Source organism: Pipistrellus kuhlii, unplaced genomic scaffold (genome assembly GCF_014108245.1).
Source record: "Pipistrellus kuhlii isolate mPipKuh1 unplaced genomic scaffold, mPipKuh1.p scaffold_m20_p_10, whole genome shotgun sequence".
Classification (NCBI taxonomy): domain Eukaryota; kingdom Metazoa; phylum Chordata; class Mammalia; order Chiroptera; family Vespertilionidae; genus Pipistrellus; species Pipistrellus kuhlii.
The window spans coordinates 22,041,445-22,113,533 of record NW_023425405.1 but is presented as its reverse complement, the minus strand read 5'-3'; the positions used below and the strand labels follow the sequence as shown (position 1 = coordinate 22,113,533).

Here is a 72,089-nt window from a genome sequence, read left to right as displayed (position 1 = left end):
CTGCTTCCAAGATCCCTCAGATCGTGTCCTCACATGATGCTTACCATCTGGCCTCAAAGAAGCAGGGAGAGGGAGGGGAGTGTGTTCAGAAAGGTATGAGAATTGTGAATGTATGCAATCATAAAAACCAAAGAAGATAGAGTTTCAAGGAACAGTGATCAAAGGAGAAAAATGCACCAGAAAAATCTATGGAAGATAAGTAGTTAGAAGAAGGTTTTGATAACTATGGAACTATGACCAATCATGATTTGTTCAGAAATGATAGAGGTAGGTTTCAGAAACAGAATTCAGATAATAAAAAAGCTTAGGATAGAACACTTACCTAATGTATACAATGATGGGAAGGAGAAAATGCCGGTAGAATGTTATACAGAAAAATACTCAAACCTGGGGGTTTTTTGAGACAAGTTAGGCAGACCTGGAAATATATGAAGGTTAAAAAAGGAGGCATTGGAAAAAGAAAGTGTAAAGAATCAAGGGAGTCAGAAACCAAGAAAACATGGTTTTGGATAGGACTGAGGATGGAAATATGAATTGAACCCTGGAGAGGAAGAGCACATCTCTTTGTGAGATCAGAAAGATAAGAGCTCAAATTTTAAGGAAATCAATTTTGAAAAACCTAAGAATTGTCTCAAATGGTTTCAACATACTTAGTAAAAGTGTATTAAAGCAACTGAGATAAGACACATAAAATACTTGGCACAAAGCTTAACACGATAACTATTTGATATGTGGTGATCCTAGGAGACTTAATACTGGTAGTAAAAACAGCAGCAAAAATTTATTGAGTGTTTACTATATTCCAGGAACTTTTCTAAGCTATTGTAGAGGAAGTAGTGGAATTAAAAGGAGCAGGGATAGCAAAAATCAATATGAAATATCTGTTTAAGAATAAAGTGAGCAGATATAAACTTGAGAAAAAACGAAGAAGGTTGTTGGAAGAGATGCTATGGCAATTTCACCAGAAAAAGAACAATTATTATTATTATTAAGCATCTGTAGGAACTCACTTAAAGTTTGGTCAGACATTGGGAAAGGTTGGTATGTGTCTGATCAGAAAGGAAGCTAGTAGAATGGGTGAAATTAGAATAAGTAGGCAGCCATTCCACACAAACAAGGGCACCTATTTAAAAGATTTAGTAGTTGATATTAGGAGGGTTGATACTCAGTCATGAAGCTTAAGTGTCTCTTGGCTACTAGTCAAGAAAAGGGGTGGAGCGGGGAGGTAGAAGAGGGCATATAAGGGATAAATGGAAATGGGGGAAGAATCAGGGTGTAAATAGTTAAGGATAGGAAGTATGGTTAGTGTGTGTGTGTGTGTGTATATATATATATATATATATATATATATATATATATATATATAACCAGCTGACCATTCAACCATTTGACCATTTGACTGGTAGTTATGATGCACACTGACCACCAGAGGGCAGATTCCCATTGCTCAGGCATGAAACATGGAACAGACTAATGAATCTCAGAGGGAAGGGGGGAGGAGTAAAGGGGGGGAGAGATTAACCAAAGATCTTACATGTATACTAGAGGCCTGTGTACCAGTGGGGTCCCTCAACCTGGCCTGTGGGGATCAGGCTGAAACCAGCAGTCCAACATCCCCCGAGGAATCCTGGATTGCAAGCTGTGGGATCCCACTGGTGCACAAATCCATGCACTGGGCCTCTAGTTATAATATAAGTGGTGAAGTCACTGAAAATGCAGAAGATGGACAGAAAAATCAGGAATGAGATTCTGCAGTATTACTTCATTAAAGAAACTAATTATATGACTTCAAGGAGGTTGAAAATGTTAGCCTCATCTCCACATTGCTCAGTCTTTATTATGAGAAATCATTAAAGATAGTAAAAAAAATAATCAGAAATTTGTTAACAGTGGTGATAAGAATTTCTGACACAAACTGGTGATACCATAAAACTCAAAGAGAAGATTGGATAAAGGGAAGGATCAATCATTATTGATTCTAGTTAGCTATGGCCTTTATAGTTTTTCTCATTCTCACAGGTTTCAGGGAAGAAAGTGAAAAACTTGGTCTCAGGAAGTGGGGCAAAAAAATAATTTGACCAAAATCAATTTGTAGCAAAATAACATCATCAGTCACAAATTATTCCTCTTCTCATATTGTTATATTTAATAATATGTTAATATTATATTCAAGTACTCACCTGGCACTATGCTAAATTTTCTTCTTACTTTTTTTTTTTAACTCATCATTACATTTTGAGATTAATGTAGAAATCTAGTTCATTACCCTGCATGGCATTTTATCATTCACATATATGTGTCATATTTTCCTATTCATTTCTCTACTATTGGGCATTCAAGTTATTCCAACTCTTTGCTGGCTCAAACTAGTTCCTGTTAGAACTAGCTTCTGAGAACTTGTTCCTGTTGGAGTGTCTGTGGGGAATCAGCTTTGGATCGAAACTGCAAAGACATAGAATCTGACTGATACAATTTCGATAATATTACTAAGTTGTCGCCACATTGATTGCACTAATTTATACCTCACTTGAGTACAGGAGGAGTCATTTCTCTTTCTCTACAAACTCACCAGCACTTTGTATTATCTTACATTTCTATTTTTGCCAACCTGACGGTTATAAATGGATTTCTCATTTATTCTTGCTTTTCTTACTTGCTTGTTTCATTTAACAGTTGGTCAGCATGTTAGAAGTGTCAGGTGTGATGTTCAATTTGTTACACCACCGGGCTGAGGTGGGAGGTGTAGCCTCAAGCTCACGTTTGGTAAGTATGTTGCTTCACAAACTAAAATGTAACAATAGTTCAAAAGGTTTCACATACTTAATATTGAATTTCAAAATCAAGTAGTGAAATGTCAATAATGACACATATTATTTCAGATGTCTATTGTATCCATAAGTACTTTTTAAATAATATTTTTCTATTATTCCTAACCACAACAAGCTACAAGTGGTTACCATGAAAAGTACTTGGCCCAACACAATATAGTAAGGAACATGGAATCACTGCAAGATAAACGTGTGAGCCAATACGTGCTACCTTCATGCATGCCCAGCTTGGTTAATTCGCCAAGTCTTTTCTTGGCACCTGATCTGATTAGTGGTCATATTTTGTTGTTGTAATCCCTTGAGAAATAGGACACTTTTGCTTTTGTTTCTGATGAAAGATACTGGGTCCTTTAGCTAATGTGAGATATGGTTAAATAAAGGTCAAGTATCCACATCCTAACACTGATGGAGAAAGAAAAAAGAGAGATTGCATGGTTGTTTCAATGTTATTTATCTGTGACTAAAAATGATGCTGAGAATCTCTTCAATGACTTATTATCCATTCAAATTCCTCTTCTTGAATAGCTTAATAAATTTGTTCTTATTTCTTCTTGGCTTTTTAAATTAATTAGTATTATTTCCTTACATAACTCTAGATTTTTTTGTTGTTATTAATAATGCAAATATCACTTCTTGGACTATTATTTCTACATATGTCATTCTTCATTAACCAAAATATTTATTTTTCATGTAGTCAGATCTATCAATTTTTCTTTTAAAAGTTGTGTATTTTACATCTTTGGGTATATCTGGAGTAACTGGTTGGTTGATTTTCCTCTGTCTAATGAGCCTACTTTCCTTAAAACATTTATTTTTAAATTATTTTTACTGATTTATGATGCAATCACCATCATTTACCAACTTCACAAAAATATACAGATCTCTTTCTGACCTCTCAATCCTGGACTTTATGCCAAATTTATTATACAAATATCAATCACTTTACTAATTAGTGCTTTGCAGTGTATCTTAATATCTAGGAAGGCTAGTCAGTCATCCTCTCTCCCTCTCCACATTAGTTCAAAATTTTTATTTCTATTAGCTATTTTAGGGCTTTTATTTTTTCATATATATTTTAAAACCTATACTAACTGGCCTTATGATCCTGTTGTAATTATTATTTTTTTAAATCCTCATCTGAGGAACGAGGATATTTTTTCCATTGATTCTAGAGAGAGTGGAAGAGTGAGAGGGGGAAAGAGAGAAACAAAGAAAGAGAAAAACATCGATGTGAAAGGGACACATCGACTGGATGCTTCCCACATGTGCCATGACTGGGGTCAGGTAATAGACCTGCAATCCAGGTACATGCCCTTGACCAGGAATCGAATTCATAACCCTCCAGTGTGTGGGCAGGAATCAAACCCAAGACCCTCCAGTGTGCAGGCTGATGCTGTAACCACCGAGAAACACCAGGGAGGACTCCTATTGTAATTATGAAAAATACACAAAATATATCCCAAATTTTTAAAAATTTACATTTTTACAAGAAAAAGTCATTCATGAACATGGTATAATATTTACATTTATTTGAATTTTATTTCTTGTCTCTTATAAGAGTTTAATATTTTTATTTATAAAGCATTTTATTTATCCATACTTAATGGCATGTGTTGCTATAGAAATGAAATCTTATTTTTATATTTTCATTGATTATCACTAGTATACAGGAATATTATTTACTTTTACATATTCATCTTATATTAGAAAATCTTGCTGAACTTTCTTATTAGTATGACTAATTTGCTCACTAATTCTCTTGAATTTTAAATGTACATGGTAATATCATCAGCAAATAATTATATTGCATTTTCCTCCATATCAAATACTATTTTCTTTGTATTGGCTAGAATCTTAAGTACTGTGTGTGCCCATAAATATCATTTACACAAAGCGAATGCATCTTGTTTCTCGTTTTAGAAGAAATGCCTCAGATTTATCTATTAAGTACTTCATTTGTTATAAAGTTTTTGAATATAGTTTTTTTTATTAAGTTATAAAGTTCTCTTTCTAATTTTCTAAGAATTTTCATCACTTTTCTATGTATACTGACATGACTATTTTGTCCGGTGTGACTCAGTGGTTGAGTATCGACCTGTGAACAGGAAGCCACAGTTCCTGCTCGGGACATATACCCGGATTATGAACTCAATCCCCAGTAGGGTGTGTGGAGGAGGCAGCAGATCAATTATTCTCTCTCTCATCATTGGTATTTCTATCTCTCTCTTCCTCTCTCTTCTTGTCTGAGAGAGAATAAATTCTAGATATCTGCTATACAACATAGTGCCTGTGAATAACAATACTGTGTTGTGCATTTCACTTTCTAAAGATTTTTTAAAAATAAATGACTGTTTTCCTCTAGGCATCCTATGTGATAGTGTGTTTATGAATTTTGTGAAATTGAATCATCTCTCTATTCCCGGGAACATTGTCACCTGGTAGAAATAAGCTGTTTTTTAATAAAGGTTGAATTTTTGGGGGGATAATATTAAAAGATGCTGTCATCCATAAAATTAGTGTATACTTTTTGCATAATATATTTATGAGAATTATTTTAATCTAGCTTATGTAAGCCTCATAAAATGAGTTGGGAAATTTTTCTTTCTTTTTTTCCATTTTCTGGAAAAAACTTAATATATGAGGATTAGGTGTTCCTTGAAACTTTGGTAAAGTCCACTTGTAAAATTATTTTCCATAATTCTCATCATTTGCAGCAACCTGGATAGAATTAGAGAACATCATGCTGAGTGAAATAAGCCAGTCAATGAAAGAGAAATACCACATGACCTCACTCATTTATGGATATTAAAGAACATTATAAATTGATGAACCAAAAGACAGATATAAAGACAGTAAAACAACAAGCAGACTGTCAAATTAAAGTGGGGAGGGTAGGGAGATCTGGGGGAGATAAGAGATCAACTGAAGGACTTGTATACATGCATATAAGTACAACCAATGGACACAAAACTCTGGGGAGGGAGGGTATGTATGGGGGGGCAATGTTAAAATATGTACACAGATAATAATTTAATTTAAAAAATTATTTTCCATGGGTGAAATGAAAAGGACAGAAAAGTTATCTTTTCAGTAGCAATTTCAATGTTACCAATGATTATAATTCTATTCAAGTTTTCTGTTTCTTCTTAGGCCAATTAGACTTTTATTTTCAGATATGTGTCTATTGTATCCATAAGTACTTTTTAAATAATATTTTTCTATTATTTCTAATCTCTCGATTTTAATTTCTAACTTTTCATTTTTTTAATTCTATCTTTTCTCATTTTTCTTTAGTGAGAATTCCAGAAATGTTTCCATCATCCTGGAATTGGTAGAGAATCAACTTAAGATTTTGGTTATACTCTGTTTTATTTCTCTTATATGCTCATAATTTCTTTAGGCATCATTGTAATTTCATTTATTGTTGATACTTTAGGTTTAATCGCTTGTCCTTTTTCTATCATCAATATTTCCATAAATCTAACCAAAAACATATGCAAAGACCCCAAAGAAATGAACTTTTTCTCCTTACAGCCAGAGCCATAAATGTTCATCTAACTCAGAGTTTCCCAAACTTTTGACATATGTGTACCCCTTCTATAATTTTTGTAACACTGAGTACCCCTCGTACTCATGAGAACGCAGAATTAGGCGCAACTAAGCACAGTGCAATGCATATCCCCACTAAACTTCGATGCAACGCGTACCCCCACCAGACTCTTCCCGTACCCCTGGGGGTGCGCGTACCACACTTTGGGAAACACTGAATTCTAACTCAATAACAAAACCATCTTCTCTGCAGAAGTCAGAAAGGAGAAGTATCTTTTCCTCTGGAAGCAGGCACCCCACTAGGCGATGTGCAATCTGGTGACAAATGGCTGAGGAATGTGGAGATGATGTAAGTATTTCCAGTCTCCAAACACAGATCCCACATGACTCCAAGTCTGAGAAAACTCACAGCAACTCTCCAAGAGGGGACAGAGGTACCACCAATCTGAGGACTCCCCAAGCCCAAACAGAGACTTCCCCTGTGTTGACACAACTCTTCACAGAAAGCCAGACTCCAGCCTAGAAAAACATTAGGCATAAAACTCCTAACTTGTGTCACTGGTAAATTCTGCTTTAGGTCAAGGCTAATACAGCCTGAAGATTATGTCCAAGATTCTCTTGGCACCATTTCCATAATTTTGAACCACTGCTATTTGTGTATGATATCATATCCAGGAGTCCTGATCACTAGGGATGCCTGTCCAGACTGAGTCCCTTCCCAATTGCTTCTTATCTTTTGGGGAAACTATTGCATGAAAAGAATGAGGATGAGAAGGCAATCCACATTCTGAACACTGAGAGCTAGGAAAAGGTGGGATAGAGACCTATTTTGGAAAATATGTTGATCATGGCTTTTCAATATAATAAGTGACATTTTTGTACACTTTAGAATTAAAAAAAGTGTTTTCGTAAGTAAAAATCTTATTTAAAATCTCAAAACTACATTTTACATGTAAGCCAGGTCTCAATTAAGCAGTTTTTTAAAAATACAAAGTAAGAGGGGAGGAAGTATAGACAACAAAAACAGACAACTCATTTGAGTTTTTTCAACTGCATAAAAATGGAAGGTGAAAAAAAATGGAATCAGGAAAGCTTTTCTTTAAGATGGGAGAAGCACCAATTTAATTCCACAGAGATGAGGAATCTAAAATAGCCTAACTCATAGAAGAAGAGAATACAATAGTGGTGACTAGGGTCTGAGTATAGTAGCGGATCAGGGAGTTGTTACCCAAAGGGTATAAAATTTCAGTTATGACTGATGAATAAATTCTAGCTATCTGCTGTACAACATAGTGCCTGTGAATAACAATACTGTGTTGTGCACTTCAGAATTTGTTAAGAAGGTAGGTCTCAAGATGAAACAGAGAAAGAGAGAGAGAGAGAGAGAGAGAGAGAGAGAGAGAGAGAGAGAGAGAGAGAGAGAGAGAGAACTCTCTGGCTGGGTGGCTCAGTTGTTGAATGTCATCCCATACACCAAAAGCTGGGGAGTTTGGTTTCCAGTCAGGACACACACCTAGGTTGGGGGTTCAATCCTTGGTCAGGGCATGTACGAGAAGCAACCGATTGACGTTTTTCTCTCGCATCAATGTTTCTTTCTCTCCCTTTCTCTCTCTCTAAAATCAATTAACACATCCTAGAGTGAGAATTAAAGAGAGAGAGAGAGAGAGAGAGAGAGAGACCGACCCATGTCCAACTTAATCAGATTGTCACATTAAATGTATGCAATTCGTTGTATTTCAATTATACCTCAATAAAGCTATTAGAAATAAAATGTGAAAACAAAATTTGCTAATTAGACACAGGTGGTATTATTATTTTTATATTTCAGTCACCTAAACTAAGGCTCAGACAAGGTAAATTAATTTCTAAAGAATACATAGCAAAAACAAGGCAAATTTAGGATAAGAACCTAGGATTTTAGAACCCATGGTTTTGTTGCCAACTCTTTCCTTCTCCATGGGGCTTGGGTTCTGTCCTCACTTCCATGTGTAGCTATGACCATCATTTAATACTCTATCTTTAACAGAACTGTGTAGAGGTGGAAATAATTATTTAGTATCAGAAGGAGAATGTATTCTACTACATCATTTTCCATATAAATATTCTATGATGGTGGACATGTACTAATTGGTTGATTGGCAGAAATTTTTACCTCTAATGTGGATGTCTCCCATGAACTGCAGATCCCATGCCCAACTGCAAATTAGGTAGATCCACTTGGACAGCTAACAGACGTCTCAAACTTAATATATCCCATATTGAACTTCTGACAACTTCTCCTTTCCAAACTTGCTCCACCCGAGGCCTCATCTCAGGTAATGACACCTCTACTCTTCCTGTTGCTCAGACAAAAAAAAAAAAAAAAAAATCACTCTGGCCCCTCTCTTTCATGCCCCATATTCAATCCATCAGGAAATTCTGCTGGCTCTTCATTTAAAAATATTTGCAGAATATAATCATGCATTACTTCTACTGCCACTCTGACCCATCAAATTCTCCCTCATTCGATTAGTGTAAAGCACCCTGGTCCCCTATAGTCTATTCTTGATGCAGCAGCCAGAGCGGTCCTTTTATAGAATTCCTCAAAGTTTTTAGTGGCTCCCCATCGCACATGAAATACAAGCCAAGTTTTCACAATCTCCTACATGGCACTCCCTATTGGCCACACTCTACATTTCTGACATCATCTGCTGCTAATATGTCCTCCTTTATCCTATCCCAGCCACACTGGCATCTCACTGGGCCTCAAACACACCAGGTCTGCACTCACTCAGGGTTTCTAGCTGGCTAATGCTTCTGCCTAGAATGTTCTTCCTCCAGATATCCACAGGACTCACTGCTTTATCTCCTTCAAGTTTTGCATCAAATGTCATCTTTCCTCTAAAGCAGTGGTTCTCAACCTTTCTAATGCCGCAACCCTTTAATACAGTTCCTCATATTGTGATGACCCCCAACCATAAAATTATTGTTGCTACTTCATAACTGTAATTTTGCTACTATTAATGAGTTGTAATGTAAATATCTGTGCTTTCCAATGGTCTTAGGCGACCCTGCTAGCAGTTCTCAACATGTGTTGAGAATGCAACACAATTATAACAATCAGTCATTAGCAAACATTGTAGTTTGTTATTAATAATTATGTATAATAGGATATTGTAAAAATTGAATTACAAATTTTTTATTAAAATGTTTCTTATATACCGTTATTTTGGCTGGGCCACAAAAAATATTCATTGTGGATGCGGCCCACATGCTTGCCCTAGAACGCAAGCTCCATGAGGACAGGATTTTTTTTTCCTGTTTTGCTACCTGATCTACACCTCAGGACCTAGATCCACGCTTGGCACATAGTGGGTACTCAATAAACATGTGTTGAATTGCTGAATCAATGAACGAGTAAATGTGAACATAAACATGTGAACATGAGGGATAATAACCAAAATATCAAGAGTGAGTCTTCAGCTCCCAAACTTAGAGGGAACTGCCAGAGTCTTCTAGTTCTTCCTCTAGGGTGAGGGGTATCCATTGGTAGTGGAGGCTTCCTAATGCAGTTTCCTGGGTCCTTGCACACAATTGTGAGAGTTAGAAAAGAGATTCATTAATGCATCTCAACAGTCTTCCAAAGCTAACCACTGGAAAACTAAAGACATCTAAGACTTATCAGACTCCTGACACTTCGCTACAGGTTCTAGAGCTGCCACCTGGCCTGGCATGCAGAGAGGGGAATTGTTATGATGACAGAAGAGCAAGAAGCACTCTAGGGAAAGACTGCAGTACCAATGGGACGGACAGCATTTTGGACAGTGGGCCACATGAGATAGGAAGAGTCATTTCTCTTTGGATAGTTGGAGAGTCACTGTATGTGTGCCAAGCTCCTCCTAAGTCTCCAGCCTTAGGAGGGTTTTTGTGGTGAGTATATTCATTGCTGATGCCTTTGTTCTTGCCTGTCCTTCCTCTGGAAGGAATTAATATATTCCTCTCTCCCCATTCTCCACGGGTATGTAGCAAGCTAATATGTGCCGACCAGACACAGCTATCCAGAAGCTGCTGTGGAAATCCCTCTGGGCGATCTCTCCTCTTACAGCCTATCTCTCACTCTTCTCATTTCAGCCCTCTGTTTCCTCTACAACTGCCCACTGCATCTCTACAGTCAGCTGTTTCTCATTTTGCCTGTGATGTTTCTAACCTCCAGTCACCATGATCCGAGTCTCCTTTCGACCCATCTCTAAGTCATTCTCCTCTCTGGGCCCAGGTAAGGAGAAGTTTGGCATTTGTAGGGTACATGGGCAGAGAAGAGAAGGAAATACAAATAATGGGGCATGGAAATAAGGAAATCAAAACACTTCCCAATTAGGTTTGCCCCAAAAAAATAACTACTTGTGAAAGAAGCTTTTCTTCCCATGAACCACTTCATGTCAGACGGGTTATCCCACATCAGAAAATCATGGGGCATTTGTGTTCAAGGAGTCATGTGATATGAGGAACATGAGGCAGCTACAGATTCCAGAACTTTTAGGTTCTATATATATTTTTTTAATATCTTTGCCCAAATGCATCTCTCCTGCCTCAGCTTTCCCAACCAAAAACTGGGAGAAATCTCTATCTTCTCCTCAGGTGGATAGAGGTTCTAATAGAGAGAGGCATTCAATGATCTGTTGTTTCTATAAAATAATAGGTAAGAATAGAATTGAGGAAAATATTACCTCTTCAAATTTTAGAGGCAAATAGAGTATTCATGAAGATAAAGTCTATGATTATTATTTAGCTCCACGGGACACAAAAATTTGACCACACAAAAACTTCCTGTCACCCTGACTGGTTTGGCTCAGTGGATAGGGCATCGGCCTGCAGACTCAAGGGTCCCAGGTTCGATTCCGGTCAAGGGCATGTACCTTGGTGGTGGGCACATCCCCAGTAGTGTGTGAAGGAGGCAGCTGATGGATGTTTCTCTCTCATCAATGTTTCTAACTCTCTATTCCTCTTCCTTCCTCTCTGTAAAAAATCAATAAAAATATATTTAAAAAAAACGTCCTGTCACTGTATTATCAGGGGCACCCTTTATTCCTTGCTTCCTAGCCAAAAACTAAATCCCAAGGCCCCAAACCACATCAACCACAGTGACCTCCCCCTCCGTACCCCTTTGAAGACTTGGCCACATCAGAGCCCACCTCTGGGCTGGCTGAACTCTGTGTGTTCTATCTCATTTCATCTGGACTTTTGTTGCTTTTTCTCAGCAAACAAAGAAGTCTTTTCTGGAGACTTGGGGGTAGGCAGCAGGATGGAGAGGAGAGTATGCCACTGGAAAGAACTCCTGAAGCCAAAATTATACACACAACTCTCCCAAGTGAAGGATCTGCTGAGGGCCCATAGCTTTCTGAAACAATGTTCCAAAGATATCAGTGTGCTCTCTCCTGTATGGTGGCTAGGCTAGGATAACAATATATATGTTTTTTAACCAGTGGGTTGTTGTTGTTTTTCCAGTTTAATGAATCATGAAAATACCCTGGCAGAACTAAGATAACCTTGATTTCTTTATCCAAGAAGCTGCCTTGCCCTATTTTTTAGTTTGAGCTTTCAGTCTGTGACCAACAAGAAGCAAAAGAGCATCTTTTAGTAGGAGGCTCATCTGAGTTTTTAAAGGAACCCTCTTGCTGTTCTGTGGCATAAGATGCAGTTTAGAAATTAAAAGTATTTTCAAACCTACCAAAACTGATTTCATGAAAAATGATAGTTAATCTTAAAAACAAATTTAGAAAACAAACTAGTGTTCCTATATAGAAAAGATGTTAATATTTTTTTCAAGTCATTAAAGTGACTGACCCTCTGGCCTAGAATACTTTTCAAAATGTAACAGTACAATGACCATGCATTTATGTGTGATAAGGATGTCCTTCACAGTCCCAGAATGGGGACAGTCTCTTTGCCAGACAATTTTGATGTTGAACATTAAAGTGCTGGTTTTTGAAGTATATCCCTGTTCTTCTGGCGGAAGCCTGGGTCAGAGATATCCATTTAAATGGATACTGCTTTGTTCAAGCTGAGAATTTTTTTAAAGCATCAAAGGCAGAGACCAAGCTCTAAAATCAGCAGGACTCCTAGATTTGTGTGGTTCAAAGCTCCTCTTCAGATGAAATTAAAAGAGAGCATGAAGCCTGAATGATATTTGACTCAAAGTCCTAATCCCAAAATTGATTTAAGAAAAGAGAATTAACAGCGGCAACTATTTAGGGGGCTCTAAACACAAGTGCACAGTTTGTTGTAATTCTAAATTGTCAGGAAACTTGAAGGATAAATGTTGGCCAAAATGCAAAACCCAAAGTAATGTATTGACCCAAAGCTGGAAAATTAAAAGAGTGCTTGTGTAACCATCACTTTAAGAAGAATTCCTGAGAAGATGCAGAAAGTATGAAGGGCATCTCACTTTTATTACATGTAGGATCACTAAATACTTCAGAAAACACCATAAAGGGAGGAAAGAAAGAATGTCCATGTAAGGAAAATATTCCTTATTATAATAAATTTATTTAAATGCTTTTGGGGACACAGATGCCAACAAAAAATAACAAAGGATTTCTTTTATTTAGACTTCCAAAAACTCTTGACAAGCTGTCTTACCAAATTTAGTTTTCAAGGACTCAGTAGACTGCTTTATCACATGAAAGGAAGTGGCTCACAAGACAGAAACACAGGCACAGAAAAGAGGCACCTACTGGAGTCGAAGCTGAAATTATAAATGGTTGGAATAGGTAGCATAGAGTAAAATCTGTGAATCCAAAGATGATATGTAGCTCCTCTGAGTAAAGGAAATAACAAACTGATGAGAAAAACACCACCAAAAGATAAAAGTTTGCATCTGAACAAGAGAATGGTATAAGTTTTAATTCAAGGTTTGTATTTTAGAAAACATCTAAATTTGAAATACATAATAATGCAAATATATGTATATTAATTGGTTTTGAGTTATCTGTCATAAATTAAGGAAAAGACTAATGACATAGGAAAAGAAGTCATTATCATAATTATGTCAGCTGCTATGCAAATATAGCCCAAAGGCTGCCACGATACTATAGAAGTTGGGTTCTAAATATGTCAAAGGAACTAAAAAGAGTCTGGAGGCTTGGCTAGAAACTAATTATAAAGATTTATTCCAGGGTCTTAGAGTTTTCAAACTGGGAATATAGCTAGGCAAAACCTCGAAAATGTTCAGAAGGAAGAAAAATTGTGTTCTTATAGTTCAAAGTGCATTTTTGGTAATAATCAGCCCTGCATTCTTAGCCCTAGGACTGGTCCAGGATGGCAATCAGTTAGATGTCAGGTGGTCAAAATGATGGATGCCAGGTGGTCTAGAGAGGAGTGCCAGAGATCTGGTCATGTCTAGTGGTCTGGAGGAGCCTGACCTGTTTGCCTCTCCAATCTCCCATTTCATCATCCCCTCTTTAATGTGCTTCCATTGACTATTGAAATGACCAATTTTAAAAAACATTAGTATTACAGGTAATTTTAATTATTCTGCACTGTGAAAATCAAAGCCCAGCTCTGCAGCTGCAGCCCGATGAGGCTTTCAACCACATCCCAATGTCTGGACCACCAGCCAGGCATTACTCTGGGTGCTCCATTGAGCATCACACAATTAGAAAAGCAGATCTGTCAGAACAATAACAGCCGCAGCGATGAATGTCAAAGCTAAGGAGAAATTATTTTTAGATTTGCTATCTTAGACTATCTGTTTTGCTGCTCACAGCCACCGGGGCTCAAGAGAATGTCAGCAAAGGGAAATCTTAGGACAGCAATGCCTAGGAGAGTGCAGCTAATTTCTAGAGAGGGAGAGTAGGAGATGTGGGAAGAAGGGTAGGGTGTGTCTTAGGCGGGAAGAATTTTTAGGAGAGGTCTAGGTAAGGAACACTATGTTGTGGATAGGACCATGGACTATGAAAGGCTTGGGTGTAAAATTTGGCTCATGACATCTAATTCCTTTAAGCCTCAATTTCCTCATCTGTACGATGAGTTTAAGAGTTGGCCTACTTTATTGAATTGTCACTAGGATTAAATGAGTAAAGACCTTGTGAGCATTTGCCAGCTACTTACTCTCTTAAGCACAGCTAATATTGTTGATACTATGAATCAACTGGAAGAACAAGAATATCTGCCCTCTGCCCCTGGGGAAAGTGAAGGGGAGGGAACGGGGAAAGGGAAGGAGGGGCTTAAGCAGGCCTTGTTATTTTTTTTCCCTCTGTAGCTTCAACGACTCTGATAGAGCTGGGTTTTGAATGGAAGTGTCTGATCCCCCCTCATCCTTGAAGAGAAAAGACTTTTGTGACATAAATTTCTTGAGTTTGCAACAAATCCTCTTAAAATCTCCTCAGTCTCCTTTTTGTTTAGTTGACCTATGTGGCTCACTTTGTGGGACCGTGCTTATAAAAAAAACATGATCTATGTTCAGTATGCAGTTATTGGCACCTCTTCCTGGCCCTTCTTGTCATCTCCATTTCTGAGCAGTATGAACATGAAGGCAAAAGAACTGGATCATTTCTGTCTCTCAGCCCTCCAACCCCTGCTTCTCTAAAAAGAGAGAAGTAGAGAAGAGCGAGCCAAATCAGAGAGAAGAGAGCTACAGTGGGTCCCTCAGCCTGCAAGGACCTCCAGGACAGCCAGGCTTCTCTCTTGTTCACACCTGCAGCTACAACACTTGGCGAGGAAGAAGCACTCAACAGAAAAAGGTTTGTTAAATTTGCTCAAAAGACTGAATATTGGCTTAAAAAAGTGAGGGTTCTAAAACACAAGGGAAATGATCCCATCTCCCTTAGTACCACCCAAAACCCCATTTTACTTATCCTCCACAACAAACATCTGTTTGAAGACATTCCTCCCAGAAGACAAGAAAAAGCACAGGTTGACATTGATAATTCTTCAGAATTCTCTTCTCCAAAAGGAGCACTAGCTAGCAAAGCCCAAGCCCTCTGCGTTCCTTCCAGCTCTTTCATCTGACCATGCCCTTAACCCAGCTTTATTGCTATTGCACTTCTATGGTATAAAAGCTATGCACAAATTCCACTTCCAACATTGGTTATAAACCGTGACTCAAAGTCACTGAGAAGAAATAATAGTTGAGCTTACAACTGAAATTAATAAAAGAGATAAGGAAATAAGAGATATTATAAATAACTATTGGAAAAATCAAGCATCCTCCTCTTGTTTGCATGGCCTTGAATTTCTTACCACCCCATGTTCCCCCACACTAGGTTTTATAAAAAGCACAGTCGACCTATAGTAGACTATCAATGTTTTCCAAATGTTGCCTGCAAATGAGTCAGCAATAATGCTTAAGAGGAAACTGTGTTCAGTTGGCAAATTTGAAATGTACTACTACTCACTCAGAAAGGCGAGTTCGAACAGATACACATCACTTCCAATGAAAATGTTAGGGACACACTGTTCCCAATGTGCCCAGCCAGGCCCTCCGGCTAACTTGCCCTGCTCCCCATGTGTCTGCCTCAATGCCTGTCACACACTTGCGTCTCCGTTTAAGACTAAATTACTGCGGATTGACTGAAGTGACTTTTTTTACAGCTCCATTTGGAGTTAGGGGAAGTTCTGGATTCAGTCTCAGGAATGCAGATTCTATTCATAATTTTCTATGAGCAGTTAAGCTCTTCACTACTACCATCCCCAGCCTCATTTTTCTCTTTACAATTATGAGGTTGTAGAACATGAGCTCAAAGGTCTTCATCTGCTTTATGTTTCTGTAATTCTGTGACACATACAGAAAGATGCTCAGAAGGGACTAGACATAACAGGAAGGCGGAAACAGAGGCAGAGATTGATGACACATTTCATGCCTTGGGGAGCTCAGGCTAGGCCCCTCAGAAATTCTTTGTAGGTGGAGGTCATGAGTGATGCATTGTAAGGAAAGAGGCTTCCTTGGAAAGAGCATGTTGAGAAAGCAACTGTAAGAATCTAGTCCAAGAGGCAGGAAGGCCTGCACCATGTTTCTGAACCAGTTAACAAGACATTCTCATGGGGAGGGGCTGGGAGTGTACCATGTACCTACCACCACTCTCTATATCCACTACTCCCTTCCACCCTCTAACTACTGGCCCTTTCTCCACCAGCAAGGCAGGAAGGGTGGCACCTCACAGCTTGCCTTTCCCTCATTTCTCTCCCACAGGCATCTCTGAGCGGCCCACATGGACAGCCCCAGCAATGCTACCATGCCCCGGGGTTTTCTCCTTCAGGGCTTCTCTGAGTTTCCACACCTGAGGCCTGTGCTCTTCCTGCTGCTACTGGCTGTGCACCTGGTCACCCTGAGTGGGAACCTGCTCATCCTGGTGGCAGTGACCTGCATGCCCAGCCGGCCACCCATGCTGCTTTTCCTATGCCAGCTGTCAGCCATTGAGCTTTGCTACACGCTGGTGGTGGTGCCCCGCTCCCTGGCTGACCTGGCTGCACCCTGCCTTGGCCTTGGCAGGGGCTGCCCCATCTCTTTCCTGGGCTGCGCTGTTCAGATGCAGATGTTTGTGGCACTGGGTGGGGCCGAGTGCTTCCTGCTGGCCGCCATGGCCTATGACCGCTACATGGCCATCTGCCACCCTCTGCGTTATGCGGCAGTGGTGACCCCAGGGCTGTGTGCGCGACTGGCCCTGGCCTGTTGCCTTGGGGGACTGACAGTGTCTGTGGGGCTCACGGTGGCGGTCTTCCACCTGCCTTTCTGTGGCTCCCACCTGCTGGTGCATTTCTTCTGCGACATCACAGCGCTGTTGCACCTGGCCTGCACGCAGAGCTACATGGATGAGCTGCCCCTGCTGGGTGCCTGCCTGGTGCTGCTGCTACTGCCCTTGGTACTCATCTTGGCTTCCTATGGCGCCATCGCCACCGCCCTGCACCACCAGCACTCCCCTGGGGGCCGGCGCAAGGCTGCCTCTACCTGTGGCTCACACCTGGCTGTCACCTTTCTGCATTATGGCTGTGCCACCTTTATGTATGTGCGGCCTAAGGCCAGCTACTCCCCACAGCGGGACCGCACACTGGCGCTCATCTACACCAATGTCACACCGCTGCTCTATCCATTCATCTACAGCCTGCGCAACTGTGAGGTCATGGTCGCCATCCGCAGGGTGCTGGGGCGATGGCAGCTGGGCCAACCACAGGGTCAATCTGTATGAACCATGACAGTAGGCAGGGGCCAGACCACAGTAGGAAGCTCTACTCCCTAAAGTTTCACCTATAGGAAATATCATCAGGAATGCCTGCAGGGGGACTCAAAGACCGGACTCAGGAAAGAACCAGGAAGTATGTCCACATAAAGAGAGCGTGCCAGCAGTTGCTCCATCCTCCACCCCTCCCTGGAGCCAGAGACAGTGTGGTATGGCACCTGAGACCTGCCTCTAGTGCTTTCACAAGCATGTGCTGATTCCTTCCCAACCCTGGGGCCTGCACAGTGGTGGGCTTACAATGATGTGGGAAGCAAAATGCATGGCTGCAAAGAACTCGCAGACAGGGCAAGTATGTATGTACAAAAATGTTCATGAAGCACTGTGTGAATCAGTAAGATTACAAATTGTTTAAATACCAGCATGTGACTAAATAAATTATGGTTTATCCCTATAATGGAATCCTATGCAGCTGCCAAGAAGGAGGAGAAAGGGAAAGGGTGGAGGAGGAGAAGGAGGAGGAAAAGGAGAAGGGGGAGGAGAAAAAAGAGTAAGAAAGGGGAGGAGGAAGAGGAGAAAAAGACTGATATGTGGCATACATGAAACCATCTCTCATACAAGTTGTTAAGTGAAAAAGCAAGCGGCACAATAGTATGTATTAAGGAGTCACCCCTAATTCTGGCCTTGTCATTTCTATTTCCACTCCTGGAAGGCTCCTCCCTCAGATCTTCACAGGCTGGCTCCTTGTCATCCAGATGCTGCCTCAACTCAAATATCAACTCCTCATAGAATAGAGACCTGCACTGGTCACTATATAATATCACCTCTCTACTCTCTCTGACATCAGCATGCTTTAATTTTTAAGCATCTGTCATTATTAGAAATTATCTGACATTTTGTAATGTTTTAATTGCCTGCTCCTCCTACTAGAATATAAATTCTGTGAAATGTGCCTACTTCATTCCCTGTTCCTGAACAGTGTCTGGTATGTAGCTGCTGCTCAATGTTGAATGAAACAGTGACTGAGAATCTCCGTTATGGGGAAAGAGGCAGCTGTAATGGGAGAAGGGATTTCAGGGGCAGATGAAAGACACTTAGGGAAGGCTTGCTGTGTGATGTGTGATCTAGCCCTGCCTCCTTTAATCTACTGAGCTCCACAGTGAATGTTCTGGTATGATAGCATTTTTGTATTTAAAAGAAAATAGAATATGTGTGTGCATGCTGTGTGTGTTTGTATATGCCCTATATGGTTTACACACACACACACTCACACACTAAGAGTCTGATGAACTGAAGGACAGAGGTGGGACAGACTTTTACTTTTCATTGAATACTTCCCTAATATACATATGTGCATTACTTATTCAGTAAATGCTTATAAAATAAAAATAAAAGCTAAGGAGAGGAAGAAGAATACACAGAGGAGTTTATTGTTGTTGTTTTAGGAGCAATCAGAAAAATAGGAGAAAATTCAAGACTGTGTGGCATCAAGGAAACCAAGAAAAGGATGGATTGATCAACAGTGCCAAATTATACTACTACTTCTAGAATAATATGATACTGGTGCCATAGATGATGTCAGAGATGTCTAATCCAAGCTAAAGAGCACAAAATCCACCTTATGAACCTTAGCAAAGCATGTGCAAAGATCTGGCAGCCGAACAACACAGCCTACATCCTGAACTATTGTCTAGCCAGAGACCATGCCATGGCTGTCAGGCCCCAGCCACTCCTTGTGTCTTTGCTCTTGTTCTTCTTGTTCCCAGATGAGCTGAGGATGCCAAGATGGTGGCAGATATTGGTTTGCTGGGCTGATTTCTGTCTCTCTTTCCTATTTTATAAGGGAGTTCTGAGATGGGGAAGCCAATGGAATGAAGGTCTGGAAAGGCTAAGAACTGGCTTGGGAGCTGAAGTTGAGATCACAAGGCATAACAGTCAGTGTTTTGATTGTGTTTTGTTTTGTTTTTTTTTTTTTAAATAATAATAACTATCTATTCCAGTAAAAGAAGCAGAAAAGTCATTTATGAGAAATATTTAGAAACCTACAGAATCTCTAAGAAGGCTGTAGTGTTGGTCGTGGAGGCAGGGAAGCCACGCCTCTGCTGTTAGGGACAGGGCATGTATCATACTTGGGGTCAAATACCAGACCCTCTGCCCTGAGAACCTAGCTGTTTCCATCACCTCCTTCATTACATAAGATGCTTTACTTCTTCACATCACCCTTTCCTGAAACAAAATCATGCATGGGCATCTGACTGAAAATCTCAGTTATGGGAAAAGAGGCAGCTGTAATGAGAAAAAGATTTCAGGGGCAGATGAAAGACACTTAGGGAAGGCTTGCTGTGTGACGTGTAATCTAGCCCTGCCTCCTTCAATCCATTGAGCTCAATGCAACTCAAGGCCAGCAAAGGAAAGGCAAGGTTTCTCATTTGTACTATCTACTGGGACAGCTGATGATCAGGCAATTTCAGAAAAAGTCAACAGGCTGAGAGACAGAGATAGAGAGGGAAAAGAAGGTCAGAGGCAAGAACACAAGGCAAGTTATGGAGAAGAAAGCAGAAGTATCATTAATTGTGAAGTAATTCCAGGGGGACCAGGGGATGGAGATTAAGGGAAGAGATTAGAAGCTGCATTAGTATTTTGTTGCTGCTGTAACAGATTACCGCAGATTTAGTGGCTGAAAATAATACACATTCATTCTCATGAAGTGTTGCAGGTCAGAAGTCCAAAATCCATTCTAGTGGGTTAAGGTCAAGGTGATGGCAGGTTTTTTTAAGTACAGATATAAGCTGTACTCTACTTGTTAATATATAATAAGGAAGTTATGTCAAGCTTCAAGGAGATGATTTTTCTAAAGCATTTAGTACTCATTAAATAAATAATATTCTCATCCCCACTACCACCACTTACTAGTAAATGGTTTCCCCCAAGTCATATAGAGAAGACAAAGCACAGATATATCATTTTAAATGTTTCCTAGAGTGTAAAGGTAGGAAGCATAGCAGTGTCTGATCCTCCCATGACAGAGCTTATTGGTGATGAAGCTGTTGAAGCTGCCCTCAAATACAGCAGTCATCAGACTACATAACCTGCTTCCAACATGGTGCCTCTTGACATTTCAGTGGGAAAAGGTAAGGAAACACTATTTTTTTTTTCCAGTGGAAAGAACTGAAAGGGCTAGGTGCCTAACTAAGAACCAGATGTAGCAGTTCACTGGAACCAAACTAAACTATTCTTAGTAAGAGAAAAGTCTTGTGGCAAGGAGATATGTGGGCAGAGAAGGAGAGGGTGGGGAAGTGAGTAGTAATGGGGTAATTTCAAAGGGGTGAAGAAAAAAAGACCCAGGCAAGAAGCAGGTCTGAGATTGCACAGTCATTATAGGAAGTGAGCTCTCTCCAAGAGCCAGGGATCCAGGGTATAAAATATTGGTTCTGTCAATGCAACTCCTGGTGTGGATCAGACTCAAAGGAGAAAATCACTCCAATGTACTCAAGGCCACAGACTGGAACCCACAATGCTCCAACTCTAGTCTTAGACCTTAGGGTGAAGGGAGAATACTATTGATATAATGGCCACACTGGGGATCCTTAAAGTTCTAATCAAATATTGGTTCTTTTTATTTTATTTTATTATTTTTTTAAATATATTTTATTGATTTTTTACAGAGAGGAAGGGAGAGAGATAGAGAGCCAGAAATGTTGATGTAGCAACATTTTACAGATGAGAAAACTGAGACCCAGAAAGATTAAATGACATGCTCAAAGTCATGGAGCTATTTATACCAAAGCTAGAACAAACACCAATTATCCTGTTCTAGTCCAGAGTTTGTGTCACTACAGAATGTTTAGTTTTACCTCTCATGGTACAAGTGAAGGGTCCTGGGTTCGATTCCGGTCAAGGGCATGTACCTTGGTTGCGGGCACATCCCCAGTAGGAAGTGTGCAGGAGGCAGCTGATTGATGTTTCTCTCTCATCAATGTTTCTAACTCTCTAGTCTAATCCCTCTCCCTTCCTCTCTGTAAAAAAAACAATAAAATATATTTTTCAAAAAGAACCAGAGAGCCGAAACCAGTTTGGCTCAGTGGTAGAGTGTCGGTCTGTGGACTGAAAGGTCCTGGGTTCGATTCCGGTTAAGGGCATGTACGTTGGCTGCAGGCACATCCCCGGTGGGGGATGTGCAGGAGGCGGCTGGTCGATGTTTCTCTCTCATCAACATTTCTGGCTCTCTATCTCTCTCCCTTCCTCTCTGTAAAAAATCAATAAAATATATTTTAAAAAATAATAAAATAAAATAAAAAGAACCAAAGATAGACATAATCCTGCCTTTTCTCAGTTTTGGCCCCTGAGCTGGTGGAAAACTTGGTGTTATGGATTACCGCACTCTGGGGAATATCTGGGACCACCTTTAGAAAGAAGCACATGTGTGTACCTGTAGTCTACAAGTCTTCCAGCTTTGAACAAAGAGTTTCTCTTATTTCTATTTGTATGACCCCTTTCCTACTTCGTTAGTTATGTATGATGATGAATGCTTTGATTCCTAAAGCCAGTAACTCCTTTTTATTGCCTCTAGTCCTACTACGTAGTGATCAAAGACCAAATAATTTCTTTTTTCCCTTTTTGTCGTGCTTTAAACCACAGCTTGTGTGTATTCATTTACTGCATATCTTTAGAGCTAGAAAAAATCTTGGTGTTTGCCTAACTTGCCCCTTGTACAGGCAAAGAAAATATGGCACAAAAAGGTAGTGATTTATAATGATATCTAGGTGGCTTATGGATTCAGATTGAAATCCAGGTCTCCAATCTACATACACCTTAAACCTCAATATACTTTTTTCCAAGAAGCAAATAGACTGGGTGTTTCTTTACTTTTACTTTATTTTTTAAATATATTTTTATTGATTTCAGATAGTAAGGGAAAGGGAGAAAGAAATATCAATGGTAAGAGAGAATAATTGGTTGGCTGCCTCCTGCACACCCAATACTGGGGGATCAAGCCTGCAACCTGGTGTATGCCCTGATTGGGAATCAAAACATGACCTTCTGGTTCATAGGTCAACATTCAACCAATGGCCTTCGCCAACTGGGCACCTTATTTTTTATATATATCTGCCTGGCTATTTACATATTCCAACTCTGTGTCTCCAGTTGCCATACTTAATACTTGAGCTTCCTTTGAAAACTCTGGTAAGATCATAACCATTGTCTCTGTCCTCCTGCCAGGCTGAGTTCCTGGTTAGGGAGATGAGGCTAAACTGATCCCTGTTACCCCAGCTTCTGCCACTGGACCAGGCACTATTCAGTGCTCAGTAAATGTTCACTAAGTCAAGTAATGTGGAATGAAACTCTCTAATTACCCCCAAAAATTGAAGGGCAAGGCTAATTATTAATAAAAATAGTTTATAATAATCTAAAAATAGCATCAAAATGTACTGGAAAAAGTCCTTGGTTTCCTCATCTATACAATGAAACAGATGGTAAACATGGCCTATATGATTTTTTTTTATTTATAATATTTTTATATCCTTATATAGTATGAGAGCCCTTCGGGGGGGGGGGGGGGCTCTTGATCCATGACAGTGACTCTGAAAGTGAGGCTTCTGGATGCTGTAGCCGCCTCTGGATCACAGTAAATCAGAACTGAATTACTTCCTCTGCTGATACAAGGACCAGGCTCTGTGGGCAGCCATAGGGTCCCTGGGCCATATTCAGAACCCCAGCCTCTCACCAGCTACAGAGCTCTGGCCCTAGAACCTAGTCTCTAACCAACCTACTTTAGAAGGCAAAATGCTTGCTCCATCCAGGTTTTCTGCTCTCTCTCCCTCCACCAGTAGGAGCCCAGGCCACTATTTCCAGCCAAAAAAAAATCTACATTGGATTATGCTTTTCAGTTCCACTGTATTTGATTCCATGGCTCCACTCTGGTCTTAGCACTGATGTGTTGCATTTATTTGTCCTCTGTTTGGCTCTCATTTAATTCTCACAGGTTTTACCAAGATCTTTTCTTTTTAATTTTCTTATTTGATTCTATGGCACTGCTGATTTTCTAAACACAAATTCCTAACTTTGGAAGGGAGCATTTCTGCCCTGGCCAGGTGGACTCAGCTGATTAGAGCATCATCCCATACATCAAAAGGTTGCAGCTTCCATCCTAGTCAGGCACAAATACCCAGGTTTCAGGTTTGATCCCCTGTCAGGGTGCGTAAGGGAGACAACCTATCAATGTTTCTCTCTCACATCAATGTTTCTCTCTCTCTCTCTCTCTCTCTCTCTCTCTCTCTCTCTCATCAATAAGAACATATCCTCAGGTGAGAATTAAAAAAACACATTTTTAAAGAGAGGAGGCATTTCCTAGAACCTGGTTGAATGCATAGTGCCTCATATACATAATATAATTTTAATGAATGAGTTAATTTATGAATTATTTTAAGAGCAGAAAATATGCCGTGAGATTACATTTGTATTAATAAAGACTTGTGGCATTTAATTCTATTTTTATAGAGAGCTGGTCGACATGTTGGGAGGGTGAGCCCAGAGCAATCTTAGCTGAGAAAAGAGAATTCACTGCCTCTGAAAACAATTCAGTGGATTTCAGTCACTTCCTACTCAGTAGTAATATGTTAAGTATAATTGGTTTTCAAATACTCTTATTACATCATTTTTTAATCATTTATTTAAACATCTAAATAAATGCTTTCAACTTACCATATAAATTGTGTGTTATTAAAGAAGGAAGGCATAACTGCATTGGTCATTTAATTACAGCTGCAAATTTAATTAACCATCTAGCAAACTTGTTCATCTCCTTCATAGCACTTAGAACAAGTAACTTAATTAAGTTTTATTAATTATTAATTTAATCTGTGTTCCTGATTACATTATAAGAACCAAGAAAAAAGGACTTGTGCTTCTGTCTTGCTTGTTGACAGTAAGGTATCTGATGGCTACCGCAGTCCCTGACACATAGAGGTGTTGAACAGATAATATTTTAAGAGATTTAAACCTCATCTGTACTGACAGACACAATGAGAATGATAGGAGAGGATCCTTTCTAGGCAGTAACCTAGACTGGACCCTAGAAGAAACGTGAAAAGTAACTGAATCCAGTCTTTTATGAATGACACAGAGGAACCTGGGGACACTTCTTAGTCTCAAGTGTCTGATTATAATACTGAACAAATTGCTTCCCCCACATTGCAGAATTTCACTGCTGTGTTCTGCTTTTTTCCTCTTCTTCATTTTGCATTTTATTCTCTTCCATTTCAGTTGCTGTTCTCAGTACTCAGGAGACAAATTTGAGGACTAAATCTTGATTACTTACTATGCTGTCAAAAAAGGGGAAAAAGGGAGAGGGAGGGGAAGGGGAGAGGGAGGGAGAGAGAAGGGGGAGGGGAGGGAGGAGGAGAGGGGGAAAGAAGGGGAGGGAGTGAAGGATCTGCGAAAAGGCACAGGGCTCAGGAACTCAGCTGCTGGGCATTGCACCAAAGCCATTTTCTATTCTTAGCATTTTCTACAGTGACACCTTCTGGCCATAGAAGCACTGGAAGCCGAATTAGGTTAGTTTCCAACCATCCAGAATATAAAGAGGAAAGTATCCAGCTGCTCTGCCCTCTTCACCCATCCAATCATGAGCCCTATCTTCAGACCCTGTTAGAAAGACTTGGGTTGAATTTCTTTCATTTCTATTTCATTGGATTCTATAGTCCATCTCTCATATCTTCAACGCAAATCCTTTTCATTTAGAGAATGCTCTGAAAATTATGAAGAGCTTTCTCACACATCAACTCCTTTGATACTCACTAGTTCTTCCCTTGGTGTAAGGTGTTCTAAAATGCTCTTTGGGGACCAGATCTCAGAAAGCTAAGTCTAAGACAGACCCAACACATCAAGGCACAATATCTATCTAGAATTACATTTTCACTGATTCATAGTGGTATTTGAAAAGTCATCTTTTGGCTTCAACTTTTACAAACAAAGAATAAGAAGTTTTGCCGGGACCGGTTTGGCTCAATGGATAGAGCGTCGGCTTGGGGACTGAAGGGTCCCAGGATCGATTCCGGTCAAGGGCATGTACCTTGGTTGCTGGCATATCCCCAGTAGGGGGTGTGCAAGAGGCAGCTGATCGATGACTCTCTCATCGATGTTTCTAACTCTCTGTCTCTCTCCCTTCCTCTCTGTACAAAATCAATAAAATATATATTTTTTAAAAAAGAATAAGAAGTTTAGCCCAAAATATCTTTCTTCTTCAAAAGCTCTTCTAGGCTTATTTCAAAACAAACTCCTCTCTCAAAACCCATGTATTGAATCTTCAGAAGTAAGGTCAAGATTCCCTCTAAAGCAATGATCCCAGCTTCACATTTTAATTAGCTGGGAAACATGAACAGTTACTAATGTCTGGGTTCCACCCATCTGAGATTCTAATTTAATTACTCCAGTATGTGGTGATTCAAATGTGTAACCAATGTGAAAGCACTGCTCTGGGATGCACCAGGGGATCCTGTGGAATTTTCACATCAGAATGCTGTTATCTGGAGTTTTTCCTTCCCTCTCAAGCTTCCCTAATGGGCATTCAAATGGCTTTTCCAATAGTTGGATTCTTGTCCATGTCCCTGTGGTCCCTCTTTATTATCCTACTAGACAACAGCGCAACCTTCTCCCACCATGTTGCAAAGACACATGAGGCACATACTAAAACGGGGCTAGAAGGACTTGTTATTAATAAACACAAAATGAAAACCATAAAATTGCTTAGTGCATTCATGTTAACAATAAAAATGGCACATTTATCCTTGGATAGAGGCTAAAGTCCAAGAAAGTAACCAGGGAGGTTTTCCAAGGACAAGCATGTCTTTGCTATAACAGAAGAATTTATACACAATAAAGCTCACAGGGTTTTAGAGGCACTCCCTTACTAACGTCATCTGTGGGCACAGTCAGTTTCCAGATGCTGTCACTACAAGTAAGTGATGTGTCCAGTCATCTTTTATTAATCACTCACTTTAACATTCAAATAAATGCCAACATTTCGCCAAGGAAATAGCATAATCGCATGGAGTTGGAACATAATTACAGTTGGTATAATGTTCTCCAATGAGGCCTTTATCTTATCAACCTAGGACTGAGCTTGCTTCATCAGTAGGCTGAGAACCAAGTGAGCCATCTTCTCTGTCACAGACCAGCCCGAGTCATAAGGAGAAGAGAATTCCAGTCCTACATCTTGGAATCAAAACATAATCCTCAGGACCTTTAAACTCTTTCTATTAAAGCTCCCAACAAAAGTGTTTAATTGTGAAACACTTGTTAGGAATCTGCATAAAAAGAAAAATCATTCAAAATTCCTGATTTCAAGAAGCTCAGAGTCTAATGGAGAAAACACACAAATCCTTGCATTTCTCCTTAAAGTCCTCTGTTCAGTCCCAGACCATGAACTCTGATTCTTGCCTCTCTAACCATTGTCTCCCACAACTGCCTGGTCTACCTGTTCTAGAGGAGGGACAGTGTGACCTGGGTGGGTGAGCTTGTCCTACGGGATCTCTCCAGTGGCAGCCAAACACAGACTAGACTTTTTGTCCTGTAAGGGGCTACCTATCAGCTGCCCTGCTGGCTCATCACCCTGCTGATCTGGCTGGATGCCCAAATGCACCTGCCCATGTACTTCTTCCTCCGCAACCACTTGGTGGTGAGCATCTGCTACCTCCTGTGTAGTCCCCCAGATCCTGTGCACTCCCTCCCAGAGAAGAAGACTATCTCCTTCACCTAATGGGAAGCCTGGCTCTTCTTGCTAGCCATGGGAGGGGGGGCGGGGGGGGCCAAGAGGATCAGGCTCCTTCTATTGGCCTCTAGGACTTATGACCACTAAATAGCAGTAAAAAAACAGCATAAATGTTGTACAACCTTTCACATAAAAAGACACAAGGAGCCCTGGTGGGGTAACTCAGTTGGTTGGAACATACACCAAAAAAGTTGCAGGTTCGATTCTCAGTCAGGGCACATACCTTGGTTTCAGATTCAATCCCTGGTTGAGGCACATATGGGAGGCAATGGATCGATGTTTTTCTCTCACGTTGATCCTTTTCTCTCTCCTCCTTCTCCTCCACATATTCCTTCTCTTCCCTTCTTCTCTCCCTCCCTTCCTCCCTTCCTTTCTTACCCCCTTCCTCTCTCTCAAAATAGACATATCCTTTTGCAAATTTAAAAATATTATTTTAAAGACACAGGGAGAACATAGCTAATAAGTTAGTTGGTTAATTACTTACTGGATGTCCATAAGTTAACTGTTTTGTTCATTTGCTTTAGTGGATTTCTGCTATAAAATAAAATATCTCTAGAAGGACAGACAAAAAACTGGTAAGAGTACACCTGAAACTAATATAAAATTGAATGTCAACTGTAATTGAAAAATTAAAAAATACATATTTGAAACTAGTAAGAATGCCTCAGAAGAGGACAGCAGGGAGATTTTTTTAAGTACATTTAGGATATTTAATCATATCAATGTATCACCTATTAAAAAATAAATGTTTATAATAAAAATGAATAAGTTCCCCCAAAATTCTAGTTCATGAGTATGCATCCACTCAGCAACATTCATTCTAATTGGTAGGAAAATTATTTTCACTCCAAGAGATTAAAATTTCTCCTTATCATGAATCCAGTTGCCAGTTGGTCTCTGAAATTTGCACATTGAAAACTTTAAGCAAAATCTTTTAAACCTGCCTTAGAGGTACCCAATTCTAATTAAAGTTTTCTCAAAATTATTTCTAAAAATAATTGCATAGTAATTGGAGCAAATTATTTTAAAACACTTAAACAAGATTTAATAAAACCATTATTTTACTTTTTTTAAAAAAAGATGTTCAATAGTTTTTTGACACAAACTAAGCGAAATTCTTGAATGTCTGTTTTTCAAAACAAAGTACATGTTTATTCTATTCACATGTGACTTGGTGACATTTGCTTGAGGGGGGAAAATAAACCTGGAAAAAGTCTGGCTGCCACTTAAACTTCAGAGAGGAGAAAATCAAAGGCAGAACAATGGAAATATCAATTAAAAAAGAGACGGAGTAGTGTAAAGAAATCTTCCAGCAACTTTAACAAAATTAAAACCAAATTACCCAAGCTTGGTGCAAGGAAAATAATCACCACAAAAGGAAGGGCATTTAAACCTCACAGCCCAGCCACTGTCTATCACAACTGTACCTTAGTAATAACCTTGACATTATCCTCACAAAGGTTGCTGCTTCCCCATCTACATCCTAATTCAGTTGGGGACATTTTTTTTTTTCCTGAATTTCCCATTAAGCTTTCAAGATAAGATAGTATAGTTAACACAGAGTATACAAACATAGAGAATTGCACAAAATTTTGTATTCTGACCTTCTGGACAATATTGGCTCTCTGAGACCCAAGGGGCCCTATTTTAATGGTGTACCAAGAGAGGTATCATGCTCAGAGTATATCCAGATTTTGTTCTCCTTCTCTCCTTTCAAAGGAAGAGCCCAGAGCATGATCCAGTAGACATCTACCTATGAAGGTCATATTCTCATAAACTTCTGTAATAAAGAAACCTTGATCCATAGTGTAGTTTCTTCAAAAGAAGAACAGGGTGACTATGGTGGAGATCAGGAGAGGGCCCAGCAGAAGCCAGGGCACTGACCGTGGGAACCTCCCGTTCAGCCAGAGGAAGGCAGGGTGGGTGAGGTTAGCAATCTTCATGCAAATGAGGACAGAGCCAAGTAACAAAGAGCTGCCATGCAGGATCCTTGCTGAATTTCCCCCAGGTGAAAGAAGTAGTAAAAGAAAGTTGTGCACTATTCCAACCCACTGCAGGCAGAAACGGGTGGCACCCAAGCTAATGAGGATCATGTCAGAAGGGAGCAGCCTCCCAAGCCGCCTCCATTCTCTGCTCAGCACCAGCACAATGAAGCCATTGGCCAGGATTCCCAGGAGAAAGAGCAGCATGAAGAGGCTGTGAGTGCTTGCTGCATTTTGGCCCCTCCTCTGGTCACTACCCCTGCGCCTTGGTCCTTGGCCTCCTTCCTACCCCCACTCACAGTCCCTCTTTTGATTTTTCCTTAGGAGATGCGAAAAGAATGCTCAGGCTCTGCATCTGAGCCAGAGCTCACTTAAAAGGAAGATGCTTTGGAGGAAAGGTGAACTTGGCTCAACAGAATGCAAATTTCTCCCAGGCTCAGTTACCATTATGCTAGCAACTGCCCCTGATTTGGTTTTTCTTGTTTTGCCTACATGCTGCCATGGTTAACATTAATGTAGAGAGCTTCTCAGGGTGCTGTGTCTGAGCTTCATCCTTCTTATGCCATCCTTGAGCCCTGTAAACACATACCTTCCCATCAGATCATTCTCAAGATATTAAATATTCAATATATAAGCAAGAAGTACAGAGAAACATTCTATCCACTGAGCTAAACCAGTCAGGGCCCAGAGAAACATTCTAATGGTCAAGACCTAAGCAAATACTGAAGCTAAAGAAGTCTGTATCTAGCCAAGCTTCCATTACACATCCATCCTTACCTAGGAGTAGTCACTCCCTTGAAGTTCAGATACCTTTGTAGCAAACCTCTTCTTAAATCCTTCTTTGCCCTTGAGGTATAAATGATTGACAATGTTTTAAACTAGTTCTATACTTCCAGTGAGATAATCCATTTCCCGATGGTTATGAAACTGAGAGCATCTGCTTCTTGTTGGATGTCAGCTGAAGATCAATCTCGGGTCCTACTGGCTACCTGAAGTCTATGCCAAGTGGGCTGTTTCAACAAGGAGGCTCAAGCCAGCAAAGTGAGTCTCTAGAGAGAGTCTTAAATATCAAAATGTTATCACAGGTGTGATATCCTATCACCTTTGTTATATTCTAGTGGCTAGAAGCAAGACACTCAAAAGGAAGGGGTTACACAATGGTGAGGATACCAGGGGTGGGGGACATGAGGGGCCAACTTAGAGTCTATTACACTGAGATAGTGTAGCTTACAAGGCATATGTGAGTACTGTCCTCCAACACTAAAATTAAAAAGAGACCCCAGCCCTAACTGGGTAGCTTAGTTGGCGTCGTTCCAATGTGCCAAGGTTGCGGGTTAGATTTCTGGTCAGGGCACATACAAGAATCAGTCAATGAATGCATAAATAAGTGGAACAACAAATTGACCTCCCCCCACCCCACTTTCTCTCTCTCTAAAATCAATAAATAAAAATGATTTTAAAAAAGAGATCCCTATAACACCATGTTAAAAATAAAAATAGGGTGGACCTGGAGAACACTGTGCTAAGCTAAATAAACCAGTCAGAGAAAGATAAATATCACATGATCTCCCTCATTTGTGGAATATAATGAACATAAACTGATGAACAAAAATAGATCCAGAGAAAGAGAAACACCGAATGAACCATCAAACTTCAGAGGGAAACAGGGGAAGGGGAGGAGGCTACAGGAAATCAACCAAAAACTTGCATATTAGCATAACCAATGGAGGTGGACACTGGGGCGGGGGGGGCTGGTCCTGGGGTGGGAATGGCCTGGGAGGGGTCAATGGGGGGAAAAGGAGACATATGTAATACTTTAAACAATAAAAAATAAATTAATTAATTAAATAAAAATATTTTTCTACATTAAAACAGATTCAAGTCAATCCATACTCAAATGTTTTCTGTTTAATATATCAAATTTGTCCTTATTCCACATTTGTTTAAAACATTTTCATGTTTGTGTGTCATAAAAAAAAGTCAGCTAAGAAAATTAGTCATACAAAAAATATAAAAGTTATCACCACCACAGCATGAATGTATAATTGTACTAAAAATAATTCACAATAAAAAGAGAGGACCTATTGTAATTGAGTGAAAATGCATTTTTTGCACTTAAGATATCTGTTCCTTATACAGTTTTCACATTCATTCATTCACTCAACACATATTTATTGAGCACTTACCGTATTTTTCGGACCATAAGACGCACTTTTTTTCCCCCAGAAGTGGGGGGAAAAAGTCCCTGCGTCTTATGGTCCAAATATAGCCTACATATATACTTTTAAAAAAAAGTTTTTTTACTTGCCCGGCTCTGTGTGGTCTCTGTGTGCTTGCCCGGCTCTAAAATGGTTCTAAATGCTGCTGTTTACAGGGTTGATTACATGTGTTTATGACTGTGATGTTGGGTCTTAATGCACATAAAATATGTTAGGACACTATTTGTTTCAGAATCTTTTTTTCTTCATTTCTCTTCTCTAAAAACTGGTGCGTCTTATGGTCCGGAGCGTCTTATGGTCCGAAAAATACGGTATACACACAGGGCACCTATTCTAGTCACTGGGGACAGCAGCAAACTAAAGAAGTGGGGTTCCTGCTTTTATGGAACCTGCAGTCCAATGGAAGGTAACAGACAATAAGAAAACACAGAACAAGACACTTGCACATAATAATGGGTGCTCTGAGGAAAACAGAAGAGTAGGATTGCTGGACAATGGCGGGAAAGGGAAAAGTGGTTTTCTCAGGGGCTAACCTGGCCTGAGAAGCCTGAACAACTAGATGGAGCTTTTCCATGTATAAGTAGACATTCATATTATCACAAACCACAATTTTATATTATTCTCTTTCACCAATTCTTTTTAACTTTATTTATCAGGGAATCTTTTCCTGCCAGAAATAAAGAACTACAGCAAACCACATGACTTTTCCCTTTACTCTTATCAAACAGGTTGTCCCAAGATCACTTCAAATCACAAAACATCCTCAAACCAGAAGTTGGACATTGCTGTACAATACATGAATATTACATAACTAGATGGCTGCAGCTTCAACCCCTGTGATGTGGGCTACACAGAGGGAGAATGGAAAGGGGCAGGAAGGGTCCCACTTGGACTAGAACCAAAGTAATCTGGCTTTGTACTCTGTAGGCCTGGCATGTGTTTATACTGATTCTCTCCCTCATGGGACCTTTTCAGGGATCTGGAAGTTCCCAGTCTCCACTGGGCCTACTCTTCCTGAACTTTCCTTCAATGGGGAGATGGCATGTTTATTTTGAGTGATCCTCAGGATTCCTTTATAAGCCCCTAGGCATTCACCATCAAATTACTGCTACTGGAATTTCCACGCTCTAGTAGGCAGCCCTATTAGTCACATCTCAGGACACTCTCACACACATGCTCTCTCCCCTGTGACTCACAGCTGACCCCCTAACCCTGCTCCCTAACCTTGTAACTTCTCATAGTTACCCTCTGCTCCCAAAGTCCTAATGGAGCCACATTTTCCTGACTCCATTCCAGAGTTAGCCAGTCAGTCTATCTCTCATTCTCTTAGTCCTCAGGCAGAAACAAGCCCCTGGTCCACTATGCCTCCCTGCTAAAGAAATAACACAGTGAGCTTTGCGGTGGCCCCTTGGAAGCTCTGGACCACCACCAGGTTTGAGGAGAGATAAGACATTCCTAGTCTTCCTCTGCCAAATACAAAAGAGGACTCATACCCAGCTATTTCTAAATATTTACTCCTCAGACATCCTCTCTCTTTTATTGTCTCAACCCTTTTATTTTATCAAAGGATTTCAAGAGTATGGAACATATCTATTATATCTATTTCCTTTGGAAACCTGCATATCATGAACTGGCAACTCACTCTAAAATTTCATAAAATTAAATTTGTGTACCTGATATAAATTTCAACTTTGAACATTGTGTTATTTAAGGGGCAAGGTCAAGAAAGTCTTGTTGTTCATGTTAAGAAATTTGGATGTTATCCTAACGTAACTGAAAGCCACCAGAAGTAGTGTGATCTACTGTGTTTTTAAACAGATCCTTTGGGCTATTGTGTAGAGCAGCGGTCGCCAATCTTTCAGACTTCACAGACCACCGGTGGTCTGCAGACTACCAGTTGGTGACTGCTAGTGTAGAGAATAGAATTGGGAGAGGCAAGTGTGGAAGAGAGCAGTGATAGGCTACTGCAATAGGCCGTGTACAAGTAGATGGTGCTTGTTCTCAAGAGGAAACACTGGAGGTGGTGAGCAGTGATAAGTTGCTGGCGTATTCTGAACGTAGATTCAAAAAGATTGGCATGATACAGGAGTTTTAAAAAAGAGAAATCAAGGATAAGTCCTAAATATTTCATCTCAGTAACTAAGAGGATTTTATGGAGTCATTCACTTAGATGAGAAAGACTAAGAGGAAATGTTTGTGGGAGAAACTATTTTGGATATGTTAAGCTTGAGAAGCCTGTTAGGTATCTAAGTTGAGACATGAAGCAGACAATTGAAATTTAAGTCTGGATCTCAGTAAAGAGTTAAGGCTGGAGTAACAGGTTTGGAGTCTTCAACACTAACATGGTATTTAAAGCCATTAAACTAGATGAGATCATATGGGGGAAGGGAGGAATGTAGATGGAGTCTGTTAAGAAACTGGGAGTAAGTCATGTACCTTCAGCTTTTAGGGATTGAAAGTCAAAAGTTGTAGCAAAAAAAGATTTGGCAGAGACTAACGTTAGAGAGGGGTTTTATTCCATGAGCTCCTGCTCAGGGCAAGGGGAAGAAGAAATAAGCAGTGGGGAGGGAGACATGTAAAGATAAATGTGCTGAAGTGACCTTGTACGTTATGCTCTCTGGGGAAATGCCCTATGACAACTACTATTAACATGTTCTAACTTTGAGAGGCCCTTTGGTAGGAACTCAAGTCTAACACAGTAGAATGTTGGTGCTGAAATTGGCATCTGTCCTGTGCCTTACCCTGAGCAGAGAAACCCTATTTATAATTCATCCATTCAACAAAATCTAGCCAGTATGTACTATTTGTTGGGCACATAGGTACAAACATTAAGATTATCTCTTGAGAGAGATAGACAAGTAAACATATAATGACAATTCAGTACAATAAATGATAAAATAATAAATAATACTCAGTGCTGCTATGCATCCTCATGTACTATTATAAGTGCTTTACATATAAAAAAAATTTTATATTTATAAAAACTCAATGAGTTTCAAAAATGACCTGGGACAACTAGATATCCATATACAAAAGGACAAAATTGAACCCTTCCTCACACCAAACAAAAATGAACTCAGAGTGCATTATAGATCCAAATATAAGAGCTAAAATGATGAAACTTTTCAAGATAAACATAAGAGTAAATCTTCAGCCCAGTCAGTGTGGCTCAGTTGGTTGAGCATCATCCCATACACCAGGAGGTTGTAGGTTCAATTCCTGGTCAGGGCACATACCCAGGTTGTGAACTCTATCCCAAGAAAGGGGTGTGCAGGAGGCACCCAATCAGTGATGTTTCTCTCTCATCTATGTTTCTGTCTGTCTATCCCTCTCCTTTCCTCTCTTTCTAAAAATTAATAAAAACATTTTTAAAAAAGAAAGAAAAGAAAGGGCAGCCACATAATGGGAGAAAATATTTGCAAATCATATATCTGACAAGAAAGTTGCATCCATAATACATAAATAACATACAACTCAGCAATAAAAAGATAATTCAATTTAAAAATAGGTGGAGGATTTGAATAGACATTTCTCCAAAGATGATATGCAAAAGGCCAATAAGCACACTAAAAGATTTTCCACATTATTAGCCATTACAAAAATGAAAATCAAAATCATGAGATACCACTTTGCATGCATTAGGGTGGTTAAAAGCAAAAAGAAAAGAAAAAATAGATAATAACAAGTGTTGATGAGGGGAAAACCAAAACCTCACACCTTACAGTGGGATTGCAAAAAATGGTACTGCTGCTTTGGAAAATTGCTTGGGTGCAGTTCCTCAAAATGTTAAGCATAGTTATATGATACATAAATTACATTGTATACTTAAGAAAAATAAAAATGTATGTCCAAACAGAATCTTGTACATAAATGTTTATAGCAGCAGCATTCACAACTATAGGTCCAGTGCACAATTCATGCCTGGTTGAGGTCCCTCAGCCGGGCCTGCGCCCTCTCACAATCTGGGACCCCTCAGGGGATGTAGCAGTGCCTAAGAGGCAGGCAGTCAGGGAGGAGCCCCAGCCAGGGCTGGGCATAGCTCTGCTGCTGCTCCCCCTGGCCCCGCTGGGCCTGCTGCCACCACAACCATCCCTATCCTCCCCCCTCATAGCACTGCCACAGAGGTAGGAGAGGCTCCCACCGCTGCAGCTATGCTTGCCAGCCATGAGCCCAGTTTCTGGCTGAGCAGTGGGCCTGCTGTGGGAGCGCACTGACCACCAAGGACAACTCCTGCATTGAGCATCTGCCCCTAATGGTCAGTGCACATCATAGCCACTGGTCATCGGGTCATTCCATTCGTTTGGTCAAAATGGTCACTTAGGCTTTTATAAATATATAGAGAGCCCTCAAATGGAAACAGCTCAAATATATATCAACTGATGAATGGATAAACAAAATGTGCTATGCCAATTAAGTAGAATATTATTTGGCAGTACTTGCATGGTATATAAATAAAGCTTAAAAAAAAAAAAGATATCCCGCTATTTGCCACAGATGGAGGAAACTAGAGAGCATTATATAAGAGAAATAAGCTAGACAGAGGAAGACAAGTATGTAAGATATCACATATAGAACAAAAATGTCATCTCCCATTGATTTATAAAAAAAAAAAAGTTCCATCATTTCAACATATATACATATGTTTTTATTATTTACTGTATTTATCACAAGGTCAGAAATTGTTATCTTTCTTCCTTTCTTTTTTTAAAATATATTTTATTGATTTTTTACAGAGAGGAAGGGAGAGAGATAAACAGCTAGAAACATCAATGAGAGAGAAACATCGACCAGCTGCCTCTTGCACACCCCCTACCGGGGATGTGCCCGCAACCAAGGTACATGCCCTTGACCGGAATCAAACCCGGGACCTTTCAGTCCGCAGACCAACGCTCTACCACTGAGCCAAACCGGTTTCGGCTGTTATCTTTCTTTTAAAAAAAATTTTTTTTACTGTTTCACTTCATTATTGCTGTGTATGTACTCCATGTGAGTGGCGTAGGTGCTTATATAGGTGGGTTCTGACTTACAGCGAAAATGGCATTAGGTGGTGCCTTAGGAACGAATCTCCGACGTATCCCGAGGACCCTAGGACCTACTGTAGTGGTTAAAAAACAGTAAATGTAAAGTCAACATACATGAAAATATGTTCCTTGGAACATAATGTTAAAATGCAGAATAACAATGGCTGAGAATCTAGAGTGAGATTGGCACATGATTTCCTCTTTGAAGAGAGGAAATGGAATATTTAAGAAGACAGTCATCAGAATGTAGATTGCAAAACAATGAGCCAAGATAAAAGCATTGCCTACAATAAACTGTTCAAAATTTGCCCCTTCCAGATTGTCCTGCTGAGTATTGGGAGGAGAGAGCACCACTGTGGTAAAATAATTCTGAAACATCACCAATTTTATTGCATCCTGGTTCCATTTAAAATTACAGTCAAGGTTTTATTATAAAATCCTGCTTATTCAGCAAATTTATCGAATCAAATATTTTTTCTCTTAAGCTCTATATAATCTTTTCATGTTTTATGCCATACTGTCCACAAAATATCTGAGTGACCTACAAAACTGCCTTCTGTGGAAACAAATGAAGATTTCATATGTTAATTAAATTAAGTTATTTCACTCATTTTTCATCATTTTATATTTTTGATGCATTTTCACTTATATATTTCCCAAAGTCTCTTTCAATAGTATTGAAAGACTTCCTAGATGTTTATTATTGCAAAGATAAATATTCATAATACATGGAAAAATATACAAATTTATCCTCCTAATTTTATAAAAATTGTGTATATCTCTGAAATATCAGCATTATTTTTGTGCATGCATATATATATATACACACACACAATTTTATGTGAGAAGAAGTCTCAGGAAAGAATAATGAATGTTAATGGGGATCATCTTTGGACAATAAAAGTTTGAGTGATTAAACTACTTTATAGCCCTATCCAGTTTAGCTCAGTGGATAGAGCTTTAGCCTGTGGACCAAAGGATCCCAGGTTCAATTCTGGCACATACCTTGGATGCAGGAGGCAACCAGTTGATGAGTTTCTCTCAGATCAATATTTCTGTCTTTTCCTCTCTCTTTCACTCTCCCTAAAAATCAATGGAAAAATATACTCGGGTGGGGGTTAACAATAAATAAACAAATAAGGTTTTCTTTTTAAAAAAAGATAAACTTCTTTATAATACTTTATATTTCCAAGTTTCCTGAAATAATAATGTATTATCAAAAAAGAACATTAAAGTTATAAAACCAATAAACCATTTTTACATACTTAAGGCAGAATAAATAACTACTTCATTTCCAGTAAGATTCTATGATTTGAAGCTAGGAAGAATTACTAATTTATCTGGCATGGGGCAGGGGAAGGAGGAGTGGAGAAGAGCAGGAGAGAACCAGTAATTCAAGTTGTATATTAATCTTCCAAAGACTGACTTATCACTGCTTTCCTGCAAATCTTCTATATAAATAGTAAGCATTTAACTAACTGGCCCAACTGAAATTTTCAGTACATCTCTCTGCCCATTCCTCCCTACAAATCCATGCCACCGCCATTAATACTAGCACTACCATATTGTCAAAACCTGAGGATTTCAACCTTCACTCCCATCCTACAAACAAGAAAACTGAGACCCTGTAAGGGTAACTGACTCTCCAAGTGTGTATCATACTTTCCAAGAGCCTTTTGTCATTTGGTTTCATTCTTCTCATCATCATCACCAGTTTCCTGCCTTAAAGCCCTTTAATTTCCATGACCCTGACCAAAATAAAGAATCTAATATTCTCTACTACCCAAATTTCTACTGCTGTATGAGGAAGAGGGAGTGTCTACAGAACACAGTACAGTGCATCAAAGTAGTTATTAATGTTCGTATTAATTAGCATAGTTAGTTAGTTAGTTTTAGTATTAGGTCTTCCTTATTAGTCATTAGGAAGACTACTGGCTGTCATTAGGACTCTTGACTAGCCTATTCCAAATACTCAGAATCTGACCCCACAGGATTTCCTAAGTCCAGGAAACCAACCACAAATTTCAAGTCAAAGCAAAAGAAAAGAACCTTCCTGAGACCTTAGCAATTTCACTCCAAGGCTGGATTACTGTTTCCTACAGGACTGGGCTGGCCAGGAAAAACTAGGATGGAAACCATGTTGGTCTATAAAGTGTGAGGCTCTCAAAGACAAGTAACAGACCCAAATGTGCCAGTACTGTAAGCCAAAGAGAGTCCAAGACAGCAATCACAGGAGGGGATGGACCAGCTGAGTCCTCCTTGGGAAACCAATTCCCTTTCCAAATGTCTCTACAAGACAGAAGAACCTAAAGAGAAGTTGGAATCCAAAGTTTAAACTAAGCAAAGACCTGTGTCTAGACAGCATAGTGAAGCAGAGGAAAACATCTCAAAGTTTAATTTAGTTTTACCCCAGTGAGTATGCTATTGATCTAGGACAGGGACTGACTGCCCAGATCTCTGTGATGATAAAGTCCTTCCTTCTGGCATGTTCCAATCCAGAAAGAATTGGGTGTGGGTGCCTGTGCCTTTCACTACAACAAAGCAACACAGTTCCCCCTCTGAAGAGACTACAGAGTTTTGAAATGTTGTTCCACAAAGTAACTGTTGAATAGCCTAAAGGTGGAAGCAATTCAGTATCCATCAATAAATAAATGGATAAGCAACATATGGCATATACATACAATAGAGTGTTATTCAGCCTTAATAATAAAAAAAAAAGACAATTCTGACATATGCTACAACATAGATGAAATATAAAGACATTATACTAAATGAAGCCAGTCACAAAAGGAAAAATATTGTATGGTTCTCCTTACCGGAGGTACCTAGAAGTCAAATTCAGAGACAGGAAGTGGAATGATGGTTGCCAGAGGCTGGGAAAGGCAGGGGAAATTAGTTGTTTAACGGAGTCTTAGTCAGGGAGGATTAAAACATTCTGGAGATGGATGGTGGTTATGACTGCATACCAATGGAAATGTACTTAATGCCACAGAAGTATACAAGTAAACACAGTTAAAATTGTAATTTTATGTTATATGTGTTTTACCACAATAAAAAAAAAAATCTTCTCAAAGAATATTTTCTTGACACACTATGAAGTCTTAATCCTCCTATCTAATAAAAGAAATAAAAGAGAACCATGGAAATTGACCGTACCTCCACTATGCCCACAAGCCATGTCCACCAGCCAATCAGGAGCAAGTATGCAAACTAACCCAGCCAAGATGGCAGTTAATTTGCATATCCAAGCACAGAGCAAGACTGAAGACAGCATAGAAGGAAGCCAAGCATTGCAGAAGGGAGCAAAGCTGCAAAGAAGCAAGTGGAGCAGCAGAGAAAGGAGGGAAGCAGTCGGGGCAGTGGAGACAGGCAGGGTGGTGGAGATGGGAGGAAAGCAGATGGGGCAGCGGGAGATGGCCGCAGGAAGTTCTATTCTTGCGGGAATAGACCCCACGAAGCCCTATTCCTGCAGGAATCTTCCTGCAACAGGCCTCTAGACTTTTAATAACATGCTTCGATGTCAGACATCATTCTTAGTCTACTAGAAATGTTATTATTTTACAGAGCAAAGAAAGTATCTTTTCAGCCCCCACATCTCCCACATAAAGGGTGCTCAACAAATATTTTTTGAGTGAATGAGCTTGGATTCTTTTACTTTAAAAAAAAAAAAAAATTCTGTGTCACCCTTCTACAAACTGCATTACTGACATATTTTGCTACAGATGCTTTCAATATTTGACTATTTGAAGAGTCTGAGTTAGCAAGATTTTACATAAATACTATGATAACAGAAGCAGAAACATTTGTGTCTAGTTCAGAAATGCTAAGAGAAAACAAGCATGTGGTGTGTGCATACAAAGATGTTTGCATTCCTACTGGTTGAAGCCCTGATAAATCTGGTCTTGATACTAAAGGTTGATGCTGATTGTCCCCAAAAATGACAAACTAATAAAAACTCAACTACAATAATACATGTTACAAAAAATGCCAGACACATATAAAGTAAAATATAATGGTTTTGACTCGCATAATACAGTCATTGGCTTTAACTTGAGAAATGCAGCTTTCTCCCAGCTTCATAATGCATTTCTCTATTACAATACAGAGTCATTGCACTCTAAATGCTTTCTAACTCTAAATCTTTGGGCCAGCTATTGTCCTTCTCCATTTGAAACTTTCCAGCAATAAAGACAAGAGTCACCGTGAATCTGATCCCTACTTGATTGAATGGATTCTACTTTTGGTGTTCACTCAAGTCACAGTGCTCCCAAGGAGTTTCTCCATAGGGTAAGAAGCCACCAACATCAAAAAATCAAGTCAATTCCTTATTTTATGAAAATGATAATGCCCCCTGGAGGCAGAAATCCATGTTCCTCTCAAATTCTGCACTCAAGATATAATAAGCTGATGACAATGGAGTAGTTTCATGTTTTTGTTTTTTTTAAAAAAAACACCTTGAGCAAAATAGAGAATAGCTTTATGTAAACATTGTATCTTAGTTTTTTCAACCTCTTGATTTAAAAAAAAAAAAAAAAAAAGGTGTAATTTTGCTGAAAGAAAACAAAAGTCCTAAAAAAAAAAAACTGCTATAAACCATAGTTCTCTGCCATCCCAGCCTTGGGTTTCCATAGCTATAGTGCAGGACAAGAATTATCTATAGTTAAAATACATGTCAGTTAGCTCAGCTTACTAAAGTTCAAAATGCATTCGGATGCCCACTGCTAATGCCTAGTTTGAAAAGCTTTTATCTGTTACCAAGGCCAACCAGCCAAACTATTTGAACTTGGATTCATTACAAGCCTGTAACAACCAACCCCAAGAGCAGCCACTAGAAGCCGCTTCCTGGCTCTCTCCCTGCTTCACAATTCTGACCTGGTTTCGAAGGTTCAGTTCCCCTCACAAGTCTCCTCCCATGTAAGCCTTTGTTCTTGTGACTTTTTTTAATCTCAAGATTATTCCCCTTTGCCTAAGTGAATCACTCAAGAGTGGCCATAGATACAAGCCAAAAATCTACAGGAATGCAGAAAAGGAAGCCATTGGTAACATTAAAAAATGTCGAAACAGATTTGTGAAACCAAATGTTGTGAAAGATAAATGGAAACTCCCAGTATCACAAATGTGAGATACCAAATTTGCAGCCAAACATTATACATAGCTAATGCTAGACAACTGTTTCTAATTTCCATTTTCAAATTATCTCACTACCAAAGTCAAAGATGAATGATTATACTTGATTCATGGTCACATCTACTCATCACTGTTTTCTATTCCTCTAATTGCTTTATGTACATTACATGCCAGATTTCTTGAGTGTTCAAATGTTACTTTTATAACCCCACTTCACTTAGCAGGAAAATATGTACTTTCATGTCTGTATGTTCAATAAATTCCTGATAAATGTAAAAGAAGGATGGTAGCAATTCCTTTTCTCTAATCACAACTACTTTTTCTTTTTCAACTTTAAAATACTCTATTTGATTTGGACTTTATACTGTTAGAGTTTGAAGTATGGCAGCACTTTAATTTTTTTTTTCAGATGGCCATCTTGTGATCTCAATACCAGTTATTAAATTATTTATTTTTTCCTGATCTGAAATATTACTTTTACCTATAATGAATTTATACCAAATTCCCATATTATATGTATTCATTTTCTGGACTGTCTATTCTACTGGGGTATAGTCACATACACTTTTTAAATTTTGAGATATGATAGAAATTGTCTACCTTTATCATTTTCTTTTCTTTCCTTCTTTCTTTTTTTCTTTTTCTTTTCTTTTTTTTTTTTTTTTTTTTTTTTTTTTTTTTTGGGCTTCTTTCGATTCCCATAATAACCTTAGAATATGTTAGTCTTGTTTTTATAAGTTTAAAAATAAGGAGGAAAGTTGGTAATGAGATAATAGTAAAGGTTGTTTTAAGCCACTAAGTGTTAGGATAATCTGTAATACAGCAATAGGTAACTAATACATGCATACTAGGAGTTCTTTTGCATTTCTGAGTGAGGTTTTTGTTTTGTTTTTTCTGCAGAAAGTATATTTCACTGGAATTTTAGCTCTGCCCCCCTGGGTTCTCTGACTCCTCTCTATATTACGTCTTTCATTTTCTCTTTGAATTTTATCTGATCTCTTCTATGATTGGCAGTGATTTTACATCATCTGAAATTTGTGGATTACCTACTCTTAGCTTCACTGAAAATTGAGTTTTTAGAATCCTTTCCAACTTTCTTGTTGCTTTTATGTAATTTCCATGGAAAGAAGGGGAAAACCACTGATTCATATAGTTATGTTTATAGCAAAAGTCATTGTTTTTTAATTTGTACTTCCCTGATCAACAGTGTCTTTTCACATTTTACTTGGCGATATCTATTATCTATTTTTCTCATATTACCACCAGTTAATTAATTTGCTGTATTTTTTTTATTGACTTGAGGAAGCTCTTTGTATATTAAAGATACTAACTTTTATCTATTAATAATGTTTGTAAATATTTTCTGACAGACTGTTATTTGCACTTTAAAATTGAAAAGGTCTTTGGTGATTTCTACATTTATAGTATCTTTTAATTTTAAAAATCAGTTTAAACTTTTTTTAGTCAAATTAGCCAATTATTTCTATTATGAGCTGATATTTCAAGTCTTGCTTAAGAAGGCCTAAGAAAACAGGGCTTCTCTGGTTTGTAGGAGCTAAAGGGTATGTGCATACTTTACAATTACATACTAAAAGATGGGGTAAGAGCAGTCAACATTTCTGTAAAACTTAAAGGCAGTATATCCTATATAATATCCTATATAATAAAAGGCTAACATGCAAAAAGACTAAACAGTGAACAACCGGAACAACAGGTTGCTATGACATGCCCTGACTACTGGGGGCATGTGTGGAACATGGTGTGCATTGGTCACAGCGGGACGGTGGAGCAGGTGAGCGGGGACACCAGAACAAGGCGGGGTGCCAGTTGCTGTCATCAGGGAGAGCCTCTGGTGATTATTGAAAATTCTTTGCTCCCGCATGCCACTGTCCCGCCTGGAGTTTGCACCTGCTGCTGGCACCAGCCCCACTCCCACCAACTGCCAGCCCCACTCGCACCCGCAGCCGGCGCCAGAGCCTCTGCTTGCACTCACTGCCAGTGCCGGCACTGGTCCTGAGCATTGGGTGCCATCAGCAGATGCAAGCAGCAGCTGCCAGCCCTGGCACCCATGAGGGCTTCTCCACCTCCCCTGCTCCTGAGGGGTGATGGAGGCAGCAGCCTCTGCTTGCACCTGCCGCTGGCACCAGCCCCAAACGCTCCACACAGTCAGCCCGTTCAAGTGGGGCAGGAGCTGTCAGTGTTGGAGTAGCAGGAGAGGGTTGACTGTGGCAGGAGGGGCTGGGCAGGCACGTGGAGGATGGGCTGAGACCTGCCTCTGTGCCTACCACAGCCTCGTGGCCCACAGTTTCTTTCAAGGAGCACAAATCTGTGCACTGGGCCCCCAATTATAGAATAAAATTGAGGGGAAACTGAATTTCAAAAAAGGAAGGGCTTTTTAAAATTAAATATCATTTAACTTAAATATCAGCTGTCTTTAGACTTTATCTCTGGAATTTATGATAAAATGTTGGCTCTAGCCCTAGCTGGTTTGGCTCAGTGGATAGATCATTGGCCTGCAGACTGAAGGGTCCCAAGTTCAATTCCAGTCAAAGGGGCAGGAGGAGGCAGCCAATCAATGATTCTCTCTCATCATTGATATTTCAATCTCTCTTTCTCTCCCTTCCTCTCTGAAATAAAAAAATATATATTTTTTTAAATGCTGGTTCTATATATATATACTACTATGTGTAATACTTTAAACAATAAAATAAGATTTTAAAAAATAAAATAAATAAAAAATAATTTTTAAATGCTGGTTCTAACTTTATTTTTCCAATTGCAGTACCAAAATGTACTTTTTAAAATATATATATATTTTATTGATTTTTTTTTACAGAGAGGGAGGGAGAGGGATAGAGAGTTAGAAATATCAATGAGAGAGAAACATTGATCAGCTGCCTCCTGCACACCCCACACTGGGGATGTGCCCACAACCAAGGTACATGCACTTGATTGGAATCAAACCTGGGACCTTTCAGTCCACAGGCCAACACTCTATCCACTGAGCCAAATGGGTTTCAGCTCAATATGTACTTATTTACTCCACATCAATACCACACTAAATACTATAGCACTAACATATCTCAGTTCTATCATTCCCTAGCTATGAGACCTTGGTTGACTCCTCTAAACTTCAGTTTCTACTTTGCAGCATTGTTTTAAGGATTAAGTATCAAAAGAAGTTAAGTAAATAAATAGTTTAGCAAATGCTGCACACAAAATAGGCATTCACAAATCTTATTATTAATACCATCATAAAGCATGATGAAATTAGACTACAGGTAAAAATTAACAATAATTGCCAAAACCGGTTTGGCTCAGTGGATAGAGCGTCAGCCTATGGACTCGAGGCTCCCGGGTTTGATTCCGGTCAAGAGCATGTACCTTGGTTGCGGGCACATCCCCAGTTGGGGGTGTGCAGGAGGCAGCTGATCATTGTTTCTCTCTCATCGATGTTTCTAACTCTCTATCTCTCTCCCCTCCTCTCTGTAAAAAATAAATTAAAAATATATTTTTTAAAAAGTTAACAATAATAAGTTATTACGTATTTTTAAAACTGCTTCTCTTTTATTTTTCTGTGAGTCCAAGTTCCAAGGGGACATGTGGGGAGATCATCCAGTATATGGCAGAAGTTCTGTTCTCCTAGGCCAGTGGTCGGCAAACTCATTAGTCAACAGAGCCAAATATCGACAGTACAACGATTGAAATTTCTTTTGAGAGCCAAATTTTTTAAACTTAAAAGCTTGTGGTTCATAATTGCTTAGCAACATGTAAAAGCTCAAAAAAGAACAAAACTCCAGGCATAGCAAAATCAGGCAAATTTTACTCTCACTTATCCATTTATTATTTCTACATTGTACATAAAATGCAAAGAGAAATAAAACATAAATTTGACCTCCAAAAAATAAGCCAGTCAGACAGTGAGGGAAATATAAAACAAGCATAAGCATTAAAAGGTAGTAGGTAGAAAAATATACAGACAAAAGGACATGTACTTACAGATGGGTTCCAGGTGCAATAGAACCATTCTGCTCAATGTAGCAAGTATTTGTAAGTGCTTCCAGGGGCACATGGAAGACTAGGAGGCAGCCCATACCTTCAGGAGCTTTAAAATCAACTGGGGAGAATAAAATCAGTGCACAGATCATTCCACAAGCAGAATTCATGTCACACCTGAGCACCACCCATGTAAATGTCCTCAAAGGTTGGAGACATCAGAGTTTAGAGGGAGGGGCATCAAGTAAAGCTCCCTGAAGAAGAGCCCTTTAAATTACCTCTAAAAGTTAAATCGGGGGGAAATGTTAAACAGGATAAGAGCATATTCAACGTCAGGGAGAAAACTCCAGATATGTCTAGAATAATAATAATCCAAATTTTGTTGCAAAATAGGATTCTACTAGAATGGAAGCAGTGAAAGACACAATATGTTGAAGGTCCTTGAATGCCAAGTTTAGAGCATGTACTTTATTTGATAAGCACTGAGAAGTGAGGAGGCTGTGGGCGAAATGCTCAGTCATAGCCTGGCCAACATGGTTCAGTGGTTGACTGTCAACCCATGAACTAGGAGGTCACGATTCGATTCCTAGTCAAAGCACATGCCCAGTTGTGGCTCAATACAATCCCTAGTAAGGGGCATGCAGGAGGAAGCAGATTGATGTTCTCTTTCATTGTTGATGTTTCTATGTATTTTCCCTGTCCCTTCCTTTCTCTGAAATCAATTTTTAAAAAGGAGGAGGAAGAGGAGGAAGAGGAGGAGGAGGAGGAAGAGGAGGAGGAGGAGGAGGAGGAGGAGGAGGAGGAGGAGGAGGAGAAGAAGAGGAGGAGGAGGAGGAGGAGGAGGAGGAGGAGGAGGAGGAGGAGGAGGAGGAGAAATGCTGAGCACCAGTAAGAGCATTATGTGTACATGAGCACTGGAGTCATGAGAGCCCAAGATATATAGGAAGGTCTTTTTGTCATGTCTTCCCAAATATGTGATAAGCAAAACATGCCAGTGAAGAAGACAATGGTAGGGACTGTTCAAGTAATAATTTTTAGAGGGAAGAAGTAAAATTTCTCATATATTCTCCTGATAGTATTTCCAGTGGCATTCCACAATTGCAGACCACTTTTTAAATAATTCCTATATATGTTTTCATTGCTTATGAAAAATAAGATGGTGTTCAAGCTGAAGAACCTCACAGAGCTGAGCAACATTCATAGAAACAACCCAAACGCCTTCTGCTTTAGGCAGAGGAAGGCAGGGTGACTGAGGATTGCAATTTTCACATGATAGAAGATATATCGCCAGTAGGAAAATCATAAGGTAACATCATTCAAGAAGTCCCAGTGGAAGGCTGGGTACTGGAGTGCAGGATGGTATGGGAAGGACTTTGGATACAGAAAAACCATAAATTCTCTCACAGATCAACACCCATTGCAGAAAGAACCAAGAGGCCCCAGGCTGATCAATAATTTATCTCAAGTTGACAATGTTCTCCATAGCAACCACTGCATACCTAGTTCTGCAGTAATAGAGCCATTGTTCACCACAGCTAACAGACACAAAAGGAATAAAATGATATCCAAGATCATGGCTCTCATCTCATCACCAGAAGTCCTGAAACCATGCCACCCCCATTCATCTCTCCTGTGGAAAAGGTGGGTGCCAAGACTTCAAGATCTAGTCCTATAGGGTTACACTGAAAGGTCCTAGATGATGGTTGTTCCTCCAGCAGCCCCAAGTGCAGAGGAAAAGGTAGAGAATGTGAGTGATCTGAAGAAAAGAAAGAGGTTCTTCTTCCCAAAATAGATGCAAATATTGTTAAGGCTCAGTTTGGAAGGTCCTCCTGCTTGCCCACCAATTTGCCTACTCTTTCTCTGCCTGTTTTCTGCGCATATTAACATTGGTGTGGATAATATATCAGGCCCTTACATTTAACATTTCTTACACAGCAGTTGATAATTCTTAAAGCTGGCACCTAAGATATGACCACGCATCTGCAGGCAGCTAGTAAGGAAATCCACAGGGTGTATCCCCTGCAGTGTTTCCCAAACTTTTGACATATGTGTACCCCTTCTATAATTTTCGTAACGCTGAGTACCCCGCATACTCATGAGAATGTAGAATTAGGCGCAGCTGAGCACAGTGCAGTGCAGTGCATATCCCCACCAAACTCTTCCCGTACCCCTGGGGGTACATGTACCACACTTTGGGAAACATTGCCCTATAGCAAGCATGTCAAACTCACAGCCCGAGAGCCACATATGGTCCAGAACAAATATTTTTGTGGCCCAGCCATAATGGTATGTAAGATATGTTTTAATATAAATTTCATAACTTAATTTTTATAATATCCTGTTGTACGTAACTATTAATAACGAATTATAACATTAACTAAGGACTGATTACTATAATTGTGTTGCATTCATTTCCCTTAAGCACTTTACATGCAGGCACACTCTTTCTCTCCACTAATACTAGCAGCGAATATTTCAGCAGCCAATTGCCACATCATTAGTCTTACACTAACGTGTTTGGTGTGCACAACAGGAAATATTTCACTTTCAGAAAACAAGAAAAATAGGTTTATTTGCATTAATTAATTTGTACACTTATTCATTTGTGCAGTATTCAATATCTGGTAAATTAATGTCCAAGGAAAATATTAAATTTTATCAAAATGTTCTATTTTATGTTAATGATTAATCATTTATTTCAGCCCTTTGAATTCAGCACATCTCTTTCAAAATAAACTTATGTTCCTATGAAAATTGAAGCTTTGTGTTTTTTGCAGCCCACATAAGCCTTTGAGTTTGACATGCTTGCCCTACAGACACTAGAAAACTCTGAACACTCATAAGAAAGAACTAAGGTGATGATGTCCATTGTTATTATAATGGCTATTTTCCACAGGCTATTATCCTGTGGAGTCACAGGTAGTCCTAGAATTCAGGAGAGGTTAAGAATGCAGTATAGGTCCAGGGAACCAAATATTAGACCACCTACTTTAACCATAGGAAAAGTCACATTTTTCACAGGAATGAGGTTCAAAAATAGATGAGAGAGAGAGAGAGAGAGAGAGAGAGAGAGAGAGAGAGAGAGAGAGAGAGAGAGAGAGAGAGAGAGAGAGAGAGAGAGAGAGAGAGAGAGGCAATCAAGTGAGTGCTTACTTAACCAGTGTGAGCAGGTTAATGTGTTTCAGTGAGACAGACAAGCAGAAGTTGTTGAGTCAAATATGGCAATACTGAATACTTAGGAATAAGCAACATGACTAAAGAAATATTTAATAGTACATTCACCGTCTGACTAGCATCATATCATACCAGTTCCATACATAGAACTCCACAGAGAGAATAGAATGCAGAACACTCGGCATCTCTCTCCAGTTCCCAGGCCACCTTGGACAAAGGTCCAGATGAAATTGTTCCTCCAACACAGAGGCTGAGCTATAGTGAACACTGCGTTCCTTGGAAAATGAAAGAAAGTGACGTAAGGCTATCACTCACTCTTTCTTGATGCAACTCTCTGGATGACATCTGGCTGTTTTCTACTAGGACTAGGAGCAATGCAGCAAACTTTAGGCTCCTAGTTCTAAAATTTGGCTAACCATAAGACCTTCAAGAAGACAGAAAACTCATCTTCTCCCAAGTACCTCATACATTTTTTTGATGGCTCATATAATGGGAAAGATGTGCAGTTAATCAACATTCACTTAACAACAATTTACTAAACATTTCCTATATGTCATAGTGACCCTGTGAAAGGCATTGGGGCTACAATAAACTAATTATCTGCCATCATAGTGTTTTCGTGCATTAATCATAAACCAGAAACATTTATTTGGCGTATACAGATTATGTTAATCCTAAAAAGGAAATAATAATTTGTGTTTAAAATATGCATTGTGTTTTATGGTGATTCTTTTATTTGTGCATCCTGATCATTTGATGCATTTTGCTTTCTCTTATATCTTCTTAAGTGGAAGCCACGTCTGAGAATTTAAAAAACTTCACAGCTAATCTTTATAAGTGTAATCATAAAAGTGGTAGAGGTAGGAATCCTAAGCGGTTCTCCATATGGGAAAACACTCAACTCAGGAAGGATTTTTTAAAGAGAGGATTCCCAGCCTGTAGTTCTAAATGACATTTATCATCCTATTCCCATCCTAAGAGTTCTCAGAAGAGTACAACAGCAGCTTCTGCATGGTAGGACAATACAGATGCTATGTATATTGAAAGGAAGGAGGCATGGCATCAGCAAAGAAGGTAAAGATATGATTATGTCTAGGGAATAGATAAGTTTGACTATAACAGAGGATTCACATAAGGCAGTGGTTCTCAACCTTTCTACGGGTCGCAGCATTGGAAAGTTTGAGGACCAATGACATAACGGAAGGGATAAGGTAGGCTGAGGAGAGAAATTACAGAAAGTCTTGAAAGTCAGGATAAGATATTGGGTTGTAATTAGTCAACAAGGAGCAAGCAAACATTTTGGAATGTTATGAATTAGAGCCCAGAAAAGGCGGTTGAGACCATCACCAATAAAGACTTCTGAGATATACTCCCAGATGTGACATAACTCAAAGGACTATGGCAATGTTACAGAACATGAGAGTCCCACTAGCATCCCCTTCCCACTCAAGACATCAGTAAAGTTCTAGACCTCTGCCAAAGGAAAGGCAGTCTTCCAGTGCTTACAGTTGAGTAAAAGAATACAGGAGACAGATACCCCTGATGCTCCTAACTTCACTGCCTCCACCCAACCCTCTTGTGGCTTGAGGCTCAGGCTCAGACCCCACAATTTATTACTGCACTCTATGTAGAAAGTTATTAGCTCACTCAAAGAGGAGGAGGAGGAGGAGGAGGAGGAGGAGGAGGAGGAGGAGGAGGAGGAGGAGGAGGAGGAGGAGGAGGAGGAGGAGGAGGAGGGGGAGGAGGAGGAGGGGGAGAGGAAAGGGAGGAAGAAAGGAAAGAAGAGAAGGAAGGAGGGAGGGAGGGAAGGAGGGAGGAAGGGAGGGAGGGAGGGAGGGAGGGAGGGAGGGAGGGAGGGAGGGAGGGAGGGAAGATGACTGTATGAAATAGGTCCCAAAATTTCCTTATTGAGCTTCACTCTCTCTCAACTTTCTGGGAAACCTCCTGTGTTTCTCTCCAGCAAAATGTCCTCTCTTTTTTTGTGTTTTTATTGATTTTTAAATAGAGAGGAAGGGAGAGAGAGAGAGAAATATTGATGAGAGAGAAACATCAATCAGCTGCCTCCTGCATATCCCCTACAGAGGATTGAGCTTGCAACCTGGGCATGTTCCCTAACTGGGAATTGAACCTGGGACCTCTTGGTCCATGACACTCAATCCACTGAGCAACATCAGTCTGTTAGTTATTAACACCTTAGCTTCAATGTGCCTAGCAAACCAAAATTAATCCTTTCCTAAAAGGCTCTGAGGAAATGAGAAAAATAAATAAGTCATAATGAAAAGAAAGAACAAGGAAACAGGGCCATCAGATCTCCAATGGACATCAATAGTAGGTGCTGGGGAAGTGACAGTAAATGATATGACAATTGGAACTCAGAACAGAGCTCAGAACAAGCCCAGGAAGAGGCTGCTTTATGTAGGATGAGCCACATCCTATAACAATGTTTAAGATAATAACAGCCAACCTGTGAAAACACCTTGTCATTTATGAAGTGACTTCACATGTTACATTTTGCTTCCATCCCAACCACACAAAGTGAACCTGGTTCACATCAGCCAACCCAGCTCAGCAAGCCATCAGGAAAGACACAGCTAAGGTGCATTGTAAAAGGCAGGAATGTCTGTCAACATTAAATATGGAATTGCAAAAGGGGAGACAGGGAAGAGAGAGAGGAGAAAACACGGGGTGTGGCTGGAGAAACAGGAAAGGGAATCTCCTCCTCAGATGTCAAAAATCCGGGAGTCACAGTTCTCCCTCAAGACCATTTTACATATGGCCTCACAAGTGAGAGTTCTACTATGTGTGAAATATTAAAAAGAAATAAAAACTCAGTGCAGGCCACAAAAATAAATGAATACACACAAACACACACACACACACACACACAATATAAACAAGGATAAACATTTACAGTGGGGACCTCAAGAAAAAGAGGTTAAGCTACCTCTCATATATAGCATTTGCTTGAAGAGCTGTTTCATTTTCAGTGAACTCCCCAAAGATTATCAAAGAGTTGATAATCCAATCAATCTATCACCGGTTTTGTAGCATAGCTTCAGTTTTAGTTCTTTGTATTTTTTCCTCTAGCTTCTTCTTGAAGACAGCAGTGGTGAGTGGCTCCTGCTTGTTTCACAACATTTTAGCTCTTCAAATCCTTTGGCAAAAGTCCAGCCTCGTGATGTCATCAAGAAGCAAGTTGAGGCCTTACCACTCACGCCCTGTTGCGGTCATATATACTAAGAATCCCCTGTGTATTCACAGGCAACCTCCATGTACCTTGCACAGTCATCAAAGCATACATTTTGCCACAAAAAGTCCTTCCCATGACTTTCTTTTCTACAGTTAACAGCTCTACAAAGTCCATGTTTTTTCCTGTTTCAGTAGTCTTCCATAAGAAAGTTGAAGGAGTACCTTTCCTCAGGCACCTGCTCACCCATCCTTCAGGCTCCACCAGATAGATATGCCTTAGAGAGGCACATGTCCCATTCATAGCCACCAAAAGAGGCCACAAGAAAAACAATGCTTTTAGTTGTCTTCAAGAGTCCATCCAATATGCAATGGCAATAAAAATATTAGGAGTTCCTCACAAGACTCTGGGTCAAGTGTCTCTTTTCTGAAGGTGTCTCCTGCCTGCCATGAAGCTGATGAATTCTTTCCTATAGCACAAATGGCAATATGTTTTTTAAGATGATGATACATGAGTCCTCTGTGAAAAGATGCTGGTGTCAAACAAGTTATAGCAGAAGGTTGGATTCCAAGTAGGTAATTCTGAAAAGACCTACTTACACTTGGTTCTTTACACTAGTAAAGGTTCTTTGTGGTTTCTGTTAATGAGTTTTTGTTTTATTTTTTCTTATTACATTTCAAAATCAATTTTGTCATGTTACAAACATGTTAAAATATATATGTCATTTGACAGCTTTTGTAAATCTTGGTATCCATTCTTTACTGGCATGGTAAAAAATAAATAAATACATATACATATATATATACATATACATATATATATACATATATATATATGTGTGTGTGTGTGTGTGTGTGTGTGTGTGTGTGTGTGTGTGTGTATTGCCGGGCTGAGAACACTGAACCCTATGCAAGCAGCAGGAAAAGTCAAGAACTAACCTAACTTTTACTCGGTATTTACTATAGTACCAGTACCTGTGGAGAAAAACTGGTTAAAATTCAGCTTAAGATACAGATTCCAGGATCATTTGTCCTCTTTTGTATAACTGGGCAACCATCCCTGCCCCTCCCTAGGTAAAGACAGGAGTGTCTTTTCCTAGGAGAGGTGTCTTTATTCTGGAGCGGATAGAACAGGTTCTCTGAGCTGGGTGTGTATCAAACACATCTGAGGCTAATGTTTACTGAAAACAGGGAAAATTGGTGAACAAATCATTTCCCTCACTTGGCTTCCAGAACACTGGCACCCAGGCCTTCATTTGCCAGTAGGAAAGGAGTATAGTCTTTTCCAAGAATCTGAACATTCCAAGAGAAAGATCTAAAAAAAAAAAAAACTGGTATCAGTGATTCCTCAAATAGTTGGCCCATCCAATCACTCTCCAGTGAAGTCTATAGTTAATAAGACCCATCTGCTGAGTTCAGATATTCTAATCAGCCTTTCCATTTCTTTCTCAACCTAAAACAAGGAGTTAGGTATATCTGAGAAAAGTTCAACAATAAAACCAAAACAAAGAAACAAAATAGCTACTTGGAGGGAAAAAACAATGTATGAGGCATTTAATTGGTTTTGAAGTGTTTGATGGTGTGTTATCATAAAGCAAAATTACTTTACTGTGTCTTCTGGAACATTCTGGTCATTTCATGATTAAAGTGTGGTTCAAATTGATTATTTATTGTTGGTAGCAATCAGTATTAATGATTTCACCTGGTTTTAGAAACTCATAATACATCACACCTTCCTGATTTCACCAAACACAGAGCACTGTCTTCTCTTTGTGGTTTCCGTTAATGAGTTTTTGTTTTATTTTTTTCTTATTACATTTCAAAATCAATTTTGTCATCTTACAAACATGTTAAAATATATATGTCATTTGACAGCTTTTGTAAATCTTGGTATCCATTCTTTACTGGCATGGTAAAATATATATGTATATATATATATATATATATATATATATATATATATATATATACACACACATACACACACACACACACACACACACATACATACACGGCAGGGCTGAGAACACTGAACCCTATGCAAGCAGCAGGAAAAGTCAAGAACTAACCTAACTTTTACTCAGTATTTACTATAGTACCAGGTACCAAGTGATTTGGCCTTGCAGTCAATGTTGATGGTTGACCTGGATCAACCCATGATTTTGTGCATTTGGGATTCTCAAAATAAATCCACTTTTCATTGAACTCACAATTCGAAGGAAAAAATACTTTCTTTCGTGCCACTGAAGCAACATTTTACTAATGACATTTTGGTTTTCCATTTGTCTTTGATTCAGTTGATGTAGCACCATTTTCCTTCCTTTAAAATCTTTCCCATTGCTGGTATACAATCGGAAATTGTTTGCTGAGCAACATTAATCTTTATGCAAGTTGTTTTTGAGTTTGACACGCATCTTCATCCAATAATGCTTGTCATTGTTGGTCTTCAAACTCTTTTGGTTGACCTGCATGTTCTTTGTCTTTCACATCGAAATCATCACTTTTAAAATGTTTAAACAAGCGTTCACAAGTATCTTCAGAAAGAGCATGTTCACCATAAGTTTCCCGAAGTATATGATAACTTTTTCTTCAAAATAATTAATTAAAACTTCCCACAAAGGCTCTTTTTTTGGCACGAAATTCGACATTTTTAAGCATAAAAATATCTATGATGCTAACACCTTCAGCAAACTTGACATATGAAGTTTTGAAGCTTGCTTTCAAAACACCAAAATAGCATACATATCAAATTGCATTTATATTAACATATAACATCTACTGGGGGGGAGGGGGAGAATCCGCATTATTAACTAGTACATCTAGTATATGCACCCCTATGTTCACTGCAGGGTTGTTTTCAATAGCCAAGATTTGGAAACAGCCCAAGTGCCCATCAGTAGATGAGTGGATAAAAAAGCTATAGTACATTTACACAATGGAATACTATCAGCCATTTAAAAAAAAGAAGAAGAAAATCTTACCTTTTGCAACAGCATGGATGGACTTGGAAAGTATTATGCTAAATTATATAAGCTAGTCAGAGAAAGACAAATACCATATCATCTCATTTATATGTGGAATCTAATGAACAAAATAAACTAACAAACCAAATAGATATTGATTCATAGACACTAAAAACTAACTGACAGTTGTCACAGGGGATTGGAGCTTGGGAGACTGGATGAAAGGGCAAAAAAAATTAAGAAGAAGAAAAAACAGACACTGGCAACAATACGGTGATTGCTAAAGGGGAAGGAGGCTGTGGGGAGGTGGAAGAGGGAAAAGGGGGGGTAAATGGTGGCAGATAGTTGACTTTGGGTGGTGAACACAAAATGCATTATGCAAATGATATATTATAGAATTGTACACTTGAAGCCTGTATGATATTATTAGCCAATGTCACCTCAATAAATTCAATTAATAAAAATTTAAAAATAGGTGAAAAACAAGAGAATCTAATCCAGGATATCCAATATTCAAATAATAGGGATTCTAAAAGGAGAATAAATAGAGGGCAGAAAAACTTCAACAAATGATTTAAGAAAAATTGCCAGAACTAAAGTACATAGGTTTTCATATTAAAGGACCCTCCTAGTATCTGGCTCATCATCATAAAACTTCAGAATACTGGGCATAAATAAGAAATTTCTAGGAGAGGGGGGAAACCAAATTCAAAATGTTAAGAAATACAGTGGTTTTACAGACATCTCTCGTAGCAATATTGTTATGGATAAGATAATCTCCTAAGGCAAAGGAAACCATGGAGAAAATAAACAAATGGAACATCAAAATAAAAAACTTCTGCCCAGCTGGGACCGGTTTGGCTCAATGGATAGAGCGTCGGCTTGGGGACTGAAGGGTCCCGGGTTCGATTCCGGTCAAGGGCATGTACCTTGGTTGCGGGCATATCCCCAGTAAGGGGTGTGAAAGACGCAGCTGAACAATGACTCTCTCTCATCGATGTTTCTAACTCTGTATCTCTCTCCCTTCCTCTCTGTACAAAATCAATAAAATATATTTTAAAAAAAAAAAAACTTCTGCCCAGCAAAAGAAACCATCAACAAAACAAAAAGGGATCCCACTATATGGGAGAACATATTTGACAATGATACATCTGATAAAAGTTAATATCCGAAATATATAAGGAATTCATATAACTTAACAGAAGGAAGACAATCCAATTAAAAAATGGGCAAAGGATCTAATAGACACTTCTCAAAAGTGTCTATTTAGGGGTGTGCAAGAGGCAGCTGATCGATGACTCTCTCATTAATGTTTCTAACTCTCTATCCCTCTCCCTTCCTCTCTGTAAAAAATCAACAAAATATATTTTTTTTTAAAAAAAAAAAACAATGAGTTATCACCTTAGAATGGCTGTCATCAACGAATCAACAAATTAACAAATGACAAGTACTGGAGAGAATGTGGAGAAAGGGAACCCTGGTACACTGCCGGTGGGAATGCAGACTAATGCAACCATTATGAGAAACAGTATAGAGTTTCCTCAAAAAATTAAATATGTAATTGCCATTTGACCCAGTGATCCCACTCTAGGAATATATCCTAAGAAACCGGAAATATAAATAATCAAGAATGTATGCACCCCTATGTTCATAGCAGCACATGAGTGGATAAAAAAACCTGTGGTACATTTATACCATGTTATTCTATGCAGCAGTAAAAAAGAAGAATCTCTTACCCTTTGAGACAGCATGGAGGGACCTGGAGAGTATCATGCTTAGTGAAATAAGCCAGTCAGAGAAAGACAAGTATCACATGATCTCACTCATATGTGGAATCTAAGTAACAAAATAAACTGATGAACGGAGTGAATCCAGAGACATGGAATCATGGAACAGAGTATAGAATCTTTGAGGGAAGCAGGAGGGTGGGTGGTGGGAGGTGATCAACCAAGGACCTTGTATGCACATATGCATGGCCATGGACACAGACAATGGAGTGGTGGGCAGGGGTGGGCTGGAGGGGGTCAATGGGGGGGAGATATATGTAATATTTTCAACAATAAATAATTATTTTTTTAAAAGAAATAGAGGGATTTCACACTTTTCCAAGGTAATTTTGGAAGCTAGAAGGCAATGGAATAATTATCTCTAACCTAGATTCTCTATCTAAATATCAGGGCAAGGGCAAAATAACTTTTCAGACAAGCCAAGTCTCATAAAAACTTTTTATGTACTTTTTTTTTTTAAGCTATTGAAGAACATATTCCTCCAAAGCTAGAGAGCATTCCCCATGATGAAGGACAATATGGGGTACAGTCAATACAGGATCCGAAAGGAGCGAGAGGCAAAGACCAGGGATGACAGTAAAGACAGAGCTCAGGATGAAGGGAGGAGCACTAAACAAGGGGACAAGTCAAATTAGAGTGGGACGAGAGGCTCCAGGAGAAACTTTCTCAGATGCTGATGACTCCCAAAATTTTGTTGAGAACTATTTAGACCACTGATGATGCATTTGAGAGCAAAAACAAACCAAGCAAGGCAATTATTAAACAAAGAAAAGGGAGGGGGGGAATGTGTACAGGAAAGAAAAAAGTAATTGTTTAATTACACAGTTCCATCAAGAATAGTATTTACATTGTCATTAAAAGAAAACTTGTTTCTCTACTCACCGCATTTCTGACACCACACGTTCGGGCCACAGTTTTTTCTCACACCAAACCATTCTCTGCTGTCCCGACGCCAACTGGATGTCCTACTGCCCAATTCTAACACCACCTGCTCCAACTCAGAGCAGACAGCACATTAGGGGCTCAGCCCCACAGGGCTGCCCCACTTCCAGCACCAGCCCCGAGTCCTCCACTGTCCCCCCATTCGCATGGGGGTTCCCGCACGCCCTCCTCAGGTTCGACCATTCGGGATAAGCTCCCAGAATTTAGAGACACATCACTCCCATCGCTTCAGAATGGAGAGGTGCCAGGGCAAGGTCAGGAAGCGTTCCCCCGGGAGAGTCTGTCTCTTGGCATTGGGATCCCCCACTCTCTGGAATATGAACGTGCTCAGCAGCCCAGAAGCTCTCTGAACCCCTTGGTTTGGGGATTTTAGGGGGGCTCCATTCCGTAGGTATGATTGGCTCAGTCACTGGCCACAGGCAACCCTCAGTCTCCAGGCCCCTCTCCGAGCTTTGCGCCTCTGTCCTTCTGGCACGCGAGGCCCCAACAGCCTGCCATCTCCGTAGCGAACAAGGCGACACCCCTGCACTCCGAGGATTCTCGGGACTTCAAGTTCTTTGTCAGGAGCTGGAACCCTGAACAACACGGGTTTGAACTGTGCTCGGTCCCCTGGGTGCACAATTTGGTTTTGTTGTTGTTGTTTTTTCCCATAAATGCTGTCTGCTCTGTATCCTGGGGGTTTCACATCCGGGGACTCAACCAACAGCCAGTGGAACACAGTATGTTCGCGTTCGCGACAGCAGATTCCCAGCAGCGGTTTCCCAACTGTGGACTCCCAACCGCAGGTGGAAAACAGTATGTTCGCATTCGCAACAGCAGATTCTCAACCGCAAATTATACACACACACACACACACACACACACACACACACACACACACACACCACCACCACCACCACCACCACCACCACCACCACCACCACCACCACCACCACCACCACTACCACCACCACCACCACCACCACCACCACCACCACCACCGAATTTTCAATCCCATAACTGGTTGAATCATCGAATGCTACGGGCCGGCTATAGTTACATTTTGGGGGAGTCAAAAGTTATACGGGAATTTTCAACTATTGTGGGATCAGCCCCCCACCCATCCCTGTGATGTTCAACCATGAACTGTAATAGAATAAAAGATGCTCCTTTCACAAAGAAATTACAAGGGTTTTTAGGAGTTCTGAGTCAGGAACCAGAGGCAGAGACCAAATACATATATCTCATATCACAGACATATTTTAAACTGTGAATATTGATTTAGCCATTACAGTAAAACTATATTGAGAAGTGAGACGGAAAGGTGCTGCCATGGGAATGGGGTGAGGAAGACTGAAAAGTGTGCCCAAAACTGAAATATAAAAAATAAAAACACACAGACGAGTCCGTGTAGCTCAGTGGTTGAGAGTGGGCCCATGCACCAAGAGGTCCCCAGTTCAATTCCTGATCAAGGCATATGCTGCGGTTCCAGACTCCATCCCCAGTGAGGGTTGTGCAGGAGGCAGCCAATCGATGTTGATGTTTCTGTCTCATCGATGTCTCACTCTCTCACTCTCTCTCTCTCTCTCCCCCTCTCTTTCTCTCACTCTCCTCCCTCTCCTTTCCTTTCTCTCTCTATAATCAATAAAAACATTTTTAATGTAAAAACACAAGCATACAATTTAGATACAAAGGCATGTGCACATATATACATAAACACATCAGCTAAAGAAAGTAAAACTAGTATTGGGAAAGAGGGTAGGAAAAAGAATGAAAGTAAGAATCAGTGTTTTTCCAAAACAAACTAGGACAAATACCTGGCTCTTTAAACTAGATGCAGACTTCCTGCCAAAGGCCCCACCCGCTGGTTTATTTTGGTAATATTTCTAGGTGAAAAGCAGACAAAAGGCTTTTCCCTGTAGTCTCACCCAGCCTCTTTCCCTCCTTCTCCACCTTAGCAGTGATGGACCTAGGCAAGTAAAGGGTGTCTTTGTCACTCCAAGCAACTTAGCTAGAGACTTAACTTTGCCTTTCAGGTCCAGTGGGGCTGGCCAATGAAGAATCTTTAGCCTCCTAAAACTAGCCCAGGGCCTCTAAATCCAATTACCAATTTACAGAGAATAGGGAGGGGGTGGAGAGTTGAAAGCATGCTATGGGATGCAGGCAGCATGATCTAGGCTGTAAGAAACCACAGGACAAACGGGAAAGGGGGAACCCATAGATTAAAAATGACTTTAAGACATTAAAAAAGACATACACCAAACACTAAATACATATATAACTTTGGTGAAATCTTAAGAGAGGAGAAAAGCCAACAAGGAGAGAACTACAAGCAAAAACAGCCAAGTTATTCTTCCTTGGTTTTTTGTTTGTTTGTTTTGTTTTATTTTCTTTTGGCAGTGCCTCCTAAAGCATGGATTCATTTTCCTCTTGCAATTAACTCTTGGACTGCTGTCCTCTGTAAACAGAATTATAATGATCTAATATTATTCCTAATTTTATTAAAGTCTTTCAAGCATGTGCTTTTCATAACCATTTGAAGGAAGAAAGGTTAGAAGGCTGTACATGAGTCATGTTTCTACAATGGCTTAATCATCCCCCCACCACTACCCCCCAAAAAAGTTATAATCTAAGATTTCAATTTTTTAAATGACCTTTTTTATTTCCCCTCTCCATCCCCCTTCAACTTGTCCCTCCTCAGATCCTTGATCAGTCCCTACCTACCATTCACCACCATACACCTTCTTGGAGGCATAAGGGATGACGGGAACATCAAGGGCATCAATGATGAGAGACTTCTTAGCATGAGGCCAAAATGTGCTGACCCATATATAATAGGAATTGTATGATGGTGCTTGGAATTCAGAATAAAATAAAGAGGCAAACAAAGAACATAGCATAGCATCCACTCTGTTCTCAAAAGGACGTGGACACCCACACATTCCCTTATAAACTCAGTGGAGGAGTTTAAAAAGCATTCCCGCCCTAGCAGTTTTGGCTCAGTGGGTAGAGCACTGACCTTGTGGACTGAAGGATCACAGGTTCAATTCCAGTCAGGGGCACGTACCTCTACTACGGGCTCAATCCCGGGTGTGGGAGGCAACCAATCAATGCTTCTCTCTGTGTGTCTCTACCTCTCCCTTCCACTGTCTATGTCTCTACCTCTCTCTTCCACTGTCTCTAAAATTCAATGGAAAAAAATATTCTTCAGTGAGGATTAACAACCACAAAAAAAAAAGAAAGACATTCCCAATCAGCCAGCTCCTCCTGACAATCCCCACAGAAAAGTTCCATAATTTTGTCTGCATGTGCAGAAAAGAGGGAAACAGGTATTTCAGTGTGGCTGCACAGCAGTTTCCAACTGCTAAAACCTAAGGATTGTAGAATGCCTTTAGGAACCCTACACACTAGGCTCCTAGGTGAGTAGGTTAGTTGGATTAGCAACTCCCCATTAGGTCATGTTAATAAAAGAGAAGGAAAAAAAATTTTTTAGTCACAGGTATTAAGTAGGGAGTTCTCAAATTGAAGCAACATTCATTGAAAACCTAATCTGTGGCTGACATCATGCTTAGCATGTTTGCATACATCATTTTGACATTCCATCTAATTTAAGGATGTCATATGTGCTTCAGAGTTTGCTCTTTATTATTAGACTAGAGGCCCAATGCAGAAAGATTCATGCAAGAAGATTCCCCTGGTTGCTGCCACTGCTTTTGCTCTGGCCAGAGCCACCTTTCCATGCTGCCCAGAGGCCCAGAGAGGCTGAGGCAGTGCAGAATGCCTGCGTCATCAACGACAACACAAGCATCTTGCCCCGCCTACAGCCACTTGGCACAGGTGTATGCAAATTAACCCACCATCTTTGTTGGGCTATTTTGCATATGCACACCTGATTGGCTGGTGGGTGTCATGAAGGTATGGTCAATTTGCATCTTGCTCTTTTATTAGTGTAGATACACTGTCTATGCCTTTGGTGTTTGTTTGTTTGTTTGTTTGTTTTTTCCCTATCAGGAAAATATAGTGAATTTGCTACAGCTCTGCTTTTGGCCTGAATGGAAGATCAGGACACCACATCACTTCAGTGTTTCCCATCACCTGTTGGGGCCAAAAGAAACCAGCGTTATCCACTTGCCAGTGGATGCAGTGACTACATTTCAAATTTCTGGACCAGGAATGCTGCTCTGAGTAACAAGTGTTTTCTCATCCCTTGTTTCTCCTCTTTCCCATAATATTTATTTACCACCAGCTGGCAATAAGTAACTACACCTAAGCATGCAAACATTAGAACAAATAAGAAAATATCACGATATTCCAAAGGGAGTTATGAAACCAAAATGCTCATCTTAACATTCTACTCCTTTAAATTAACTTCAAGCTACTTTGCTTTCAAGGGCATATAATTAATTTCGGAAGCCTTGGGCTTGAGTATTATTTCTGTCACTTTCTCAACATGTAGCCTGAGATTAAGTCTCTCCCTCTTTCTCACCCACCGTGTGAACAATTGTCATCATAAATACTTGGCAAGTTTGTGAATGTTAGACAAGGAAATATATACGTAAATATTTTTGCCTATTTCTAAACCCTATATGTTATTTAGTAAAAAAAGAAAAAGAAAAAAAAAAAGGCACAACCTAGAAAAGAATGTAGACAAAGCAAAAGAAACAAACTGCAAATTCCTTAAATTATCTATTGTTTTCCTAGAGAAAGGTAATTTCCTCCCATAACATTCCTGCTCTTAAATCTTTCCTTGTTTAAAAAAAAAAAAAAAAAAAAAAAAAAAAAAAAGCCTTTTCTATTTCTTGCTAATGAACAAATCTCAAATCTTGTAACAGTTTCTTTGCAATGTTTTGAATCCTTGCTCTTTCTCTCAGAACATTCCTGCTTCACCTATGGCTTCCTAACGGTTGGTTCCTCTTGTGGAAGGGGCATCCAAGACCTTGAACTACCGTGTTTCCCCGAAAATAAGACATCCTCCGAAAATAAGACCTACTTACAGATTTCCTTCTGAGTGAAATAAAAGGCATCCCCCTGAAAATAAGGCCTCCCCTAAGCTAAACATGAGAGATTTGGTCCACTGATTCTAAAAGAAATGGAGTCACAAGAAATTCACCAGGAAATTCAGGAATTGGATTGTTATGATGATGTTCCAGAAGATGATGACATGATTGTCATTGAATAAATGAGTAAATTCTTGATACTGTAGGATTCACACTTTGTCTGGTTTGTGTTGACAACTACCGTACTACCGTACCGTACACAGGTAATAAATTTCCTTTATTTTCATTTAACAATAAATGTGTACCGTATTCTTCTTCATGGAAAAATAAGACATCCCCTGAAAATAAGATCTAGCACATCTTTGGGAGCAAAAATTAATATAAGACACTGTCTTATTTTCGGGGAAACAGGGTAAATGTCCTCAAAGTTCCCTGCCAGCCCAGGTGACCTGTTTCTGATTCCTCTCTCTTTCCCATCAGTCGCTGCCTGAGAATTTTTACCCCTTTCTTTTTTCATCAGTGTCTATGGGAAAAAGTCCAACTTCACCGCCTCGCCAAGCCACTCAGAATGTTTAATATGCACAATTAAGATACCTCATTAATCAAAACTTTCAACCTAATAATAATAGCTCCTAATCTGACATTTGGGCCAGTAGTGGCATCCCCACGGAGGGAGTGGTCCCCCTGGAGATGACACCCCACAGTAGAAATTATGGTGCCACTCCTCCTAGAAGGGCAGGTGGTGTGCCCACAGGAGGCTGCATTCCTGGAGGGGAAAGGGAGGACAAGGCTCGGGGTTTTCCAAGTGAACCTGAGCTGGCTCTGACCAGAGCCACTGGGCAAGAGGAAAAAAAAAGCGACATAGAAAGAGCCCTCTCTCCTCTGAAGAAGTCACACTTTGTGCCCTAGCTCCCCAGTAAGGGCTCCTTAGTTCAAATGACTTGGGGATTTACCTTTCCCTGAGGAGTTGTTCTGACATGTGCATAAAAAGGCAGATATAAGGATACATCTTGCTACTTTATTTATAACAGCAAAAATCAGGGGGAGAGGGGCAGAGCACAAATGCCATCATTAATCACTAGTCCTTCATAAAGACAGTGCCACCCCCTCCCCAACCCTTAATAGATATTTAGGAAATTTGCGTGGTTATTTTTTATGTCACCATCTCTGGGGTTATTATGGGCATTTATTGCTTGAGGGCCACAATGTATCCCACACAATGAAGAATTCTCCCCCTTCAGCAAGGACTTCAGGTGTCTTGCCTGACATTACTTACATGGTGAAACATCTGAGCCAAGAACTGAACTCCACTATATATAAACATGAAGTAACTTTTGTACAATTTCAATATAGTACAATGATTTCTCTAAGAATGAGGCCAACGAATAAACTGAGACATTGTGGAATTCTGCTTGATTTGAATCTCTACAAGTTGTTCATCATCTCAGAGAAATCATGAAATTAATGTCAACATCACCCAAGGTACTTAAATCAACAACAAAAAACAGCTAAATCTGTCTGCATCTGGTTCTGTAGCACTCCAGGCTACATGTAGGGACAAGCATCTGTCTACCTTTTGATGTCATATGCCTCAATGTGCCCAAGCTATTTATATATCAAAATATGTACTAGTTTATTATAAATTGCTTCTTTTTATGTCTTTATATTATAGTTAGGACATTATGTTGATTTTTATCATATTTTAAGTAAGTTATTTTATTTATGAATTTTATTTCAGAATAGTATGGGGGGATATTCCCTAATATTTTTATAAAAGAGGGCCATTGGTCCATAGTATTTGTAATTAAATAAAATATGATACATTACACTATGAAGTACTCTGTAACAGTTTGGGGGATTAGCTAAGTCTAATACACTGTTATAGAATAATCTTTAAAATACATAGTTAAGTGAAGAAAGCTGCTTCAGAGAAATTTATACAGCATATATAGCTGATATCAATTATCTAAACATATATGCACAAAACCACATTATATGTGATATACCTATAGAGAAAATGCATGGAGGAAATGTCTGAAAGTTTATAAAATGAGCTGATAATAAGGGGATGGAATCAGGGATGGTAGTTAAGGTGACTGTCTACTTTTTTGTAGTGTTTGAATGTGTATGAGAATGTATGCAGATATTCATTACATAATTCAAAAATCTTAAATAAACATTTGGAGAAGAATCGCTGGGGAGCAGGGGGCGCCTTGCCCAAGTTCTCACAGTTGTCACCCCTAAACTTCAGGGTGGCCATGCTTGGATTCCTGCATCCTTCTGCACAGAGGGGAGGAAAAGAATGTACTTCAACTTGGACTCCAACCCAGTTCAGGTGGGGTCCTCCACTGTGGGTGCACCAGTAGGAAGTGGGAACTCCAACCCAGAGGTTTTTTTTTTGTTGTTGTTGTTGTTGTTGTTTTAAATATATTTTTATTGATTTTACACAGAGAGGAATTGAGAGGGATAGAGAGTTAGAAATGTCGATGAGAGAGAAACATCGACCAGTTGCCTCTTGCACACCCCCCACTGGGGACGTGCCCGCAACTAAGGTACATGCCCTTGACTGGAATCAAACCCGGGACCTTTCAGTCCACAGTTTGACGCTCTATCCACTGAGCCAAACTGGTTTTGGCCCAACCCAGAGGTTTGTCACTCTAGGGAACAGCCTTGCATTGTCACCATGAGCCATACAAGAGGCGCCAAACCTTCACTCAGCTTTTGGGCTTTATATACAGAAAAGTACAGCCAATTTCATGTAGCCAACAAGATAGGACTTAGCCAAACTGAGCTCCTTCCTTCAGGTCCAGACCAAGACTCAATGAAACATTCGGAGACCCCAGACACATAACAGAAAGGGGGCAGGGGCATCAGAGAAGAGTTAGGGAGAACTCCTGGGCCTTTTGCCCTCACTGTGGGGTGGAGGGCTGAGTACACTCTGAAGAAGTGGGCACCTCACCCACGGTCCCATGTGGCTAAATCATAGTGATCTCCGGGGTTATAATCAGCAAAAATGCCCCTTTCTGAGTCTCATGGGGCTACAGCAGCAGTAGACGAGCACAATTATACAACCCAATTTGGAGGAAGATGTTCTAAACCTAAAAGATATGTCTGTATGCAGAAGGTCCAGCGGCCTGGGGGACAAATAACACCTCACAGCCTGGTCTGTGATCTCCACCCTCGCTCAGCATCCCTGGGCCTCACGTCCCCACACAGCTGGGCAGGGTTCTGCTCCCACAGCTGTCCAGCTCCTGCTGTTGCTGTCTGTCCTGGCTGCTGTGGACGTCCTGGAGTCACACCCTCACCCCGCAGCTCCCAGACTGAGAGGGTGGGTCCCACCTCAGAGGAACATGCTCTTGCCATCAACCCTATAGAAAGGCAAGCCTGTTAGTGATCACACCAGTCTTTTTCCCCTACGGAGACACACTTGAGCAGGTAGCTCAGGACACCTGAGAAAGCTTCCTTGATGAAAGATCAGTGTCCCGTGGTGGCTCACCCACCTTCACTCTCTCCAAACCCAGATGCCAGTTCCCTGCCATCCAGGCATCCAGTCAGGTGACATTTCTTCCTACTTCTTCTTTATGTTCTTATTCAGTGTACCCAGAGTCCGCAGAACCTGGCCATCAGTAAGAAGCTTTCCATATAAATACAAAAAGACAAGCATTAAGTGTAGTGCAAGAGTGAGTTCTGATGTTACACCCTGTGGGTTTGAAGGTCACCTCTACCATCACTAGCTGGATAAACTTGAGCTGTAAATGAGCATACCCACAGGGTATGATGAAATGGATGTACCCAATGGGCTTCACACAGGGCCACCTTGGGTTGGGGGTGGGGCAGTCTGCAGACAAGCTCCACTTACAACTTTCCTACACATAGATGTACATTTCAAAGGCCTGTATTCTGACTTATATTCTGCCTCATTTCTTTAGGATTGCCCTCTTATAATACTTCTGTAAAGAGTGGAAATTCTTTTTTTTTTTTTTTTTCAAACCTGGTTTTAAAAATTCAGGGAAAATAAGCTGCAAATTTTAAAGATTAATCCATTGAAAAGATAATAGTAAGTCTAAAAAGATGATTTTTTTTAATATATTTTATTGATTTTTTACAGAGAGGAAGGGAGAGAGATAGAGAGTTAGAAACATCGATGAGAGAGAGTCATCGATCAGCTGCCTCTTGCACACCCCCCACTGGAGACATGCCCGCAACCAAGGTACATGCCCTTGACCAGAATCGAACCTGGGACCCTTCAGTCCGCAGACCGACGCTCTATCCACTAAGCCAAAACGGTTTCGGCTAAAAAGGAGATTTCTAAAATCACATACCTATTCCATTCATATTAAAACTCCAGTGATTGAAGTTTTTATTTTATGTACAAAGAGCTAGCATTGTTTCTCAGGTATGGTAGATGTCTTGAATGACCCATTCAAGGAAGTTCATTTGATCCTGCTTGATGATAACTATATCCTTCGCAAACAGATGAAAACACTGGCGGCACATACTGAGGCTACGTTTCCAGATCAGACCCCACTGGATTGAGCAGACAAGGCCAAAAGGAGAAGCCTGGCTGAATTTTCTCCAATGGATCCCGTAGAGAAGCTGGTGACCCATGTTGCTCTCATGAATGTAAAGAGGCAACAGGAAAAAAGGCAAGAGGGAATTTCTGGCATTATGCTGGATTAATTTTGGCTTTGTTTCTGGGAACTTCAAGTAAATAGTATCCCTAGAATCATAGATCTGCAGGGCCTTTAGAAGATCATGTGATCCTGCCCAGCTTCAGGTGACATCTTATCCCCATTCAAGGCCAGGAGAGTTCAAAAGGTCATAGCTAGTAAAGGATGGGGGCTCAAAGGAAGTTAGGATTTACCCAATAAAACTAAGATATTTGATCACTTCCATTGTTCATGGTTCTTGGTGTCAAACTCTCCACCTCCTAAGGGCCAAGAAAGTTTCTGGACAATGGCCATGCAGTCCCCTTGGGCCAGTTATAATTAATGCTTCCTCAAGTCTTATCAATAAAAAGAGGACAATTATGATAATGACAAGATCAATGCCCTTCTGCTGTTATCTTATCAGTTTTCTTCTCAGTTCTGTGAATGGCAAAATGACAGCAAGGGAAGTTTTTCAAGCTGGAACAGTGATAAAGGAAGAGAGAACAAAGTACAATCCTCATTGGGGAAATTAAAGACAAGTAAAGAACTGAGTAAACTTGGGCACCTCTTCTGGACAAATACACTTTGACCTACAGGCCAGAGCCATGGGAAGAACAGTTAAAGATCCCCCGTGAGGGAGACCGCTGGTAAGCAAAGGATAGGTAGGTAGTAGAGACTTCTATTTTCAATCCAGCTGGACTGTTGGGAGATATAAAGCACAACCTATGTCATGGAGAAGAAGCATATGGCAAAAACACAGAAGAGCAAACAGCAGGAATAGAACACAATAAACAGAAAAGAAAAAAAGAAAGAAAGATAAGCATCAGTGGAGTTAAAAATCTCCATTCATTTCACCCTGACTGGTTTGGCTCAGGGAATAGAGCACATGTGTCAAACACAAGGCCCGCGGGCCAAATCCGTCCCGCCAGGCCTTGCAATGTGGCCCGCACCGCGCTGTCATCACTGCACTCCGCTGCGTTTCCATCACAATGACAGTTTATGACTGTTCAGTAAACCATTCGGCCCGCGATTTAGGCTGGATTTTAGATTTTGGCCCCTTCTCTGATTGAGTTCGACACCCCTAGAATAGAGTGTCGGCCTGCAGATTGAAAGGTCCCAGGTTTGATTCCAGTCAAGGGCATGTACATTGGTTGAGGGCACATCCCCAGCAGGGGGTATGCAAGAGGCAGCTGATTGATGTCTCTCTCTCATCGATGTTTCTAACTCTCTGTCCCTCTCCCTTCCTCTCTGTAAAAAAAATCAATTTTATATATATATATATATATATATATATATATATATATTTTAATCTCCATTCATTTCATTCTCCTAAACCAAGCAGCAGAGCAAAACGAAAAAAAGACTGTCCTGGTCATGGTTTCTTGGCCTCCTATCCTTCCAGGAGAACCAAGACTAACTCCACAAGGATCACCTAATGACTGAGTTTCTACAGAGACTATGGAGAGAAAAGAAGGAGGCTACATCTCATGTCTTACCTCACTGCAAATCTTCATAAATGGCCTCTTATAAACTGACCATTTTTAACCCATGTTTTCCCCCAATGACATCTGCCATATATATATATTGATTTCAGAAAGTAAATGAGAGGGAGAGAGAGATAAAAACATCAATGATGAGAGAGAATCATTGACCAGTTACCTCCTCCATGCCTACGGAGGATCAAGCCCACAACACAGATGTGTGCCCTGACCATGACCCCCTGGTTCACAGATTGATGCTCAACCACTGAGCCACCCCAGCTGGGCGGCGCACCTGCCTTATCTTGACATACTTTCCTGTCCTCACTCAAACTACTAGCTTCCAGACTTCTCTGGTTCCCTGCCTTTCACTTGCTACCACCAACCCTATCAGTATCACAGTGCATCCCACTGAACCAACCAAAATTCTGATTAATGATTACATTCAAACTACAATTCTGCACCCAATTCCAGAGTGTGGGTTTCTCACACACACACACCATTAAGCAATTCTGACACCAGCTGGGCATCCTACAATTCAATTCTGACGTTATCTACCCAAAGGTAGCATCAGACCCCACCGGTTAAGGGCTCAGCCCTACATGACTCCCTTCTTCCTCTTGAGATGCCGGTTGCAAGTCCAGGTGGTCACCTGTGCTTCTGGCCAACTAGCTACAAATCAGAGATTCCAAAAGCCCCTCCCTGGGGTTCAATCAATTCGCTAGAGCAGCTCACAAAACTCAGGAAGAGTTTACTTACTACAGTGGTCGGCAAACTTCTTAATCACAGAGCCAAATATCAACAGTACAACGATTGAAATATTTTTTGAGAGCCGAAACCGACCACTGCACATGGGCCATGAAGTTTCAATCGCACTGTACGTGGAGGCCCACCCATGGTATTTTGTGGAAGAACCACACACAAGGGGCCAAAGAGCCACATGTGGCTCACGAGCAGCAGTTTGCCAACCACTGACTTACTAGATTATCAGTTTATCCTAAAGCATGTAACTCAGAAACAGCCAGATGAGGAGATGCAAAGAGGCAAGGTATAGAGAAAGAGCTCTTAGCTCCCAGGCTCTCCAGGGGAGCCACTCTCCCCTAGCGCCATGTGCTCACCAACCTGAATGTTCTCTGAGCTTTGCCCTTCTGGGTTTTGCCAGAGCTTCGTCAGGTAGTCATGCTTGGTTAAACCAACGAGTGATGAATTCATCCTCCAGCCCCTCATTTCTCTCCTCCCCAAAGGTCAGGGGGTGGAACTGAAAGTTCCAACCCTACAGTCAGGTGGCTGGGTTGCCTGGCAACCAGCCCCCATCCCTAGGGATCTCCAAAAGTCACCTCATTAGCACAACAAAAGACACTAACTAGTCACTCTCACCACAGGAAATTCCAATGGTTTTAGGAGCTCAGAGCCAGAAAAGGGTACGAAGACCAAATACATATTTCTTCTTGTAAATCACAATACCAAGCTGATTTGTCACCTTTATCTCTAAAGCATTTCCCAGGGGGGCAGTCATTCGTTCCAACACACTTAATTTCACATTGAGAAATGTGTGTTTGTTTTTAATCACAAATATGACTCTACTCATCTATTCCTTTAGCCCACTGATGGAGTGGGTGATTTATTATATCTTACCTGGTTCTGGGGGAGATGGCAACAACTAGAAAAGGCCTCAGCCTGTTATTATTATTATTTTTTTAAATAACCCAATAAAAGACCGTAAGACCTAGGAGACATATGAGGAAATTATGAATCCCATTGTACTCAGCCAATGAGGAACCCAGAGGAGGGACTCTCACACCTATATAGCATGTGCTCATTACTCCATGTGTGCCTACACAACCAGACACCTGCTCTTACAAGCTCATATTAAAAGTTTTGTGTTCTGACGAAACCGGTTTGGCTCAGTGGATAGAGCAGCTGTCTGTGGACTGACGGGTCCCGGGTTCGATTCCAGTCAAGGGCAGATACCTTGCTTGCGGGCACATCCCCTGTGAGGGGTGTGCAGGAGGCATTGATTGATGTTTCTCTCTCATCGATGTTCCTAGCTCTCTGTCCCTCTCCCTTCCTCTCTGTAAAAAATCAATAAAATATATATTTTTTTTAAGGTTTTGTGTTCTCTATGGTCGAAAGGGGTCACATGCTGACCTGACAAGCTCAGGGGAGGCCTGCATGGCAGTCTTGCAAACTCAGAGACTTAAAGGAACCACAAAGGATGCTCCAAAATTAAACTTTAACTAAAAGCAGTTATGGTGGACAGTTACATTCTAGGCCGGTATCTTCACTGACAAGGTCAACCTTTATCTTAACTGAGCCTATCTGTCTTTTTGCATCTATGATAACATTTCCTTGACACGTCTGGGTAACTTGTAACTTACCTTTTTCTGGAGCCACAAATTCTTTCGTTATCATATTAAGTGTTCCTGTAACCACTAAGTATGTGTCCATCGTTTTACTTTTTATCTAATCCAAGAGTCCACCTCCCTCCCCTTGACTGCAATTATAAATACAATTGTAGCTTGCCATTCTCGGGAGCCTTATCTCAATTTGTTGAGGTTCTGCTTCCCAGCATATGTCGACAGGTTGGCTCAAACAAACTCACAAAAAATTTTTAAGGTTTCAGCCAGGACCGGTTTGGCTCAATGGATAGAGCGTTGGCTTGGGGACTGAAAGGTCCCGGGTTCGATTCCGGTCAAGGGCATGTACCTTGGTTGCGGGCATATCCCCGGTGGGGGGTGTGCAGGAGGCAGCTGATTGATGACTCTCTCTCATCAATGTTTCTAACTCTCTCTCTCTCTCCCTTCCTCTCTGTACAAAATCAATAAAATGCATTTTTTTAAAAAATCTTTAAAAAAAAAATTTTTTTTAAGGTTTCAATGTTTGTTTGTTTTTACATTAACATATTCATATTTCTGTCTCCACGTCTGTTATTTGAATTCGGACAGGTGAGCATTTCTCACACTTTCCACTAACCTTGGTGCCTCGAGTGTCTTAATTTTGGTCTAAGAAAGAGCACTGTCCAATAACCATTTTAAAAGAAAGAAAGGAGGGAGGCTTGGGAGAAAGGAACAAAGAAAAAGAAATGATGCCGCCACTTTCTTAGTTGGTGCTCTGCCCAGATGACAAAGCAACTTCAACAGAAGGGTAACTGGGAGTGGAAGCATCTCTCTCTAGCTCTTACCTAACAGTTACATTACAAATGATGCTCCCCTTTCCTCTCAGACAGCCCTTCCCACATGACTTGGTTTCTGCTCTTTTGTGTGTGTCTGGTCCTGAAGACAGAGAGTAGGAGAAGC

General features: G+C 40.1%; 2 protein-coding genes across 2 annotated transcripts; one reads left to right on the top strand and one right to left on the bottom strand.

Annotated features, from left to right (window-relative positions):
• The first annotated feature begins 16,561 nt into the window (after positions 1-16,561).
• LOC118711190 (olfactory receptor 10AC1) lies at positions 16,562-17,844 on the top strand. The gene has a single exon (XM_036424195.2). The coding sequence runs from the start codon at positions 16,562-16,564 to the stop codon at positions 17,534-17,536; it is 975 nt and encodes a 324-aa protein (XP_036280088.1). The 3' UTR covers positions 17,537-17,844.
• Positions 17,845-20,183: 2,339 nt separating this feature from the next.
• Positions 20,184-71,241, bottom strand: TAS2R41 (taste 2 receptor member 41). The gene is given in 5 exon segments (XM_036429945.1): positions 20,184-20,240; positions 29,051-29,280; positions 29,283-29,322; positions 29,324-29,502; positions 71,172-71,241. Coding segments are annotated over 5 exon segments (576 nt in total).
• Positions 71,242-72,089: the final 848 nt, after the last annotated feature.

Coding starts and splice junctions, on each gene's coding strand:
- LOC118711190 (XM_036424195.2), top strand. CDS start 16,562: ATGGACAGCCCCAGCAATGCTACCATGCCCCGGGGTTTTCTCCTTCAG.